Source organism: Vidua macroura, chromosome 2 (assembly GCF_024509145.1).
Source record: "Vidua macroura isolate BioBank_ID:100142 chromosome 2, ASM2450914v1, whole genome shotgun sequence".
Classification (NCBI taxonomy): domain Eukaryota; kingdom Metazoa; phylum Chordata; class Aves; order Passeriformes; family Viduidae; genus Vidua; species Vidua macroura.
The window spans coordinates 100,366,993-100,438,880 of NC_071572.1; the positions used below are offsets into that span (position 1 = coordinate 100,366,993).

At 42.2% G+C, this 71,888-nt stretch overlaps 1 protein-coding gene across 1 annotated transcript; it reads left to right on the forward strand.

The window, feature by feature from the left end:
- The first annotated feature begins 13,395 nt into the window (after positions 1–13,395).
- RUBCNL (rubicon like autophagy enhancer) lies at positions 13,396–36,081 on the forward strand. The gene is made up of 16 exons (XM_053970395.1): positions 13,396–13,419; positions 14,010–14,118; positions 16,176–16,284; positions 18,338–19,003; positions 23,406–23,491; positions 26,568–26,778; positions 27,659–27,763; positions 29,800–29,842; positions 30,200–30,332; positions 30,732–30,877; positions 31,607–31,671; positions 32,782–33,020; positions 33,790–33,851; positions 34,763–34,916; positions 35,035–35,125; positions 35,598–36,081. The coding sequence occupies exons 2-16, from the start codon at positions 14,047–14,049 to the stop codon at positions 35,708–35,710; spliced, it is 2,295 nt and encodes a 764-aa protein (XP_053826370.1). The 5' UTR covers positions 13,396–13,419; positions 14,010–14,046; the 3' UTR covers positions 35,711–36,081.
- Positions 36,082–71,888: the final 35,807 nt, after the last annotated feature.

The window sequence follows — 71,888 nt, forward strand, 5'->3', positions numbered from 1 at the left end:
AAAAATAAAATAGCCAAAAGAGGATGTAACAAACACTGTATGCCTGAAGAACAAGAACAAACCCTGCATTTACTTGTGGTATTTAATTAGAGAAACAAAAACTTGTATTGATTTCATTGACAGCAGAATGATACCTTGGCTTGAAGCCTGTGAGTTTGCAAAAAAGATCCCTATATTGTCCATTTGAAATAACCCTTCCATACTGAAAATTCACTACCATTCATTTGCCAGGGCTTCATCCAGCTTCAAGGACTTCAATGGTCATAACAAAACTCAGTAACTTCTCTCTTTACAGCTAAGTCAAGTCTTTAGTCTCATTCACGAATATTAAAATCTCAGAGTAGCTCAATGATTTTCTTTGAGGAGTCGGTGGACTATTTTAGCCTTGAAAGATAACTAAGAAAAGCAAGGATATGGACAACAGGCTTCCATTCACCATCAAAATTTACTTCTCCTTTGAAAAAAGTGCAGGATGCCTGCATATCAGAACAGTTCAAAAGCACTGCAGACATAATCAGGAAAAAAACCCCAAAACCCAGAACTGGAACAAGACAGAGGGAAAGATGTAATGCAGAGAGAGATATCTGTCCTAACAGGTCAGCATTATAAAGAAGAACAGAAGGATATAACAAAACAGTTTCTACCACTGGATTTCACCAAATTAATTACTAAGGTTTGAGCCTTCACTGCCTAGATTAATATCCCCTCTGGTAATCAAGGATGTCTGCTGTCTCTTCCCTGTTCAGTCATTAATACAGCAGAGGTCAGTGCATCACTGACAGAGGATTTCTTGGCAAGAGTAGTTTACATTTTGTATGTTCAAAGCAAGGTCTGCCTCCCAATATCCCCTCCTTTGTGTGAATGCCCTGACAGCAAAGCTACACACTCAAATTGCTGGGTTTTGGGGTTTCCAATGAATTATTGTTTCACATTACATCTTTATTCAGAAGAAGACTGAGCACATGCAGGTCACAGCAACCCAAACCCTAATGCTGAAGACACTAAGCACAAAGTGTGTGAGATCTCTCACAAGGAAGAAGCAACTACACCCACCAAATTTGCAGTCTTCTCACTCAGACTGACTCTGACTCTGACTCTGACTCACTCAGTCAGCCCCTTTCTGAGAGCCTACCTCTTTGCTTCCCTGAAATGGAAAGTTAGTTTTCTTCAAATCCTGGAAGGAAAATCCTCCTGCCCACACACACAAAAAAAACCCAAAGAACTAAAAACCAACCAAAAAAAAAAAAAAAAAAAAACCCCAAAATAAACAAAAAAAAAACCCAAACAAAACAAAACAAAACAAAAAAAAAAAAACCAAAATAAACAAAAAAAAAAACCAAACAAAACAAAACAAAACAAAAAAAAAAACAAACAAAAAAAAAAAAAACACAAACCAAAACAAAGCCAAAAAGAAACCCCTGAATTATTAAGATTTATTAATTGTGCAAAAGAGGTATGGGTTTTCAGCTGTTCAGATGGGCAGTGAAATGAAAATGATCCTTTCAAATAGTCTTACCCTGGTGTCAGTTAGCTGGGAATTTGTTCAAAGGCTTCAGGTACTGACACAAACCCACCCTATTAGGGTTAATGTATTCAGTAAGTTGGTTGCAGTAGATTTCTGAGTACTGATAAAAGACTGCAAATGCAAGTTTTTCTGTTTTCATATAGCTAATGCCAGTCCTATCAATGGTCCAGAAAAGTTGCCCCTCCCTTCAACCTTGCCTCTTCCAAAAATGTTAAGTTCTTAGTAGCTGCTAACACATAATTTTATTATTATCATTGTTAGGGGTCAAATATAACCACACCCTGCAGAGTGAGGTGGTGCTCTGTCCTCTCCCGTCCTGTTAAATAGCTCCCATTAGCTAGTGCAGTAATTTACATTCATTATGAAGTGATTTTAAATAGTCATGTGAAAACTTCGGTAAACTAGATGGACAACAAAGGCTGGGGCAAGGAGTGACTTCTTGTGAACCTCATATAGTTAAACAAGACCAAGTGCAAGGTCCAAGTGCTTGGTCAGGGCAAGCCCTAGTACCAACACAGACTGGGGAATGGATGGATTGAGAACAGCCCTGAGGAAAAGGACATGAAACAGCTGGCAGATGAAAAATTTGCCATGACTTGGCAATGTGCACTCACAGCCCAGAAAGCCATCTGTATCCTGGGCTGCAACAAAAGCAAGCGCGGTCAGCAGGGCAAGGGAGGGGATTCAGCCCCTCTTCTCCACTCTGGTGAGACATCACCTGGAGTGCTGCATCCAGCTCTGGGGTCCTCAGAACAAGAAAGACATGGACCTGTTAGAGTGGGTCTAGAGGAGGGAAACAAAGAAGGTTAAAGGGCTGGAGAGCCTCTCCTATTAAGACAGGCTGAGAGAATTGTGGTTATTCAGCTTGGAGAAGAGAAGGTGCAGGGAAGACCTGAGAGCACCTTCCAGCACCTAAAGGGGGCTATAGGAGAGCTGGTGAGGGACTTTTTAGGAGAGGATGCAGTGTTCAGACAAGGGGGAAAGTCTTCAAACTGAAAGAGGGCAGGTTTAGATTAGATAGAAAGAAGAAATTCTTTAATTTGAGGGTGTTGAGGCACTGGCACAAATGGCCCAGAAAAACTGTGAATGCCTCATCTCTGTGTTCGAGACCAGATTGGATGGGGCTCTGAGAAACCTTATCTGGTGAAAAATGTCCCTGCTCATGTTAAGAGGGTTAGACTAGATGATCTTTAAAGCTTCTGACCTCAACCATTCTGTCATTCTGTGATTCTATGAAATGCTACCAGTAGCTGAAGCTCCAACATAATTCACACATTCTACATGTTAAATGTTCTTAAAATAATACAACTTGAAGACCTCCTTCACAAAGTTTTTTCCCCCCTGTAGTTGTGTAGTGTTACAACCTCTACAGGTCTGCTTTTCTCAGTGAACCTGTACATGTGTTGAGCTGGTGTAGCTAAGGAGAGACTCAGACTGCAAGACACATATTTTGAATAAGTATCAGCTGCTCCTTAGCTTTTTTTTTTTTTTTTTTTTTTTTTTTTTTTTTTTTTTTGCACATGTTGCCCAGCCCACATAACATGAAATTCATCCCAAGTCTGACTGGTGGGTGATGCTGTGAAATGAAAAGATTATTTAGGTTGGCTTTCAGCCATTTGCATAGATATTATTAATGAGAGTTTGGATTCATGTAAATTCTGGTTTTAGCAGACTGCAGACCCACGATAAACTCTGTACTTTGTGCGCACAGGGAAGCTCAGTTACAAGTCTGTACTTGAAAACAACTTCAAACTCAAACTCATCTGGCAACCTGGGCACACCCGGTATTTTATTCTTCTAAATTCTGCCATACACCGCCCACTGTGGAATTACAAATTGGTGTCTAATTGACAAATTACTAAGCAGACACCTAGATTCTCTTTTCTGTGTTGTGAAAGAAGAAACTGCCTTTCTCATAACCAGTTGCCCTACATCTTAAGGCACTGTAGATTTTATCTGGACTAAAGGATTTTGCCAGCTGAAGTCCTGCTAGCACAGGTTTCTGCTGGTGGTTTTGAAAAGTTGCCCAGTAAAGTGCCTCAAAGTAGTCCTGGAGAATGGTGGGAGATATTACAGTGATGTCTAACAAGACTCACACCATTTAACACACTGTATGAAAATACACACTAGGGCGGGCTAGCCTGAAGCCTTATTTCTTAAGTTCTTCAATTGAGTTTGTTCTAGGTCAGTAGTTAAACAGTTCTGTAATTTTTAGGGTTTGAAATGGGTGGTGTGTGCTAAGATTTCATTTCGTTGGTATAAGCTGCACACAGAGTAGGAAATTTTTTTCAGTAAGATTTCAGCAAAATTTTTCAGCTACAAACCTGACCTGAAAACCATCTGGTTTTAATATCTTGGCGAAGTAATGTAGCCTCATGCAGCAATATTCGAAACAGCTGATATTCTCATTTATGCAGTAAAAGAAAAAATAATTTGATGTGGTACTATGTACAGTAGAACCTAATATACTCTCTCAATAATATTTAATCAGAATTTTGACATTCCCTGTCATTCTTTTTCCTTCAACAAAAAACAACTAATTTGTTAGCAAAAGTGCCATGATTTCATGGAAATGTTTTTGTTTCAACAGAGGACTCTTCTGAGAGAAAATATTACATATGGAAAATCACTCTGACCTGTGCAAATTAGCAACAAAATTATATCTATATTTAAGGGCAGATGATATACATATTTAAGGAAGGAAAGCAAAAGCCTACTGCTGGTAAATATGTATCCAGTTACATTTAGCTTTGAATTTAAAAGAAAGTGTTAGTGATGCACAAACAAAGAGTGATGTAGTTTTTACAGGGGATGTGACAATTTTGAGTTACATCTCAGCTTTCCAATGGATCTAATGGGGTTAAACATGAGTAAACACTAATGTGACACTTATAAACTATGTCTTGGAAGAAGCAGTTAAGCAACAAGAACTCAGGCACTGCAACACAAGCGTGGCTGCTGCAAAGGCTGTTTGCTATACACCACTACATCTTTTCTTTTCCAGAGCACATGAACAAGGTTTGCAGCATGCTACCTGGTGGCAATGCCCTGCCAAGATTTCCTTTAGTATCTGAGCCCTGAGAAGACAGTCACATGAAGTTCTGCAAAATCTCAGCTCCTACTGAAAGCAGCAGGACTAAGAAGCTCAAGAGAAGTGCAGAGCCAGATCACTCCAGCATCACTTCCAAATCTTGGGCAGTTGAAAAATACCCTGCAGTTCATCCTGCAGGCATGGCTGGAGCTTCAATAACAGGTACACAGCACCTCAGAGATATTCCTAGCAAGATCTCATTCATTGAAGTGAATTTATGTCCTCGGAGGACATGGTTACACAGGCATTGTTTTGAATGGCAATAGTGCCCCATGGAGCTCCCATTCCCCTTGCAAATTCTCAGGCCTGTGTTACCCTTTTACTGAGCCAGATCAGGTGTGTGTGTGTATGCAGCTGCAAGGTAAACTGATCTGGCTGGAAAACAACCTATTTTTTTTCTGAATCATCCCAAACTATCCCTGTTCCACCACGTGGTTCACAACCTCACTGTGCAAGCTGCTGCAAGGGTGGTTCAGGGAGGTAATGGGAACAAGAAGCTGTGAGCAGAGCAGTAGGAACCAAGCCCATTAAGCATCTTAGGCAGCACTGTCACCAAATGAGAAACCAGGGACTGCCACTGTATGTGTTGCAAAGAAATAAAGAGAGCCACAATAGTGTGCAAACAAGTGCTAGCTTACAAACCAGCTCTTGTATTGGCTCGCCCTTGTGCAGGACACTTTAGGCCAAACCCCAAATCCCTCATAGCTGTTACACAAGTCCTTGGTCCACACAAAGAAAAGTGGTAGGAAATCAGAGCTGTAACTAAACTCAGTGAAGTTAGGTCAACATGTATGAGATTTCAGGAAGGGAAGTTCTCATGATATATCTTGGTAAGGGAGAAACTGCATAAATTATGTACCTCACATGTGGCTTGCAATTAGCTTCATCTGTGCATGACAAGCCAGGCCAGCCTAACTTCTAGTTTCGCAATTAGTAAAATGTTTTAAACAGAGTATACATTCTTTGAAGTCTGGAGTTGGGACCCTTATTTAGGTGCCTATAGGGCAGGGCAGGTTTCTGATCTCTTCTGGCTGTTTCCTCTTAGGAAGAACTGAATCACATCCTAAATGGGCACAAGTGCCAGCCTGGCTGAGGACAACTGGCTCAGAGGCAGGAATGGAGGTGTTGGGTGAAACATGTGGCTCTTCACCTGCGAGATGCAGTCAATGTGCAGGGCCCTCACCTCAGTGCCAGGGGGTGGGTAACAGCTGCTGATATGACCACATGCAACTGAGAAAAGTGTGAATGAACGGAATCCCCAAATACACCTGCAAAGGCTTTTGCCCCAGAGCAGGTCATGCTAAAGGGGAAAATAACAATAATGAAGTTTGCTTAGGAGATGGCCATCAGCTGGATTAAATTGTAACCAGGAAATTACCGAGAGACTTCTCAAGTAAAAAAAAAATGAAGTCGGCTTCAAAAGAAGTCTAAACAAAGCATTAAACTTCACAGTGAGGGAGGAGAAACCTGGCCTGACAACACAAGGCATCATGCCATGGGGTATGTGAGTTATGGGTGCCAGTAGCTCTGTGCACCTGGGAGGGGGTTGAAATTTTGGGGAATTCTCATAAAAGGGTGTTCAAGCATTTGTCAGTGTTCGTTAACATTCTGATTTATCTGTTGTAATGCTGATATGGATTCCATACAGGTAGCACACTGACCACCATGTGATTTTGTGACATTAATAAATTAGTGACCAATCATTAATGAATCCCTGTGATTAAAACCACATGGGCGGAGCAGTTTTTCTCTGTGATGGGAACTAGCAAATTCTACCCTTGTCCCACTGGCAAAAATACTGGAGTGGGAAAAAAAAGTGGAAAAACTGGAGTGGAAGTAAGGCTGAAAATCTTTAATGCCAGTGTATTCGTGCCATTTATCTCTGAGACAATCCTTTTTGAATTCTGAAATCCTTGACAATTCTGAATTTTTTTCTACTCTTCCTCCAGCAGCATTTCATTGTGATTCATGGCAGACAGGCACATATCCATTATCCTAGATCATATAAAAGTCAATATGTGGTAGGAATTTAGTTCTATAACAATACTTTTCTACTGCACACCACTCCCCCATATTTGAAAAATATATTTTAGACCTGCTTGAGTGTTCTGATGTATTTCCACATGTAGGAAAGTATCAGTGGAAGATGTGAACTTCACTAAATGTGTTTCTTTTGTCTCACATCAAAACCTAATTTTCTCCACCATTACTAAATTTGGTGATGGTCAGAAGACTGTTTTTCCATGCCTAATTAGAACTACAAAGTTTAAGCATTTTACTGATTTTTTTTTAAACCTGCACTTCACCAAGAAGTATCAGAGGACTTCAGTGTGTGGATATGACCATGTGTTACAACAGAAAACCTTTCATAAATACAAAGTAATTTAAAATAAGCACTTTCAGTTCAGACTGTTTTTTTTCACTCATTGATACCAGATCTGTGCTACAGCATCACCTAAGGGTATAAATTTCATCCATATGAAGTGCCAGCCCACAATACCACTTCTGTCATGTTAAAGCACAGGACATAGTGTTTACACCCATGCTATGCTCCCTGGGTTCTCTGGGATGGTTCCATGGCAGATGATACCTGATCCACTGTAAAATATGCTTGGACAAAATTATCTCTGCAAAATATGTATTACACTTCAGCTGGCATTATGAGTTTGTATGACTGTGTGTCAAGTAACTGCAGTGGTTTTGATCCTGTTCTTTGTGCCCTACGACCCAGCCTTTCATCATGTGGAACCATGGCCTTGGATGGTTCCATTGTTCAGGCTCCATGAACTGGGCCTTCACCCTCAGTAAGATGAAGGGCTTTTTGTGTTCATGAAAGCCAGCCTGTTCTTAACCACTGCATCATCTGGTCTAATAAAAGATATTACTTCTAATCACTGTAGGCATTGCTCCTCACTTGTAACCACTTGGTAGTTCAAAAGTTTCCCACCATGAAAGAGCATCATGACATTTCTGTATTCGTTCTATCACCAGAATAGTATGTGAGCAGAAAATGTCCATTATATAAATGAGATTCTATCACAAGGAAACTTCTCCAGGAAGGAGCCTTCAACTGGATTGCTCCCAATGTGTTTGTCTGGGTGGAGAGCTGTGCCTCTTTATACTCCTCATGATTTCCAGGGAACTCTGTGAGCATGATGCTGTTTCAAGAATGAGACTTCTGGCTCTGCCTGCAATACAAACACCACACCTGTTTGTAAATCAGTCTAATTAAACAAATGCATGACTGTCCTGGAGAGAAAGTTGAACTGCTTTTGCAAGATTTGTTTATTTAAAACAATTTAGTGTGGCAAATACTGAAAAGCAGAAGTTCATAAAATAACCTTGCACATGGATTGGTTCATGTTACAGTTGAAAGGACGTGGGGATGTCTAAATAGCAGAACTCCTGCTTAAAATTGGAAGGCAGAAGTAAGTGAATGAGTAGTCATCTACTTCAAAGATGCTGAACTGCAAATATCTGCATTTCCATCAACAGTGGTGATGAAATGGACCCATTCTAAGTATGTTCCCATCATTTGTGAACACAGAATGCTTGGAGGAAAAAAAGAACATTTTTGTTGAACTGGTACACATTTTGTGTACTTTTCTATGTAGATAATGACCTAGAAGTTTGACAACAGAGGCAAGAGCAAAATATCTTGAAGCAACTGAAAATATGCAGTCTGATATAATTTGTCGTGGTTCTGTTGCTTAATCATCCAGCAGTCATTTTTTTCCATGGTGTTTTCATACATTATTTTCACAACAAACAGCAGATGTTACCAGGACGTATCTTAAAAATCTATCTAAACAGCAGCCCTGCAGGCTAAGGAAGTGGCATGAGAAGACCCTACAGCATGCTCTTCTGCATTACAATATGAAAGTTTTTGAGGGTCTGTCTCTGACAAATGGGCCCTCTAACATTTCTCAGGGTAAGACATCCTGTGAAAATACTCAGTTCTTCCAGCACACAGTCTGGCAACTGCGTCTCACCAGAACAGACCAAGCACCATTTCCTCATCACGCAGCTTTCCACTACAGTGGTTACACAGCTCAGACATGAGAAGCTGAATGTGTGATTCTGTGAATGAAACATCTATCACTTATCTGTTGAGTGCCAAACATTTGAATCAAAAAGAGACATGGCCATGCTTTTGCTCTATTTAAATGAGAGACCTCAATGTAAATTTGGTGCATCAACTTCACATTTCCATTTGATTCACATAGTTTTCCCAGCAAATACTGGAGGAAAAGAAGCTGTGCCTATTGGGCATGCCTACTTCAGTGACTTTCAGTGACTAATTTTGCTTATCTTTCACCTTTCCTCTTTGCAACTATGGTTCTCAGCATTTTATTTTGGGTGTTTTTCTGAATTATTTAATGCAAGTGAAATGACTTGCTACTGAAGTTTTGTGAGGAGAACCAATTCTTTCCTCATAATAAACCACTCAGCATCTATGATGAGCAAAATGCAAGAGGAAAAACAATTTCTTTACAGGTGACTGGTCTAGAGATACAGATGTAGCTCCTCAATCAATTTTATATTATGAAAAAACTGGTTTAACAAGGATTCAGCCCCATATTTTGCCCTCATCTGAGTTTTCTTCTCATATACATGCTTTCTCATCTGTATCAGTCCTATGGAGCTGTGAAGTACATTGGATTGCCAAATATTTAAATTTAATAATAAGCTACAATAGCTGTTAGTTTTCTTCCTTGTAGTGTATAGTCTGAATTACAGTGGCACTGGCAAGTGAAGGAGCAATGCACTGCAGACCAGATGTGGGAACACAGAGCTATGAGACAAGACACCTGGCAGCAAGGACAAGAACTACTTAAGCCATTTTTGCTATCCTAGAAAATATCCGGTCTCTACCCAGATGGGACATGGAGAAGTATGATCCACCTCAACAGTATCTGTTCTCTCTGTCACACATTTATGCCAAAAAACCCATAATCACTGGCAAGCATTGTGTGAGTTTGACTCTCTGCTTCAAGTAAACAGCACAATAGAGAGATAGCTCTTAAATGTCTCTGTTTCCTCTGTCCTTAACCTCTCTGTGCTTCACTCTTCTCCCTTTTTCTCCAGGATCCACCCTTCCACACACACTTCACTTCAGAAATTGCTATGCAAGTTGTGTTCCTACATTAGTGATGGTTTTCTAAAGTTGTACTCATGAGGAATAGTTGCATCCTCAGCTAAAGGATAGGTTAAAAACAGAAGTTACTGAAACATGAATCTACATATGGTATATTTTTGACTTTAGATACCCTGTATAATCCTTGCCTCAGCAGTTGTACTGCTGTGTTTACTATGTGCAATGTTTACTATTAAAAACATCCAAAAGTGATGTTTTTTTCAACTGTTTCTGATGTTCAGTTCATAGCTGTAAGGATTAGCCTTTTCCCAAGATGCCCAGTTTTCCCATATGCCTTGAAATGAAAAATACTGGAAAGCCTTTACAGACTGATTTTAATGGAAAACTGCAAGGTCTTTCCCTTTTTTCTTTCCTCAACCTTCAGAATCCAGCTCTACTCCTCCCGAAAGCAGCTCCACTCTGTCCTTTGCTCTATTTTCAATGTTTAAAAGGATGTGTAGAAGGACACTTGACTCTGTCTTCTACTGGGAATCATTTAGCTCATTACAGGGTTTTTAAAAAGGCTTAAACTCATCTAAAATATGAATATGTGTCAATTATGGCAATTGCACAGTGCCAGTAATGCAGAGTCAGAACTTCTGAACAGAAAAGACTAAAGTGCCTTCGGTCTCCTTGACCTTCTGACTTGGGTGGCTGAGCCACTCATCAACCTCTATCCAACTACTAGGATTAAATGTCACTGCCACAGAAATTATGGTCTTTGGCTGCTTTAGAATTTACTACATATTTGTAACTAAGTATCTGCCAGGAAAAAAAAAAAAAAAAAAAAAAAAAAAAAGAGCAGGATGTGCATTGCTCTGATAGAGATGTGCCACACTGCTGTAAGGTCTACCAGCATGCCGAGGCTTTGGGAGCTTGCTCAGGAGCAGTGTGGCCGCACACCCAGCTGGGTGGGAAGCTGAGGACACTGTCTCAAGCTGTCATCCTCTGCCAGGGGACCAACACCCTCAGACATTTTTTGTATTTTGAGTGGATGCCTGTAAATCAGCATGTTTGGAATTCTTTAGAAGGTAAGCTGACCAACAATTTCCTGGATGTACATTTGGCTTCGAATAGTTCTCCTATCCTTGTAATTATTTTGGTTTTACATGCAATTACTTGTGCACTTCCTCCTTTTATATTGCTTACATGTTTAACTTTAAAGCTGGTAGCTCTTTTCTAGAGAATTAGGAATATTGAGTCTTTTCAAAGGTAGAGTTGGGTCATTTTGCAACATTAGCCTTAAAGTTAAAAACAAAAAACAAACAAAAAAAAAGTCTTTGGGGCTTCTCTGTAGAAGTCTTCCAAATAATTGCCAACTTTGAGCTATTTTAGGTGTGATTAAAAATCCTTCTCTTCCTGATTACTTTCAGGCAGTTTGATGCAAACATTACAGAGTCAGGACTCTCCTGGGTTCCTGTCAGGAACAATGCCTTTAACATAAAATAAATAAACTATATTAGAGACACCCAGTAAATCTACTTTAGTTCCCTCCAGTATCCTTTTGTACCTCAAAGATCTCAGTGGTCTATACCCTGAAGTTTACAGGACACGTACTTCCATGCCCAAGATATGGAAAGTCGGAAGGTTCCTCTACAGAAGCCCATTCATGGGCTTTTAATCTGCTGTCTCTTTTAATCAGCTCCCAGCCTCTGGGTTTTGACATTCTGCTATAAGGTTTGGGACACATTTTTGCTGATGCTTTTTGTTTTGGTATATAAACCAGACAAAACAGATTGGGTTTGCCTCTTCCTAAGCCAGCGTGGGTGATACTTTTATTGGGGTGAGATGCCAGTTTGGTGCACCCTAGCTTTGTTGAGTTTCCACCTAATCAACTTTAAACAGTCTGACATTTCTTCCCCTTTTTCCTTGTCATTTTACATTTGTCCAGTTTTCCAATATTTCTGTTGGTGATATCTGCAAAAAGTGCTTTTAATCATATCTTGAGCAAGGGGTCTGATACAATACAAGGGTTCCTGGCAACACACACACGCACATATATATATATATACAAGGAGTGCAGCAAGGAGGGGAAAAAAAGCACTAAGTGAACGTGAAAATGCTACCACAATTATTTTTTGGTGTCATGTTGCTTTCAGACATATTTAATGTTTTCCATTTGTATAACTCTTTTCCTGTAAAGATTTCAGAAAACTTTGTGGGAATAAACCACAAATTCCCTAGCACATCTTTTGCCAGGCTTTAGTAAAAACTACAAATAAATCTATAACCTTCCATTTTACTACCTGCCCTTTCCGACATTAATATGTCTCAAAAGTAGAATTTATATTTACAAATAATAATGTGAAATTACCATTCTGTATCTGGGACTTTGAAACTCACACCATAGGATAACATAGAATCATAGAATAGTTTCTGTTAGAAGGACATTTAAAGGATATCTAATCAAACCTCCGTGGGATAAGCAGGGACATCTTCAATGAGATCAGGGTTGCTTAGAGCCCCACCTAGACTAAATTCAGGCAACTGTGCAGCGTGGCCAGCAGTTCCTCCTAAGTTTCCACAGCCCATTTCCACCGTCCTATTTACTGGCTAAGTCATCATTTGTGCTTAAAAAGGAGACAATTACTCCAGAGCATCTGAAAGCCACACTTTCAGCTGCAGCTCTGTTTTGCATTCTATTTACTGCTTCTACTTATTTCTGCATGATACCATCTGGACTCTATCTCCTTCCCACTTCCTCATGATTTTAGATTTCCTAAGGTCCTGCAAATATTTTTTGCATTTTATGAACAATCAGCGTTTTTTTAGCTTCACAAATACAGCTCAGCATTCCTTCACTATTTTTAGCTCAGACTGACTACTAGGAGCTACAGCCTACTAGTTTTGAGCCTGCTAGGGCAGCTGACTCGTAGAACAGCCTGGCAGATGGCTCAATTCTTTTCCAAAAGCTCAGTGAGAATGGACCTGTCACTTCTAATCAGCCAGTTAGCAAGTCCTCAGATACAGCTGATTCTTGAGTCGTGTCTGCATATGTTGCCTGGAAGCTTCACTGTACTCCACCCCATCTCATACCGACTGAGAGAACACCCTCCATTCACTCCCAGTTGACTCCTCTTGGGTTTGTTTGGTTGTCAGGTAGACTCTTCCATTTGGAAGGGACCTACGGTGATCACCTAGTCCAACTTCCTGAGTGACTGAGTATTGACAAGTTAAAGCATGTTGATACGGTCGTTGTCCAAATGCTTCTCAAATACGGACAGCCTTGGGACATTGATCAGCTCCAGGAACGCCGTTCCTCTCGGCAAAGAAACGGGCCCCAGAGTCCAGTGTAAACTTAAGGAGCAGCTTTGAACCATTCCCACGCGTCCTGTCGCTGAGCGAGAAGAGCTCAAACCCCCCATCTCCACTTCCCCTCCTCAGGAAGCTGCAAAGGGAAACGAGGTCGCCGACCCTCAGCCTCCTTTTCTCCAAACCAGACAAGCGCAAAGCCTCCGCACTACCCCTCGGCAACAGCTTTTTGTTTAGATTTGTTCGGCGTCGTTTGGTTTGAGCCCCGCCTCGGGAGGGAGGGTAGGCGGGCCGAGAGAAAGAGAGGGAGGGACGCGGAGCAGGCGGGAGGCGGAGGCAGCATCAGCAGCAGCATCAGCAGTATCGTCGGCGCGGCGGCCGGGCGGGCAGGAGCCGCTGGAGCCGCGGCCGCAGGTGGGAGCGGGGAAGCGCGGCCGGGCGGGAGAGCGGTCAGTGCCTGGCGGGGAGCGCGGCGCGCCCGCCTGGGGCGGCGAGGGGTGCGGCGATCTCCCTCCGGGTTCAGCGCTTGCCGAGCCGTGATGGCAGCAGAGCCCTGCCGTGAGCAGGGCTGCGCGGCGTCCATGGGATGGGCATTTGCCATCGCCGCTGCTTGCCCCTGCCCGGCACTCAGCGTAGGGGTGCAGCCTCTGCTGCAGAGCTGGAGCACGGAGCTCGCTGCTGCTCGCTCCGCTCCCTCTCTTCCTCCTTTTACAGCAAATTGTGAAGGACCACAGATCAATAATCTTCCTCTTACAAGGCATGTTAAGGCGTTCCCGTTGTGTTAGTGAAAAAACAAACAGGCAAACAAACCCCCCGTCTCTGAGTTAGGCGCTTTTTAAAAGCACATTTCCATTGTTGCTGAGCTCTGCTTTTCGGTAAGCTTCTATAGGTATGCCAAGTCAGGACGGAAAACAGTTCAGAATATTAACTGTAGAGTCTGCAAAACAGATGGAGAAGAGCGGATAACTCAGTGGTGACTGTAATTCTCTCTCTATTGCTTCCAGGTACTTAACAACACTGAAAAATGAAAGCTTTTCCGTCATGTCTCTCCATGCAGTAGCGCTCGCCAGCTTCAGCAGAACAGAAGTCTTCAAGCACCCTTGCTCTGAGAAGGTGAGGCAAGGGAGACCTCTGAATGGTGGCTCAGTGTGCTCGTTAGCTTGAGGGGTCTTGGTTCAAAAACCAGCTTTTCGTTTCAGTGGACGTAGTAAGTTATTTTTAAATGCTGGTTCAGTTAACTTGGGAAACACAGTCCCAATATTGGAGGTGGGGGAAGAAGAGGCAGACTTATAGTTGGAAGATGTCGAATTGTCAGGGTGTTTTTTTTTTTTTTTTTTTCTGTTACGGCAGTGTGTTGTGCTTTCCATGTCCTTCTGTTGTTGTATTTCCTTATCACTGCTCTTTAATAGCTGCTTTAGCTGCCTTTTTTTTTTTTTTTTTTGTTATTGGAGGTGACAGTTCTGTGGCATTTTTTTTCCCTGTGATGTAGTTGAAATCGTAGCACCTGGAGAGTAAATGAAAATCGTACCTGAATTCTCAGACCATTCCGATAAGAACTGAGATGGGACCATTGTTTAAAAACAAAGATAAAAGTCTTAAAACTCAGCACCCTTAACAGCTGTGCTAAAGTACTTGTATTTATCTTGCTGGGCAGTTGGGATACTTGCATCCTAAGAGGTAGAATCTGCTAATTGCTGAGAGTTTATTAATTGTATTGAAAACAATTTTGACCATATGATATTTATATGTATAAAGCCTGCTTACATGCCAGTTTCTCTAAAGAAGTACAGAGGGACAAAAAATAGAAAACACTAGCAGATACTGAAAAGAGTATTTTTCTAAGCACTGGCATAATCAAATGCTAAATATTTTAAATTCAACATACTATTTTTGGCTTGAAATGTTATTCTTCAGTTAAAAGGGAAATTCTCTGTGGGTTTTAATTTCTTCTGCTTTCCGTGAGTCTGAAGGGTATCTGGACAAGAGCTGTACTCTGAGTCACCTCACTGTTCCACGTAGGAAGTGTAGAGGTCAACAACCCGGTGTGGCCGACGATAGCACACCTTTAACTCCCTTCTCTTTTTATGGGATCACAGAGGTGGGAGGAGTCCTGGTCGTCCTTCAGTGTGCAGACATTCTCACTGATATGGGGGGAAGGCCCAACACCTTGGTTAAGTGCCTTTTAACGATGTGCATGTCAGAGCAGGACATCCCTTTCATTTCCCTGGTTTCTGTGATGTGATGTGCTCTGCAGGTCCATGACGTACTTGAGGCAGCAGGGAGGTGGCGGGACAAATTTTAGGTCCTCATAAGGAATTTATGAGCTTAGGGAGGATACCTGTTGCTTTGCTGTCCTGAGTGTATCATAGTCTCATGCTGGAATTAGCCCCTGAGTATCTGCACTAAATTTCTTCCCTGGTTCAGCTTACACTGTTTTGACAGTATGGTAAATCCAGCTTTGAGGGTAGAAATACTGAATTGGAAGCGTCATGACTGCAAAAAGTGAAGTGCTGATCTGATATAAACCTGCTCAGGCAGTTCAAATGCATTCAAAATTTTGGTCAGCTTATACTGGCAGGCTCCTATGTCAGGTCGAGTATTATCTATCTGTGTCACCTTTTGCATTATGCTGGGTCAGTCACGTTGCTGATATGAACCACAAATACTGTGTTCTTTCAAATTAGGTGACATGACCACACTTGCTTCCAGTTCTTAGAGCTGGGAGATAATGCAGCACATGGACCAGATATTTGTGGAGCTGGATCTTCATAGATTTAGCTTATAACTTGTATACCTCTAAATAGGCCAGTGCTTCCAGATACAGATTGGTGGTTCTTTGAATTCTTTTCCACTCCATTGCTGTTGTTTTGGTAGATACACAGCATTTTGTCTCATTTGTGCCTTATGCACATGTTTAATCTTCCTGCTGTGGAGAATTTCTTTTGGTCATCTGCCTTTTGGAGTGAAATGAGAGATGCAAGTGCTCTCTAGACAGTGCATGCTTCTGGGGAGATTTCCAGGCAGCCAGAAATGTTGGCAGTGGTTAGGTGACTGTCAGCAGGCTTCAGAAAAGTGTTCTTCCTGTTGGGATGATTGTGAGACTGAGGGTATCATTAGCAGAGTGCTGTTATCTTATAACCAAATTGTCTGCCTCTCTGTTCTCGTTATAGTTAAACCACGAAAGCCTAAAGGTGGCGTTCACTGACTCAGCGTGTTCTTCAAATCCCTCTGTGAGGATTAGCTGCCTTGCTCCGACACCTCAAATCTCTGTTCTCTCAGGTAATGCCAGTTTGTCCCAAATTGCCTCCCTCTGGGGAGCTTTGCTGGTGCTTGTAGTGCTAGCAAAAGCTATTGGTGTTTGTGTATACTAAACAAGTCTAGTTTGTTTGAAGAGGGTTCCTTGCTTATTGGTTTTGAGGGTGGTAGATCATCAAAATACATTATACAATTTGCAAGTATGGCTGTTTTTTGCCTTTTAATGGTAGTTTGGCCATTTTAGTTAATGCTGACACTTGTGTGTGAGGGTGGATCAGGTTGCCCAGAAAAGTTGTGGATGCCCCGTCCCTTTAAGTGTTCAAGGCGAGGTTGGATGGGACTCTCAACTGGAAGGTGTCCTCACCTACAGCAGGGGGGTTGGAGCTAGATGATCTTTCAGGCCCCTTTCAGCCCTTAAAGTTTTACAATTTTTGATTATAACACTAAATGTTTTGCACAGAGAAGATGATGTTCGCAGCCCAAATTTAGGTATTCCTGTGCAATTGAAATGTCAGTAGTTACCAAAGTATCTTTCTTTCCCTGAAAAGTTTGAAATGTATTTGTTTGAAAGTCAGCTAGTTTTAATTTTCCCATTCCTGTCCTTATATTGCCATGGCTGGCTACCCTGGCAAGATGTTTGTTTGCAAGTGCAGCCAGTAAAATGTGTAGTTTTGCTTCTATTTCTGCAAGAGCTTAGTCCTGGTAAATGGCAGGTGACTGATCCCTATTACTGACATGCTCTGGCTGATTTTGACCTGGCTTTACTAGGATAGCTTTGCTAGCAGCTTTTGCAGTTTTGGTCATATGTGATGTTCTCAGATGTTTTTCAGCTTTTTCTTGATGAGCGCTGGTCTTTATATGGACTTGCTGTTCCAAAATACATGGGGTTTTTTTGTTTTGGTTTTGATCCCTTCATTAGTAAACTTTCTTATCATGTTGTTTGCGTGCATGCAGGCTTCCATGGGAGAGACTCATGGAGAAATTTACTGTTTTCCAATGAGATATGTCCAAGGAGAGCAACCTCTGGGCAAAGTCTGGAGTCTGCAAGACTTCCTGCTTTTTTCAGCAGCAGTGTTTAACAATCCTCGTGGTCCTAACTAGGAGTTCTTTGTCCTAGAAATTATTCTTCTTGATTGTATCTATTCTTAGAATTTTACAACTGACTTATCTTACCCAAAGGTGATAGTTGTTAACTTCATTGTGTTGATATAGTCAATGGTTTCTTCTTGAACACAGACTTTGTGTCTAATCTCTGAATTACTTGGATTATGGCAGTTCCTCTGAGGCTTTTTTGTTTGTTTGCTTTTGGGTTTTTTGTTAGTTTTTTTTCAAGGTATAGGACTTCAGTTTACTCTTCAAAAGCTACTGGTTGTGGTGCATGCTTCTGTGTCCTGCTAATGTTGCTATGTCTGCCACTAAAAGCAGTTTTTCCATTTTCTGTCAAACTAAGTTTTGCAGTAGATCACATAAGACCTTGGCAGTGCTTTTCATTCTTTCAGAGGCATTATAATGATCTTGGTGTGACAGAGCTAAGTTTGTTATGGTTTTGGCTAAGTGTTGCCACCCCATGAATAATGGACCGAAGTTTACTTTGGCCATTTCCAGTCTGACTGAACTGAAACACACAAGCATGTTGACCTTGTATTACTGAGTGTATTTTTTGTTACTCTTTCTGCTCTATTGATCTTCCATGTGACTTACTATAATGTAATCTTCTCTTCTATTGACAATAGGATCAGTACCAGTAATAGTTTTGTTATCCTGTTGTGTAGAACAGTGATATTTTTGACCACACTGACAATCAGTCACCATTAAAGTCTTAGCTAATTGTGTTTGGATAGCAGCAGAATTCTTTACTGTTGGTTTATTACCTAGCCTTTATCAATGACAGAATTGCTTCCTGAGTGCAGGAAGCAAGAACTTTCTTGCAGGAAGAGGCAGCAGCGAGTAGTGAGTGAATTCAGCTGTCCTGTCTTCTCACCTGTGTAAAAAATACTATGCATTTTATTCATGTTGTGTATTAACCTTTTCTTAGTATTGTTTCCTAACCTCTTGTTTTCTTCTAATTTCTGAACAGATGAATCTTCAAGGCCGGCAGTGATTGGACATGCTGGAAGTTTTGGATCATACCCAGGCAGTGCTGAAGCTATCAAAGACATTCTCATGTCTGTTTTAAATGCATCTGGTTTGAAGCCCTCTTTGGTGTTGGAGCAGAGCACAATGCAGGGAGCTGAGCATCTGGACAGTGATGCAGAGCAGTGGGAAGAAAGCAGCACCGGGGACAGCCATGATGACAGTGACAGTGATTCTGTGCATCACAACGCTGCCTGTACACAAACAGACATTCGGTTTACGAGGCCCCGGGCATGTTGGAACAACACAGACTGTGATTCTCCCAAACCTTCTCTGGATACTTTCCCTTGTCCCCGTTATACTGATGGAGATCCTGCTGCTTCCTCGTTGAATGGTTTCGCTCTTTCAAGCGTGTCCCCCCTGAAGCGTGACTGCTTTACCCAGGTGACGTTAACAGGAGGCACCGTCACATCCGCTGTTGTGCATTCTGGAAAAGAATCTTGTACCTCCCCTGAAAGAGACTTGGCTTTCACAAGGTTGCTTTCAGATTCAACTGTTGGTAAAACAGATCTAGTGCAATACCCTCATGCTGTGGAGCCTGTACCTCTCAGCAGCCGTGACAGTGATTCTCCCAGTGGCCTTTCCCAGTCAGAGGCAGTCAATCCAACAGGTAACTTTACAGCTGCATTTTTGTTTTAAGATCTCTGGAAAGAGGTGTAATTGAAGTGGGCCTTATTTATGGAGATTGCAAATAAGATAGATGCTGTCATTCAAAATAGGAGAGAGGGGAGAAAGAGCATAAAAACCAAGGAGAACCTGATAGCTGTTGGTAAAATAGGAGGTACTCATGCTTTTGCAGGAGGCATCTCTCAGGATGCAGAAATGCTTCTGTAATATACAACTGTAGATAAAACATAGAAGTTGCTGAGCTGTGAGAAATGTAAAACGTCCACTGGATGAGCTTTCTACCAGCTTTATTTTGTCTTCACTGTTACCCTTTTCCCAATAGCAGATAGCATGTGTCTGGGCATTGGGTAGTGATTCATTGGTGTGTGTGGGGTTATGTTGGGTTTGGCAGCTGCTGGAGGAGGGGAGTCCTTGGATTCTGAGGTTTTAGAGGCAGGGAATTATCATACAGTTTATTATGACTAAATTGGCTTGTTCTGGAGGAGGACTGTTTTTCCTTTTCCCCTTTCCAAGTGCGAGGTCTTGGAGACACAAACCCCTATTTGATGTAGAACAGGTTCTTTATACCTTTCACCAGTTTCCAGCCGTATGGATAATCCCACGTGTTGTCTGTGAAGAGGGCTGCTAGCAGAGGGTGCCCTTTGAGCAGAGTGCCTTCTGTCTCTGCAGTGTCAGGGGGCTCTGGGCAGTGTAGACCTGTAGGTGAGGAGCTGTTCAGTGGGAAAGTTCAGCACGTGTCCCTGAGATGGCTGGGGGAGCAGCTTGCCTGGCCTTGGGACTGTGTGTGCCTCCATGAGGTGTGCCAGCCTTCCTGGGCTGCAGGCTGGGGTCCCTGCCCTTTGGCTGAGGCGGCAGAACAGTCCCCTCCTGTTTAACACCTAATATTGACAGGAGCAGCCTTTGGTACAGCAAGATGAAGCATTTTGATTTTGTTTATAAAGGGTGTTAGTGGCATCTAAGGACTTAATTTAGGGCCACAAAGGTGTTCAGATGGATGGAGCACCTCTCCTATGAAGACAGACAGAGCTGGGGTTGTTCAGCTTGGAGAAGGCTCCAGGGAGACCTTGTAGCAGTCCTCCAGTATTTAGAGGGGGTCTTATGAAAAAACAGGAAGGGTGATCATCTATTAGGAAGAAATCTTTTACTATGAGGGTGCTGAGGCACTGACACAGGTTGCTCAGGGTAGTTGTGGATGCCCCATCCCTTTAAGTGTTCAAGGCCAGGTTGGATGGGGTCGTGACCAACCTGGTCTAGTGAGTGATTTTCGAGCAACCTGGTGTAATGGAAGGTGTCCCTGCTCGTGGCAAGGGGTTTGGAACAAGGTGATATTTAAGGTCCATTCCAATCAAAACTCCTCTCTGATTCTGTGATGATAATTATAAGCTTCAGAAAAATGTTGCAGCTGAGGTCTCATTTTTCTACCGGAATAAAGGCAAAGAGCAGGGAGTGTTCATCCTGCCTTTGTATTATAAAAGAATAATACAAAGTCTAGGTTTTGTTGGTTTGTTTCGATTTGGGTTTTTTCTTCTCCCTTTGGTCAGTAGTAGTCCTAACAGTGGCACTCCACTGACCTCCACTTGCAGTTTCTGATCCTTTCTAGCTATTCACCCAGGACTCCTCCAAAGGTCTAAGTTGGCAGCAAGGTCTCAAACAGGCACGTGCCATTGCAGGACTGTGTGCTCTTAGTAACACCTCTGTCATCTGGGACAGGCTGTTGTCATCAGTTAGTATGTGACGATTATGGCTGCTTCCTTCTGCTGGGTGTTGCGTTGGCTCCGTGCCTTTGAGAAGTGCCCGTCAGGGAGAAGGAAACCGCACCCAGCAGTTGGGGCTGGCTGAGGCCAGTCACACGTGTTTGGGGAGCTGGGTCTGGAAAACACAGCCCAGGCTCTCGGGGTCAGCAGGGACTGCGAGGCACGTGCAGAGGAACAAATCCATCGTGCGTGACTCGACCTTCTGGCACGAGTCGGATGTGTCACAAGCTTGTGTTGGGGCAGTAGTGCTGCTGGCTCTCCAGAAAACAAAGGGAGAAAGGAATGTGGCAGCCAGGTGACTGAAAAAGAGCATCCTTGATTTTACTAAAAAATACTCCTCATAGGAAGCAGGATCCTGTTAGACACTTCACAATGTGATATGTTCGGTCTGCCTTAGATTCAGGCCTTTTCTGTACAAAGTGAAAACTTCTGCGTTTCTTCATTTCTTGATGCTTTTAACCATTAACTCGCTACTGGATAGCTTGGGTAATGAGGTCTCATTCTCTCCTGTACTGTCCAGTACTATGAGGATGTGAAAAGTGAATAGTAAAATGAAAAAGAAGAAATATAATGCCTAATTTGAGGGCAGGAATTGCACAATAGGATTTCCTGACTTGCTGTCTTAGAGATGATGGTTTCTCACAGGAGAATTGCTGAGGATGCACAAGATACAAGAAAACTATGTAATATCACTTAAATCAGAATAATTTTTTTTTCAGTGGAATTTAATTTTTGTTTAGTGAGATTTTCTGCTGGTCCCCTGACATTCCTACTAGGCCTTGTTCATATGTTCGAGGCCACCAGAGAATGGCCCACATTCAACTTTTTGAAAAGGCTCTGTCACTGTTAATGAAGAGTTCATGACTGAGTTTAGTCTTTTCTGGGGGCTTTGTTGTGTCTGGTGTGTCACTGAGTTCACAGACTTGTTCTTGCTTTTAACCTCTATGTACATCAAGGTCATTTCCTTCTCTGGCTCTTATGGCTCTTTCTGCAGCAGCAGTTGCCTCCAGGCAACAGTGCTCAGGAGCAGAAGGGCAACCAGATAACTTTTCTGCATCAGACCCAGAGTTGCATCCCATTTGCTTGATGTGCTGGGCTCCTTCCCTGTGCTTTTTTTTACATTCTCTGTACTTAAAGATGCAAGTGGGATGCAAGATGTAAGCAAAGGAGAGAGCTCCCATTAGATTTCAAAATTATATTTAAGATGAATTGGGTATTATGTTTTATACAGAAAGGAATAATTTTCCCATTTCCTTATTTCTGCTAATTATTTTTAGTTTAGAGAGTAATATTTGTTATCTTAACTGACAAGAATGTAGTCTCTTATCAAGCTATAGAGCTTACCTAGGAAGATGAATCATCAGGTAGGTATGAAAATAACTTAATTAGGCCATTAAATGTGTTTTGAAAAGTCACATTGTCAGCCTTTCCGTTTTTCCTTCATGGTGTACACAATGGAGGTATTAATAATTCTTACAAAAGCTCTCCATCTGTGTCGCCCTGCTCGAGCACAGTGTTGACTTTACAGCCTGATGTCATCGATGCTCAGGGCAGCGTAACGTGGTTTCTCTAAGTATGGCAATATAAATAATCCAAGCTAGGCCTGAGAGTCAGTGTCCCTTAGTTGGAGAAAAGTTTTACATAAATTATGATAATATTTTGTGGGAGCTGTTTAGCATGTGGCTTTAAAACCAATTTAGGAAGGGCATTTTTTAAAAAAATAAAAAGCCATTGATTAAGCTGTGCTATTTGCAAAGGCTTTAAATGGTGTCTGTGTGGTGGCCCTTTTCCACCACATATGGCTTGTTTTATCCTGTAAACATCATGAGGGTGAAACAGAAACTCTGTTAGTTCAAGGCCCAAGAAGAGGTAGTAAGCCCCAGTAAAAACCTGATGTGTGCTCTGCTGTACAGTCAAAAGTTCTTACTGGGGAAAAAGAGATAAAATTTATTTTACATACTCATCAGAGACTACCAGGAGAACAAAACTGCAGTTCTGGGAAGCAAGGAATACTGTGGCTAATTGCATAGTTGGACATGCTGCCATTCAGTATGGGTTGCATTTGGAAGCAGGAGGGAGATTTCCTCGGGGTATGGAAACATAATGGCAAAATGTTTTCCAAACTTAATGTTTCCAAACACAATGCCAGCAGTGATATGGGGAATCTTTTAAGGCCATTGCATCTCTCTGCATGCCCAGACAGCAGTGGGATTTGTGTTTCTTCTGGCACCTGTGAATGAGCAGAGTGCAGAGTTAGCTGGTTGTGTCTGTGTTGCCAACTGCAGAGCATCGCTGCAAATCCAGCCTTAGGTTCTGTTTGTGGTTGTCCCCAGCAGCTCAGGCTGTAGCTTGGAGAGAACTGGTGTGGGAGTGCAGTGCTGCTGTCACAGCACAGTATTTAAACTGTGTTTCTCTGGTAGTTGATGTTCATGCTTCAGGTTGCCAGAATAGGTCAAATGCCAGCGTGCTTCTCACATTTTTCTCCTCCTTGGCTTCTAACACAGCTTCCAGCCCTAGTGGTGTTCAGTTTTGGGGAAAAAAAATCTTGCTTTGCTTTCTGGAAGTTCCAGCATGCACTGCGGGAGCTGCAGAGAAAGAAGTAACTAATAAAAGTTCTTGTTATGCCCTCAGGTTCTAATTCTCCTTTGAATATAAGTGCTATACCCTTGAATCGTTCATTGCAGGACGTCTGCATGCTTCCAGAGGATGTGGAAAAGGTGAGAACAACAAGCACTATAATAATAACGTTTTTTACGTTTTATTGTGGCAAAACCAAATGATGAGAGGTGTTTCTCAATAAAAGAACTTCCTGATAGATGTACTAATCTTTACAAATACTCTATTTTCCCTCTTCCTGCCCTCTGTGAGTGAACCTACAAACATAAAATGCCTATTTCATAATTTGTCTTCTACTCTTGACCCATTAATTAAACATTTTATTTATTTTAAATAATGGAAATATATACGGGAAAAATGTATGTTTCTGCTTTTCATTCCATCATTTCCCCACACATTCCTTGAAAGCAAACTTTAACATTAGTAATTTTAAAGGTATATTAGAATATGTTACATAGAAGTTGCTGCAGCTGCATGCATATGTATGAGATTTACCTCATGCTTTTACTATCAAAAGATGGGGAGAGGATGGGGTTTTTTTGTGTGTGCTGATGACAAGCATGTGAGATTTGTTATCAAAGAATTACAGTATGAATACCAAGCACAGTAACTCTTAAGAGCTGCAGTAATTCAAGCAGTTTCTCATAAGGGCCTCAAACAGTCTTAGATATGTTGCCAGATAGGCAGTCCACTCAAGCCTATAAACAGAGCTAAAGCCATCACACAAAACTCTGTGTGCTAAATGCTAATCTTTTCCAACAGTGGAAAAAGAGGGGTTAATGGATTGCAATGAGTAGGATTTAATATAAAAGAACTTTAAAAATGTGCCTAGAAAAGGAGATTTTTTTTTGCTGGACTGTGTGCATGTGGTCCCATGTCCTGGGCCCCAGAGGTAAACATTATCTTTGTGCACAACACTTGTTTTACCAGAGTAGCAAGTTCTGCCTTTGGTTTGAAGCTCTCAATATCTATAAGGTGCATTTCAAACAACAAAACCCACTCAATAAATCACACACCAAAACTCAACGAACTTGAACTAGCTTTTTGTGTTCTTTTTTATGAAAGGTGTTTCAGAAAGGAGACAATGTTTCTCCATCTGTAATGTGGGACCTAAAACAAAAATAATTTGTTTTCAGACACCAGAAGACCAGTGAGAAGGTATCTGGATTAGAAACCACAATCTGAGTGTTGAGTGAGGCAAGATCTTATCAGCTACTACTACTGTGCAGAGATTGGGGGCTGATGTGATTACAAGTTAAAAGATAGCAAGAGCTCAGTCCATTATGAGTAAGGCTGCCTTTAAATCCAACCAAACAAAAACCCACTAAACTTCAAATACTTGTAGTTTGTGGAATAATCTCTTTCAACTTTAGGACTGAAAGTTAAGGTACATGTGGTGTCAGTAGGTCCTGAAGTTGTAGTTGTGTGCCAGGAAGGAAATGGGTCAGATAATCTTAAAGGGGCTGTCCACTGATGTTAGTGGGAAATGAGAAGGTTGGTGTGTCACAGCTGAGTTGGGTCTGTTTCGTAGAGTGAGGGAGCTATCAGTAGCAGAGCTGAAAGCTGATAGTCATGCTGAGTGCGAGAGTTCATGTGTTCTGTTTCATGCTTTTGCAATGCAGCTCTCTCAGATACACTCATAATTGCTTTTATCAGCAGGGTATGCTGATAGGCTGTGTTCTGCCACTAACTTGAGACTTTTTGTATCTTCAAAGTAGGAGATATCTCTCAAAAGGAAAAAAGGCTTTTAAATTGTTTCTTTGCTAATGGTAAGATAGCAAACTCCTGGACTCCTAAAGTTCACTGAAAGTTGAACTCTGGGGGAAAACTGTGCACCAAGCAAGTAATATTAATTAGTGGTGGGAAAAAGATAAGTCTCTCCAAACACCCACAGGGACTTGGGTGCACTCTAATGCTGAGATTCATCTTGTCTATGTGTATTTGTCTGTGAGCAGTAAGAAAGCTGTGCTGTCTGTTGTGCTTCTTAAGATTTAGCTATTCCTAAACACTGATGTCTTTCTTCATGGTTCCCATACAAGTTGAGGAGATGTCATGAATACTGATGTCAAGTGGTACAATTTTCTGAACATAAGCCACTTTTATAAAGCTTTAATTATCCTGCACTTAAGAATCTCTGGCCTTGGATACTGACATAGCTTTTTAGATGTAAGTTTAGGTTTGCACATGGCTGTCGAGGGGAGAGAATATCCTGGGTATCTCTGGGTTACCACCGTGGTGCCTGAGTACAACTATCTCTCCATCATGTATCCACTTTTGAGCTGAGACTGGTGTGGGACCTGTGCCCAGGCCATCAGCAGTAGCTCAGGTGGGGCTGGTGGGATGCTCTGTTAGACCTCTGAAAGCAAGGGATACCACAGTGATGTTAGGATAGGAGCCCCAGGTGTGTGTGTGTCTCAGTGGTCCCTTTTCCCAGAGAATGGGTGACCAGGGCAGGCAAAATGGCAAGAGACATCACAAGGAAGTGTTGTCTGATTTGGAAATCCTACAGTGAAGCTTTGGAACAGCTACCTTTTATTTAAGGCAGTGGGAAGCCCAGGGGAGCCAGATTCCCATTTTTACCACAGACTTTCTATGTAGCATTGAGCTGGCCATGTAAGCTATCTCACTGCATATTCCCCACCTCACTGCCTTAACTCTTAACACACGAAAACATTTTACTATCTCCTGTACTTCCCACCACCTGAAGATCTACACTCCATTCAAAACTTGCCACTTCTGGCCCCCTCCAGCTAGCATGTGTGCAAAACTGCTTGTACACATTATCTTGAAATTAAATCATGTTAAATAAGTTACTTGGATGCACACTTGCATACTAAATAATGCAATGTAACTAGAAGACTGCACCTCTGAAATGCATACATATACACCAGTTAGTCATGTAATCAAGTTCATTTTTATCTAATTCATGGGTAAGATAAAAGTAGATTGTATATTATAATCAAGGGTGAGACAATTATCTAGGCAGTTGCCTTTTGCATATTGTTCCTGAATTGCCCTTGGACTGTTTTTTTTTGAGTTTAAATAAAAGGTCAGACAGGTTTACATTTTTATTTGTAGAGTTGAAAAAGTATGGGGGGGGAAATGATACATTTTACTTCATCTTAACTAAATATCAGATATGCTGTGTACTAATGAGCGTTCCAATCTTGTGTCCAGGAAAATGCACACTTTTTTGTCGCAGATATGATTATAGCATCACTAGAAAAAATGAAATGTAATATCCTAAGCCAACAACAAGCAGAGTCTTGGAGTATGGAGGAAACAAGTGGATCAGATGGCAGCTATCACACTGACTCAGAGTTGTCTTCTTACCCTGGCGTGAAGAAGTGTGATTCTTCTGTTACCTCTTCAGACAGTGGTTATGAAGGCAAGTTACTTAATCTAGAATGTAGCCTTGTCTGAAAGCCTTTGGTTATGTGCACGAAAATACCAAACAAATTGGGACGTTGCTTGGAACCAAAGCCTCTGTTACCTTCTTTGAGTCGCTAGAGAGCTGGGTCCATTGAGGATCATTATGCCACAAGTGTTTTCCTGTGGGTCACATACTTCCTTTTGGATGTTCACACACCTATGTTTTATTAATTATAATTATTTTTTTACATTAAAATGAAAATGTAGGGTTAAATGCCACAAGCCAAGCGCGACTCTCCATGGAGCATGCCTGTAGCTGGCTGTTTTTCTCTCTCTGCTTAAATTTTTTTTTTTTTTTTTTTGGTAGTATTTGCAGCTTGGATCTTTCCTTCTGTGTTTGTTTCTGCAGTATGCAGATGAGGCTGTCCAATTGGTTTGAGTGAGACTCCCCAGAGTATTCATTCACATATAGTTTAAGGCAAGATAATAAATACTCGTGGCATTGTTATGCTTGAGTCAGCACATGCATTTTTAAGTAGATTTTAGTCTCTTGAGTAGTACAGATCTTAGTGATGAATCATGAGTCTAAAGTCTAAATGACATAAATTCTGTGGAAAAATGAATAGTGTTCTTGGACATGAAAAGGGGAGAGACCACTTGCAATATAAAAGATTTGGGTTTACCTCTACAAGATTCTGGCTGAGAAACTGAGGGACATACTGTATGACAGACTCCCAAGAACTGGCCTGCTCTGTGTATGTATAAAAACAATTAAAATTGCTCTGTAAATGCAGTTTGTGTGCTAAGTTTTGGCAAGTGATGAAAAACGTAAACATAATTGCAGCTACTTATAAATGCTCAAAAAGTTTAACTGATCTTGTCCTTGTCTTGGGCAGGCTGTGCTTTGCTGCCTGTCAGCTCCCCAGTGCACCTACCATCACACCATGAGGTTACCAGATTTCATTGCCACAGTGACTCAGAGGATGAATATGTAATTATTGGTAAGGCTTTAGAATTGTAACTGCAGAGACAGATATATTGTTCAGTTGAATCTATTCCATTGTTTGGAAATTCTCTTGATTTAGTAGATATTATTGTAGGAGAAATAACACGAGAAAATGGAAACAATTATGTATGTGTAGCTCCTTATTAGAACACATGCAGAAATAGCAGACTGCTGCAGGATTTGCTTTCTAGGAAATAATATCTTTGCTAGTTTGAGAGTGTGGTGAGCTGACCCGGACTAGACACCAAGTGATCACCTAACTGTTCTGTCACTTCTTTTCTCCACTGGAGAGAAAACATAACAAAATGCTTTTGGGCTGGATAAGGACAGGGATACATCACTCACCAAAAACTGTCACAGACAAAACAGTCAACATGGGGAAATTAATTTATTGCCAATCAAATCTGAGTAGGGTAATGAGAAATTAAATCAAATTTTAAAGCACCTTCCCCTCCACCTCTCCCTTCTTCCTGGGCTAAACTTCACTTCCAATTTCTCTACCTCTTGGGGCTTCCCACACATCCTGTAAGGAGCGTGCTGCAGCATGGGCTTCTTCCTTCTAGGTCACAGTCTCCTTCAGGCATCTTCCAGCCCCAGCCTGGGCTCTTCCACATGCTGCAGGTGGATCTCTGCTCCCCCATTAATCCCCATGGGCTGCAGGGGCACAGCTGCCTCACCATGGTCTGCAGGAGGAGCTGCAGGGGAATCCCAGCTCTGGCTCCTGGAGCACCTCCTGCCCCTTCTTCTCCACTGACCTCGGTGTCTGCAGAGCTGCTCCTCTCACATATTCTCACACCTCTCTCCAGCTGCAGCTGTGCAGGGTTTTTTTCCCTCCCATTTTGATTCTGTTATCCCACAGGTACTACCACCATGGTTACGGGCTCAGCCTTGGCCCTGTGGTGTGTCCGTTCTGGAGCTGTCTGGCATTGGCTCTCAGATATGGGAGAAGCTTCTGGCAGCTTCTCACAGAAGCCACTACCATAGCCCCTCCTGCTACCAAAATCGTTCCATGCAAACCCAACAGAGGGACTGAAATTATGTCCAAGGATTAAACCAAAGGAATGTGCATGGAGAAAGTGTGAAACTGGCACAACCTCAGTCAGCTATAGCAGCATTATTTGAGAGAATTTAGGACATGATAATTTCCTAATGAAACAGATTGATTCAGTTTTAGGCAGCCTCTCCCTCTGCTTCAGGACTAGAGCAGAATGTCTCTGTTCTCTTATATGTGCTCTGCTTCTCTTTAGGACATCCCAAGTTTCATTTGGTTTGCTTCTGGCTTTTACACATACAGAAATAGAAACCATTAGTTGCCTGTGCAACTTTTAACCTTTGTTTTATCTTCTCCTGATAACAAATGGATTTTTATTGTTCTCTTTGGTTTTAGAGATTTATTTTTTTTCTCTCATCTTTCCCTGATCTACAAATGAAGAACACACTCCCAAACAACTGCATTCCTAGTAGCAAGAGTTACTTTGAGGTTTGTCTTGAGAGCAATGAGCATGGTTAAAATGAATGCTATCAATGTGAACACCTTGTTGGCATAAGCATATTGTGTCTATGTAAACATAATGAAGTGTGTCCTTTGGTTGCATTCATCTCACCTGTTACTAACATGTTTATAGCATTAACTGTTATGTTTGTGATTGGTGTCTCCAAACATCTGTTAGTGTCCAAAAAAGCTAGTCTGGCCTCTCTTGGCTCTATGCTGTTGAGTGACTTCTGTCTGGACCTTGACCAGCATGCACTTAGTCTCTCTTTACCTTTTCAGTTCTTGAAAGCAGGCTGATGGTGGTGATAGGATGCAAAGGGAATATTCTTCATCACTTCAGAGATATGCAGAGGAGATAAGACTCCTTATGCCTGTTTTACAACCAGGGCTGAGGTTATTTCCATCCAGGAAGGGTGTTGGAAAGATGAATATATTTGAAACTGACAGTGTGGTAACACAGAAAGTATTTTTAAAATAGTGCTGAGTAAGAGATACTTTGTTTCTTAAATGGCTTGATAAAATTTTCTCCTTTACTGCAGAACTTGAAGACCTTGAAAACCTGTCTGTTGTCCCTGATAAAAGGTATGTATCTTTACTATAATAGCTCCATGGCTCTGCCTTTTCTGCTGGAGCAGCTTTCTGATGGTTCTTCTGGCTGGGGCAGGGAAAGTTGTGGGAGTGGTAAATTGGGCCCTCTCAAGGAAGGGGAAGGAATGCTGCTTGACAGCAAATGTCTCTGGTGCTTGGCTTAGCAGTGTTTCTCTTGTCTCCTAGTCTTGCTGGAGGGTGGTGTCTGTGGCTCTTTGAGGGCCTAGGGGTATCAAAGAAAGAGGGTAGGAATGAAGGAATGGGAGAAAACTTTCCAGGGGTGCAGAAAAGGCAGTGGAGATGCTGATGACATGCTGCTATTTTTCACTGACAGTATTCCTTACCTTTCAGATCATCTTTTGAACCAGGCAGCAATTCTGCTGAAGCAACAGCCCAGGAGTTGTGCAGAGCTTTCAGAAAATACTGGTTGCAGACAGACTCTGCAGTTCAGCTGTCTGGTTGCCTGAGCTCATCTAAGCAGAGAGTGAGTCTGATCTGAAAACAATGAGCTCTTTATTCAGTTCCTCAAATAATCATGGTCTCACTGCAGCTGCTTCACTGCTAGGAAAAGGAGGAAGCTACATTAAAAAAAGAAAAAAGAAAACAAATGAGTGCTTACAGTTTATGAGTTCACTTGATCTAAATTTTTAGAAAATGTCTTCCCTCTTCAGCAATTTTCAGCACATTAAAACATGTGGTTGTGAACAATCAGGATATGCTTTCTTCTGGGACTGATATGAAGGAGTTTGAGGGGGAATTACATGCAGGTGAAAACTGAACTTTAAAATACCGGAGTATAAAGGGAGATAAACATCTCCTATAGCATTTAACATATGTCCAGTTGATGGGCTGGTTATCTTCATGAGCTTGTCTTTCCCAATAGTCTGTGCTGAAAGAAGAGATTCCAAGAGAACTTGAGTCCAGTTTGAATCTGGCTGAAGAAATAAAGATCATATCCAAGTTGAGAGGATCTTCTGGCTGGTCCCCACCAAGATCACAGATTATATTTAATATTCATCCTTCAGTCAAGTAAGTTTTGAGGGATCTGAGCATTGCCATTTAGTATAGCATGGGGAAAGCTGATGGAAGGAGCTTGGGTGATTAACAGATCTAGTGCATGTGCAGATGATCTGTGAGCAGGTCTAGCACAGCCTTCTGCAGTGTCTGTCACCAGCCTCACTAGAAAACAGATGGCCTCTTTTTCCCTCTCTTGGCACATCCTGATTAACACAGCATGTGCAATTTTCCATGTGATAATACACGTCCTCTTTGGTGTTAATAGTGGCAGTGTACTTAGCTCCTGAAAATTTCCTTTTGTGACACTACCTGGATAATATCCTTGCCTTTCCCTGTTGTCCTGCTAGTATTTTATGGATAGCTGGTTTTCAGAAAGTGGGAGGAGGCAGCAGGTCATGTGTGAGGAAATAGCTGTCTCACCCTGTCTCAAATGCTGTGCAGACAGTAAGCAAGCTGCCTGTTCCCTGTGTTGCTGCAGGTACAGTTGCTTTTTCAGTTGCAAATGTGGATTTCCCCTCTTCAAACCCTGTAATACTGATGCTACCTTAAGAAATGGAAAATAATTTACTTCTTTCAAGAAGTGTTACAGAATCTCCCTTCTTCCTGTGAAGGAGTAGGAGTCAGCTCCTGAGGTGGATGTTCTCCCTGGTGCCAGTGTTAGCTCTTTTGCCCTTTTGAAGAATATTAATTAAAATTGTCTTTTGGGTGCTGAATGATCTAACTATTTGCCTCTGTATACAGGAGAGATGCAGTGGTGGCTGCTCAAAACTTCACATGTGTTGGTTGTGGAACCCCGGTAGAAAGCAGTAAGTATTACCAAAACTGACAAGAAACTCCTTAATACGTGCAGTACTTACACTGCAATCAGTACTGTAATCAGACTATAATCCTCACCAACACACATGTACCACAATTTTTAAATTATGTAAGCTAGAAGGAAAATCTCATTGTTGGATGTGCCTGCAATAGTAAAACAGACAGTGGGATTTTTCTGGTGTCTGGAATTTTTCATACAATACTTGATAGATGTCCTTCTCTTGAACAACAAAAATTCATAACAGTCAGCCACAAAACAGAAAAAAACCTATAAAAAAAAAAAAAAAAAAAAAAAAAAAAAAAAGAAATCAAGCTTCCAGGCTTGAAAGTGCTGGTTTTCGTAGTCCAGTTGTTTCTTTTAATAATTCTTTCCCTATGCCAATTTAGACATTGCCAAAAGTCTCTTTCTGGAGACTGTATGCAAGCATATGGAATCTGTGGTTTTGTTCTTTTGGGGTGTCTTTTTAAAACTTTTTGTTTCTTTAGATCTTGATGACAAAACCTTTCTTGTTTTTTTGTTTAATTTCTGTTACTTTGTGAGAACTGCTTGAAAGCATAATGATTTACAGAACTGACAAACAGACCTTACCTAAGAAATCTTTGAAGCGGCGCTCTGGGTCAGCTCACAGGAGCAACATTGTGGTGTCCTGTCAAGTATCAACAATCTATAATGGCATATTAATTTGAGCAAATAGGAGATGCTGTAATAGTTGAGAAAACGCCCACAAACTTCTTGATGTGAAAAAGTATTGCACAAACATGACTCCAAAATTGGTGGAAGTATTTTTGCTGTGTATTTTACCCGGTGTTTCTTTTGTGCTAGAGGAACAGGGGTTTTTCTAAGATCTTATGTTGATAATTATAATCAGTTGAACAAATATGGAAATGAGGAAAGCTTTCTGTTCGAATGCCAAGTACAAACCTTGTACATTTGTTCACCACAAAAATAAAACCCTCTGCTATAAAGAACAAAAAAAAAAAAAATCCCTTTCCCTTCATTCCACTAGATCTGAGTTATTTAGACAGACTAGGCATACAGACAAGAGTTATGTCCCAGAAGTTTTTAAAATACTCAGAATTTCATTGCTGTCTGTTTGCAGAATATATCAGGAGACTCCGCTATTGTGACTACCTGGGGAAGTACTTCTGTGACTGCTGCCACAGCTATGCCCAGTCTTCTATTCCTGCCCGAATACTTTCAAAGTGGGATTTCAAAAAATACTATGTATGCAACTTCTCCAAACACCTACTGGACAGCATATGGCAGCACCCCATTTTCAATGTGTTGTGTATTAACAAAACCCTCTACACGAAAAGTAAAGAAATGGACAGGGTCAGGGTAAGTGTGCCTTTTCTTTATTAGGACTTTCTGGGTCTGAGACTTTCAGGAAGAAGTTCTTAGGGCAGGATGTCCTGTGTGTGTATGTAGTAAGGAGGAGGGTTGTTTTTTTCTGACTTATCCCATCACCACTTCTGGGACTTGCCCTCTTTTCCCTCAGGTGAAGGGAGCAAATTGGCATTTCCAACCTATGCCAGAGGTCTTCTTAGCCCTGTTTTCTTTGGGAGGTGTTTCCTTAGTGGTTTCCAGTTTTAGTGCATATAAGGGAGTTGGTCTCCAGCAGTAAATATTTACATCTTCCTGGCTTTTGGCAGTTGGAAAGTTCTGTAATTTTGGAATGACTTCTTAATTTTGTGGGCCATTAGGGGAAACATCCTTGGTTTATGTAAGAGCTGTACCTCCTACACTTCAGCAAGAATGTTCTGCTGAAGACTACAAGTAGGCATGTGTTCCCTTCTTGGCTGAGAAGTTTACCTGGCTTACGTGTTCTTACACATGTGTGGATCTAGCATGCATCAAGACCTGCAGTCATTTTTGGCATTAGGACTTGCTTCACTCGTCAGGGAATAAAAATAACCTTTGCCTGCCTTTGGCTTTCATGCATTAGAAAATCCATTTGTTTAATACTATGCTAAGTCCCTTTTTTTAGGTGTGGTTTGGTGTGCTTGCAAGGGTTGCTAACTCAAATAGTGGTGTTCCTCACTTAGGAATATATAAAAGCAATGCTTTTGATTTAAAAACGGCTTTGTTTCTCTCCTCCATCTTTTAGGAGGCGCAAGAACAACTTTTTCATTTAAAAAAGCTTTTGAAAACATGCAGGTTTGCTGAAAGGTATGGACTGTGATTATGCATGACAAATAGCTTAGTAAAATGTATGTGATGTGCTTATAGAGCCTTCTTCTCTAGAGACACTTGGGTGCAGTTTTAAATAAGTTGATATGATCATTAGAGAACTCTAATAAAATAACTGCCTTCTATTGCACTGCAAATGTTGAGAGAAGTGCAAGTTTTATGTGGTAGCTGTTTGTTGTAATATAGTTTGGTTTTAAATGTTAGTGACTTTAGTTAGGTGTGTATTTTTTCCTGTTCTGTTTCTCCTAGGTTCTCACTCCTTCTTAAAATGTCAAAGATAATTCTCTCTCTGAGAATATTTGTCTTTAAAAAATATGTTGGCTTTTTTAATTAACAAGTGTGTTCCTTGAGTGTTTAAAGATTTCTTCCAGAAATCTGTCATAATGCTCAATTCAATTTTATAAAAATATTCAAATGAAAGTAGTAGTAAGCAGAAGTGATAAAGACCAGTAGCTCTATTTCCAGTGTTCACCTGCTCAGCACAAATACAATTTCACCCAGTAGTGACCTGTGCAGGATAAAATCCCTCAAAGTCCTCTTTGCAAAGCAAATAAATAAGTCTGGCTTATTTTATTAGATACTATATGGGATTTTGCCTATTGTTCCTCAGGTAGGAGAGAGCCCTTTACACATTATTTAAGGATTGCTGTGGTAACTGTGTATGGCAACTCCAAAGCCTGAGAAATGCATGTTTAAAGCAGATAGTTTATTCTAAATCCCAAACCTTCCAATTTTTATTAAAGTGAGCTCAAATTGGGAGGGGAGGTAGATAGCAGGAACTTGCTTTGTATAATCCCCATGTGACTAGAGAAGTGAAAGATGCTTATTCTGGAAATACACTTGAAAAACAACTTTTTGTAACTTTCATTGGTTTTTATTTGTCTTCGCAGTGTACTGAAAGAATTTGAACAGGTTCCCAGCCATCTGACAGAAGAGCTGCATCTCTTCTCACTGGATGATCTGGTGAAGATCAAACGAGGGCAGTTACTGCCCCTTCTTAAAGATATTCTGAAGAGCTCCACCTCTCATGTAGATGGCTGTGAGGTAAGGAAAAAACAGGGCTTTTAGTGTCCTTGCAGCTGCTACTGTAAGGAAATATCCCTGCTGCCATTCCCAAATAACTTTTTTCTTAGATTTAAATTGAACCCTTTTGCTGTTGTAGCTCTGTCAAGCGAAGGGGTTTATCTGTGAATTCTGTCAGAGCGCAGACCTGCTCTTTCCGTATCAGACTGCCAAATGTAAAAGGTGCCCAGGTATGTTCCAGACTGAATGTTTTTCTTTCTTTCTTGGGGGAATTTTGGTGTATAAAACCATTTAGACATATTTTAAATGTTGAGAACTAGCTTCACTGAAAGCATGCATATTTGAAAACCTGCATGTGCATTTGGAAGCCATGGATAGTATGTATCCTCGAAAACCAGCCTGTGGCAGCTGTTTTGTATCTGTGGATTCAGAGAGCAAAACCAGGCATTTGCCTGACCATGATTATGCTTGCAGAGGGAGGCTATTTTTGGGGTCTAGGCATGAGAGAGCTGTTTTATCAAATCTTGCCAGCATTCAGTGTAAATTATTACAGTGGTGGTGGCTGTCCCAGCCTTGCACTGCTTCTGTTTACATTTGTGTTGATATGTACATGATAGAACACCATTCAAGGAACACAGCTATTGATTAATTTTTTTAATTCTATTTTTTTGTCTCTAAATGCTACTCTGTATGTATAAACAGAGTGCAAAACGTGCTTTCACAAAGCATGCTTCAAATCTGGAGGCTGCCCCAAATGTCTGCGGATCTCAGCTCGGAGGACTCTTTCAGAAACTCCATCACTGGTGCCTCAGTGAAACTGGATTCCTCTGACTGCTGACTTTAGAAGATGCTCAGAGCCAAATCTTCAGATGCATGATTAAGTGTTAAATAATGTTGTTTTAGACATTACTGTTTTTAATGCACGTCTCCTTTATGGGGGGTAAAATTAAAAAAAGTAGGAAAACAAAAAACAAACATCAACTTCATTATCGTCATTGAAAACTTACCGTGTGGGAGTTTCATCTTAATGGTGACAGACTGGATGTTAAATTTTCAGGCTGCCTTTTGTTGCTGTGTTTTGTCCTTGGGTGTAAGATTTTTAATACTGTATTTTTTAATGTAAAAATGAGTCATCTCTGTAATTCTGCAGATAATGTATAGATAGTAAATGAGCGTTGGAAGTCTTTGCCTGTGTTCGATTTTGGAATTGGGGAAAATGTGGTGAAGTACAAAATCGTTCTCTGAAAAGCTCTACAATAAATAGAAAAGACTTGTCTGCAAGTTTTAGGCAGATGTTAATCTGAAATTGTTATGGCAAATGCTTATTGTGAACCAGTGAATTTTAAGTTTCTTTTAAACACATCAATTCAACAGCCTGTGGTGACTTAACTTGGCCTGCTGCTAGGTGCTCTTCACACTTCACCCAGCTGCTCTCTCACCTCATTCCTCAAGAGGACAGAGGGAGAAAAGAAGATGGAAGAGCTCACAGGCTGAGATACAGACAAGGAGATCACTTGCTAGCTACTGTCATGGGTGAAAAAAAGCCCCAAATTGGAGAAAATTAAATGCATTCTAAATTAGAAGTTGAGTAGGATGGTGAAAAGCAAAGACTAAACCAATAATTTTCCCTTACCTCACCCATTTTCCAGGCTGAACTTTGCATCTTCATGCCCAATTTTTCTACCTTATAGCCTGCCCCAAGTGGTGCAAGGCAGATGGGGAATTGGGGTTGCTGTCAGTCCATAACTGCTCCTTTCTTCTACTCCTGCCTCTTCACACTTTTCCCTTTCTCCAGTGTGGATCCTTCCCTTGGGCTGCAATCTTTTAGGACAAACCTGCTCCTGTACAGGCTCTCCAGGAAGATGTAGTTCCTTCAGGAAATATTCATGTGCTCCAGTGAGGAGGTCCTTTCCATGGACTGCAGGGGAATCTGTGCTCTGCTGCCTAAAGCACCTCTTCCTTTTCTTTTTTCACTAACCTTGGTGTTTTTGTTGCTGTTTCTCATGCTCTTTCTTTTTAGCAGTATCATCTTGGCTGAGGTGCTCAGCCCTGTTCTGCGCTGTGTCCATCAGAGCTGGCTGGAAGCAGCTGTCTCTGGCATGGGGCAGTCCTGGCCTCTTCACACACAGGCCACCATGCAGTCACCCAGTGCCACCTCCACCAGCTACTCCACTCTAAAATTTTCTTTCCAGAGCACTTAGAAATGTGAGGAGAGACAGTGAGTGATGAGGAGAGATGCTCCTGTTTAAATCCACCCTCACACTTGCAGATGGAGTCCTTGCCTGAAGGTGAAGTGCTGGAAATTGAAAGCAGCTTTCTTTTCCTGCCTGGTTGGTTACTTCTAATGAAGCCCTTGCCTTCAGAAAGGTAGAGCAGCTGCTCAAACCTGTAAAACCATTATTCTGTTAGTGCTATGAAGTACCAATGAACAGAGAAATCCCAGGAGCTGAAAGTACAAATCAGCACTCTGATCTCTCCAATGGTGTGCTGTTAGTATTTTGAATTTTTTGTTCTCATTTTGTGCATTTTTTTCTTGCTCTCCTCATCTGTTTGCTCCACCTTTTAGCAAGGAAAGGATCTGCTACCTGGGACTGTATGAGTTCACCTCCACATTAATGTTTAGAGTACTGCTAAGCTCACTAACACTTCCACTAATATTTTTTTTTTTTTCTGTGATCAAAAATAGCTTACCTACTTTCTGCTCTGAAGCAAGATTAGCATTTCTTACACAAGATCACCAATGCAGGGTAAGATGTGGTGAGAAAGAGCCTGCTTTTGCAGCTGACTGTATTTAATGTTATGCAAGAGTAAATTCTCATTTAAGTTGGGTGCACAACTAACTGAATCACATGGCCTTGCTTGCAGGGATTTTGTGCTTATGAAGGGGTAGACGTGAATGATCCTTCTGTGGGATAACCTGCAGGGCAGCTGAGTATGTCTTTTTCACTATTCATTAGTTTAGAAGAGCTGATCTGGTTTCTGGCTGTGCTTTTCATGAATGTTCAAGTCTCACTAAGCAGTAGCAGTGCACAGGAAGGGGGGGGTGTTGAACAAGTTTTGTGCATCAAGTGCTGATCCGTCACATCCGCTCACTTCAGTCCAGGTCTCCACAGAGCTGGTGCAGCTTATCCTCGCTAATTATTGCTACGTACCACAGCACAGGCTGCAGCAAGAGCAGATCCTCGATGAGTTGGTAAAGCTGGAAAGCAAAAGGCCTGAGAGGATCAACATGCTTATAGGCCAAGTAAAACTGGTTAAAATGTTCTACTGCTGAAGCTAAAGTAAGGAGTAAGTTGTAAGATGCCAGCAGGTTGGCCCAGAGTTGGAAGAAGTAACTATTTTCTGTGTTTGAAGGGATACTGCAACTGACTGTTGGGTCTGGAGGAGGGTCATAACAAATCCACATTCTTGTGTGCTGGTGTTAGCACAGGACAGCACAGGAACACATAGGCTGTTCACCCTGAATGTCGTCTCTGGTGAGAAGCAAGGCACAGGTGACTAGACCTGTAAACACAAGGTTTTCTCAGCATTGCTGAGGTGAGAGTGTTTTTTATCAGCTGCTAACCTAGGATAGCATAAAGCAACCATCATGAAACTGAAAGCATGATGACTTCTGTGTACAACCCTCTAAATGGCTTTAGGGTGTAGCCAAGTCCTTCGAATCTAGTTTTGAGACTCATTAAGCTTCTCAGATGTAAGATACCATGCTCTTCCTGAGCATATCTCTATGGGTAAGTATTGAGTTTGGTCATTTCTGAGGTTAAAGCAGATGATAAGGCATATCAAGAAAAAGAATTTAAGAAACAGAAGCTATATGGCTACAGTGAACTTCTTTGCAGGAAGTAAAATCCTGCAGTTCTTATATGTGTAAGCTCTGAATTCTTTGATAGGAGTAGACATAAAAGGGTTAGGAAAACTTACTAAGGAGTTAGGCCAGTTCAAAATAAGCTGCCTATTAGCTAGAGAGCTGAACATGTTTCATAGAGGAGAGTTGCAAGAGACCTGATTCTTCAGCCTTGGAAAGGGACTTGTCACACTTTTCTGTTTGCATGAGCAATGATGACAAAAGCTCATTCTTTACTGTGAGTTTTTATGTTGCCATGTGGATACAACAGAAACAGTGCTGAGGACACTACTGGAGGAGCACTCTCAGGGGCTTTGGTGGCAGAGAAACCTACTCTTAGCCAACTGCCCACCTCGCTTCAGAGGCAGAATTCACTTAAAAGACAGTATTATTAGTAATTTCTAAGGTTTGAAAGGAATACAGTACCAACATCCCACTCTTGCAGTTAGCAATTTTGCCCTCTTCTCCGATAGTTATTTGTTTTACTGATTTGTTGTATTTTCCTTAGTTTCAGTTGTGAAATTTTCTGGAGGTGGAAGGCTTTGTGCAGTGCATTGAAGCCAGGATTTTTCATGATGCATCATACAGCTATTACTGTAAACAACAGAATAATACTAATTATCAGGTGTAGTATGGTCTCACAAATACAGGTCTTGTTGCGACTGTAAGCAAGTATGTCAAATACTTAATAGTTTTATGGGTCCATATTATTCCAGGGATGTGTGTCACACCCATCAATGGCCAGGATCCAATAAAAAGTGCTGAATGCAGTATTATGGAGGAACTGAGTAAGAAAAAAATGCAGTCTTCTGAAGGCCTTATTTCAGTGGTCCTTTCCAGTGAAAATTTTTTCATTGCCTGGAGGTCTTTTCCTCGGACTGAGAAATGGCCTAGTCAGAGCATCTTGATTCCAGTTTCCTGCCAGCATCTGCCTGTGATTAAGAAACAGTGAAGTCAGCTTGAGTGACGGACAGATGCTTGCTCAAGAGAGCCCAGGAAACAGGGCAAAATGCTTGTGGAGCATGTTTCAGTGCTAGCTTTTAGCTGGCAACATAATTTTATTCACATGCCTGTCTTGTCCCAGCACTGTGTTGCTGATGCTGTGAACAGTGCTGTGTCTGGATGATCACGGAGCTGTTTGAACAGTTGCAGGAGTTGAACTGGACTGATTTTTGACAGCTGCTCCCACTGTCCCTATGTCACTTATCTGAAATTATCTGACTCGCTTTACTTCCCCAATCAGCAGCAGCAGTTCCTCTTGGATTCCTTTCTCTGCTATTTTAGTCAAGGCATTTCCAGTTGTCCATAGAGGCAAAATGAAACAGAGATAAATCTTCAATGTTACCAGCCCCTCTTCTCCTAGGCCTGCTTGTTTTATTCACTTTTTAAACCATTTTCGCCTCTTTACAGCCCAGATGAATATGATAAAACAAAGAATGTAATAAAATACTTTGGCTATTCCATAAGCTAAAGATAATACTAAGGAAGATGTTTGGGGAGAGAAAAAAAAAAAGAGGGAAGGAAATCTATTGAGGTGTTGTCAGCTTGAAGAGGTGAAAAACTGCTGGCAGGTCCTTAGGAAGGCCTGCCTACTGCCTTAGGTGACAACACCAAGAAGCATTTCCTCCCAGAAAGAGGTCAGAGTGTCTTGCATAAATCAGCAATAATGTGGTGTTGTGGTCACTTCAAAGCAAGTCAGTGACTGCCAAAATGCGCTGTTGTGCATCAGGGAGCGTGGTGTGGGAAAGGAGAATTTATGTGCCTCACCTGGGAGCCATTTTACTGCGCTCTCATCTCTGTCCAAGAGTTACTGTGAATCAAGCTCCCCCTCCCTGAGTTTTCAGAAGGTGAAACTAAAAGCTGGAATGGTTTTACTGGAATAGGATATGATTTAGGCCTCCTACGCATTTCACAGATGAGGCAAAAGAATGTGAGTATTACTTTATGTCTTAGCACAGAGGATATATCCATGCTTCTATAACAGAGGATTTCCCGAAAGCTGATTTGGACTGCAGTAACGTCTAGCTGCAATTGCAATGTTTTTTTCACAGGAAAATACTTTGGCACAGCATTTTCCTAGGTTAGCAGAGCATCAACATGGCCAGTATGTTGTGCTGTGTTACACTAGAAAAAATATTTGTGGGCTATGACTGAAACAGAGCCACAGGGCCACTTAGAAGTGTAAAAAAAGATTGAGAAGCCACTGAAGAAGAAAAATATGATGGGATGAGATCATGTGTAATTAGAGAAAAGTGTGGATAGCAAAATGTAATCCAGCTGAGGCTTAAACAGCCCTGAGGAAGGTGATGGTTCAAACGGAAGCACATCTCAGATGTAGACCAGCAGACTGAACAGAGGAGCATCTCTAACCCTGAGTGACACAACAGTGATGGAGACAGATTTTCTCAGAAAGGATGAAATGCACAGAGAAGGCTGAAGAGATGCTGTCTCTTCCCTATAGTGAAGAAAAATTGGATTATGTTTCATCTTTATATTAGTCAACATGTTAACAGCACAACTCATCAATTGTCCCTCTCAAGAAAGAGCTCTGGTTGCTCCAGCCTCCCCTCCAAGTGCCTTCAAAGGACACCTGGCTCACTCTCCTTGTTGAGTAGCCCTGCATCTACTGTAGGGCTCCTTCCCTAGGTCCCGGCAGCCAGGCACAAGGCCAGTGCCTGAGCTGGACAGGCTGGATTTCCCTAACCCAAATCCCCAGGATTTCTGCATCTGTCAGACTGATGGGAAAGCAGAAATAGCTACCAGCATACCCCATGCATTTCCTATTTCAAAATTGCATTCTGGCTACTTAACACATGTACTTCTTCTTTCACACAGCAAATGTGCACAACTGCTGCTGCAGGAGGTGCTGGCTGCTGATGGCCAAGATGTTTCCCTGTGTCAACCTTCCAGTTACTCCAGGCAGGAGATGGGGAAATCCACAAACAGCACATCTGCTGGATCCTAGTCAGGCCTTTGATGCTGGGTCCAGGACCTGTCTCCATGGCAGTCTTGTCTCAGCACTGTGCTGAGTGCTCACCAAAGGAACACCATGACATCATTCCCATATTTTCTCAGCAATTTTCCTTACATTTTCATCTTTCCAGACCTCCTTTCCACAGGGAAACTCTCCAGGCCATCCTACCCTATTTTTTCATCTCCAGGTTTCTGTGGACCCCTCATTCACTCCTACCTTCGAGGGCTTCCCAGCTCCCACAGCCGTGTCTTTTCTCCCTAGCGTTTTCTCCCTCTTCTGGCACCTGTGGTTATCTGGAGCCTTCAGCAATCCTTCCTTCTCACCTTGCCTACCAAGAAGGTGCACCTTGGTCCCTGCAGCTTATTGCCTCAAGCTGCTGTCTCCTCTGGGCACTCATCTCAGGCCCAAGTACTCTCCTGCTCTCTCCCCTTGTTCTACCTCCAGAGGAGCAACCCAAAAACCTCAGATTTTCCAGCACATATCACATGATTTAGCCTTTGACTATTACTAAGAGCATTCACTTTCTTCAGGACTGAAATCCACACCCCTCTCTCCTAGGTACATTTTCACCACTCATCTTTTCTTCCAACTTGACCTGCCAGTGAAGCCTGAAACACGTGTCAATGACTAAACCATTACTGTTTCCCAATGACCCATGCTCACCTACAGAGCTCCCAGTCAAAGGAATTCAGAATTCAAGCTTAGAGGAAAAAACCTCTTTCTAATGCTGTAAGATGGAGCTCACACTTTTATTCCCACTTCATGTTGATGACAGAGCACATGCTTTTGTGTGAGTGAAAAAACCTGACTGTAAATCCTCAGACTTCATAATCCAGGAGATCACAAGTGCTCTAGATTTACAAATGCTGTTTGCCATGCCTCATGAAAAAATGATACTTCTTTTGTCTTCAAAGTTGGGCTATGATCACAGGTACCACAGTATCAGACTGTCCTTAGGGTGCTATTTGCCAAATCAATACATCCATCGGTGTTGTCAATCTTTTCTATGCACTGGATCTTAGCAGGAAAACAAATACTGTAACCATGCTAGTGCCTAAGGGCAGATTTCTCAAACAAGACCTACCATCCACATTTGATAGCAGATGGCATAAAACCTACCTGCTGGTCCTGTCCCTTTGCTGTGCTACAGCTCATTTCATGCGCTGCTCTCGCAGGGGCAGAAGGCAGCTGGTATTTACTGTTTGCTGCTAATTTGTCCTGCCTGACCAAGGATGTGTGCAGAGCCCTGTCCAAAGAAAAGATGGCTTATGGCTACACTGAACTTCTTTTCAGAGTGCTGCCCAAGTCAGGGGAAGGAAGCAGATGGAAGTTGCTGACACTGACTCATTTCTGTTTCTACCCCAGTGAAATAAGAGATGACCTAGGAATTTTCTTATTTTTGAAAGAAAAAAAAAAAAAAAGGGTTTTCCCCTCCCTCCTCTCTGCTAAGCAGGCATCAGAATGAAGCAAGAGGGGGGAGTATATCAACCCCCTGTATTTGTACTGTGACACGAGGTGCTATGACATTTGACACCTGTGAGTCACAGAGTGAGAAAGAGGTCCCAGCGTCATGCAGAAAGTCAGGGCTGAGGATCCCACTCGAGCAAGAGGCTCTGGTGTAGCATATCACCCTCTGTGTGGTAGTTCATGCACTGGGGCTGCAGGAAATAGTGGGATTTATGCATCATCTTGAGCTTCTAGTTACGTGTGAGGGTTGTAAGTTGCTTGTAGAAACTGCAGGTGGCCAGTCTGGTATTTAATGATCAGCTATGTGCCTGCAGGCAGGTATGTCCTTGTGCCTGGTTCTGGGCTTCTCAGCCATAGGCAACTCCACGCTAAAAGATAAGACATCATGTAAATTTTATACCCTGTGCAGTGCCCTAGGACTGTGCCCTAAGCCAAGGTGAGGGCCAAGAAAGGAGTGGTTTGTGTTTCATATGTTGGTCACAAAGATGTGCCTTGACCTCCAAAGGGATTTGGCACAGTTCACAGGCAGGAAGAATGAGGAAAGCAGTGACTTGTATCTGTTCACCTCCCTTCCCACCAGTGTCAATCAATGAAGCAGAGACCTCAGCTTTACTCTCAATCGTGAGAGCTGGAAGATTTTTCCTCAGCTCGACTCCAAAGGACACTATAGATGGTACAGGAGATGGGGCTTTTGAAGGTGACAGAAAGAGCCAAGTGTGTTGAGCCCAGTGAGAAGACAGAACAGGGAGCAGGTAAGAGTGAAAAGCAAACATGCAGAACAGTGGGAGCAAGTCTGTTGGGAGTTTTGTAAATGTGATGGGGCAACAGCCTGGTGCTGTTAAGCACAGATGGTTGCAGGTTTTTTCTGTTGTAAGCTCCACTTCATTCTCCCAACACAGACATCTTTCCTGTGCTTGCCTAACACACAACTGGGCTGCTGCAAATGATTGTTTGCTGGGAGGGGGACACACTCCAGAATGGACCAGGAAACCACACTGCATGCTCCAGCTGGTCCAGTGACCAGCCCCGTGTGTTGGCCTAGAAATGTGTCTGTATTTTACATGTACAAAATGCCACGGGTGTAGCCACACAGCCAAGGAATGCAGTACACAACCCTCAATCATTGGCTTTTCCTCTGAAAGCTATGGCAGAGGACATGCTGCAGTTATTAACTGTGGCCCAAATTCTCCCCACTGGCAGTGCAAAATCCGTGCATGAGTGTATGTCACTCGCAGCTGCCTTACCCTCCATGCAAAGGCAGGAGCTCTCAGGGTGTGTTGCTTCACCATCCTTATTACCTGCACACTTACAGCTCCTTTCAGCTGACCAGAGCTGTGAATTGAGAATGGATTTGCAATATAAAGCTTCCTTCCCCTCTTGCCCTGCCTGCCTGTACAGGTAAGTCTGCACACACCTGCTTTTACATGCATGCACACACAGAGCCACATGTGTAAAGGAGCAGGGCCCAGTGCAATACAATCAAGAAATGCCAATTTTAGCTTTGACTAAATTACATCTTGTCTCAAATCAGGCCACATCTGAGAAGCAAGAATGCTGTGTATTTATCACCCAGTAGTCAGTAATTTCCGCACTATCTAAACATGATGTGAAAGTCAGAATTATATTTTTAGTGATCTCCGGATAAAACAAGAAAAGAAAAAACTTTTACCCTCACCTAACCTTGGTCCTCTGCCTCCAGAGTACACAATTTCAAAATCCTGAGTTAGTGGAAAAATCAAACTGAGGTCCCCAGCACAAACTGGCTGTAATTTTAATCTTTTCCAATCTTCTGTTTGAGGAATTGTGTAAGCATGAGCTTTGTATGTAGGCCATCACATGCAAAATATGATGCATGTGGGTTAGATGCCTGAAGTTACACTGCAATAAATACTGCTAGTAAAATGCTCAAGTGTAGTTTCAGGGGATGGATCTCATCTAATATTAGCTTTACATTTAAAGGTGTAAATGGGGGAGTTAGGCCTGGATGAAGAGGAAGGCAAATGAGGTTTGAAGGCTTTCACAGAGGAGATGAGAGAAGCATCAGTGTTGAACTGAAGAGCTGTGTATTTCCAAGCTGCAGCTTTGATCATGATTTTTGTTTCACTCCACCACAGAAACTTCTGAACGTGACTTGCTCCGTATGCAAGGTAAGAGAGACTGCAGGCGAGTCAAACAGCTTAAATGTCTCCGAATCTGTGATTCTATGTCGCTATGTTGTCACACCATGCTATATTATGTAGTATAAAAGTTTAAAAACCGAGTCCAGTCTCAAAAAGCATCCGACCCTGAGGGGATAAGTGCCACTAGAGGGGGCTGGCTGTACACAGCTGCGGTGGCTTCCTGCGCCGCGGGACAGGGCACGGGGACGGCGGGGACCGACGGACAAACGAGGCTCCGCAAACACGCCTCGCTGTAGCTGGAGCCACACAAACTGCAAATCCTGCCCAGAAGCAGATTGTCGACCTCAGTAGTGCTGTACTGCTGTGTTCGTGCTGCTCTCTGTTCCTAAGTGGGTCTGCAGAGCCACTCCAAGCTGGAGACGAGCGAAGGCTCATCCCGCGGAAGCGATGCCCGCAGCCCCCAGCAGCTCTAGCGGCTGCAGGACACAGCTGCACCAAGTGCTCGCATCCAGCTTGGCACCTTCTCGTTTCTGCAAGCTTGCCCACTTCTATTCCTATATTCCCTAACTCCTTGTATTATTCACGTTTTGTGAAAGACACTTTGAGTGCCAGCTCTCTCTGCTGCTGCCACGTTAGCAATGCAGAGTACATCCATGCCCCTGGAGCCTGGCACAGAGGCCGGGAGTCTGGCACAGAAATCCTGAATGCATTTGGAGCTCTTTCAGTCTGGAGACACTTCCTATTAATTAATCCTGGAAAGCTTTACAGCCATTCCTAAAATAAAGGAAGAAAATTTTTAAAGTTATCCCTAGAGCGGCTCAGTGTTAGTGAATGTTTTTTTTTCCTTTGGAAGACACAGGACTTCTGTTCCTTAAAGGCATATCTGCTCAGGCAGGATCTGACACATGGTGGTTCCTTCCTGCTCCTGGCACAGCCCAAACTCTCACTTAGAAGCCAGAGTGAAGCAGTGCTGCACTTGAGATACTCTTACTACTACTACTACTACTACTACTACTACTACTGCTACTACAGTAGCATGGAAGACAATGTCACTGCAGCGCACAGCTCCATCTCTGCCAGCCAGCTCCAAGCACAGAAGGTCACACATGTCTGTGTATATCTATGCCTGCATGCCCCTTTGCAGAAGCACCTGCTGTACTCTGTGCTCTGTACTGTACTCTGCAGTGCAGAGTTCATTTTACTCACCAGGAGCAGCCAGCAACAGGTGAGACAAAGCCAAAGGTTGCTGTTAATTTTACTGGACATCTTTCTAGTTTCTGGATTATTTTGAATTTCAGCCACAGTTTCCTCAGCATGCACAATTTTTCTGGAAACAACATTAAAGGAAAAGAAAATTCTCTCTTATTTCTGTACCATGGAGCTTTTCCTTTCCTGTTCCTCTCAAAATCATGGAGTGGTTGTTCAGACTACCTGTTCCATGGTAGGCATTGAAACTTGAAGCTTTAACACTTAGCCAATGGAAATCTTCTTGCAAATGACACATTTCCCCATGTTTGAATAATTCTTATTGTAATTTGCAAAAGCTCCTTCAGATTTTCTCCATTCTCTGCAATGCCCATGAGTTCTATTAAAACTCTGAAATCCCTCTTGCAGTTCTCTTTCTGCTACATCATTTTCTGCTTCTGCATTTAAATGTCTCTAGTTTCACTCCCAGTCCCCACTGCTGTCTATCCCTATTTCCCTATTTCTGGCAGCATGTAGCTGGGTACTTGTAACTGAGGTTAATGACTCCAGTGAAAATTCCAGCAGAAACAAGAAGTTCAGTTTTTACTATTAGAACAGCAAGTGGAGAAAGAGTCACAAAGTTACTCCACAGCAACAAGATTTTGGGTGTGTTAACAGAGTGAAATCTCACTGCATCCTTGGCTTGGCCTTTGTCTACAGGCACCTAAATTCTCCTTGCAGCTCCTCAATGCACTTGAAGACTCCCTGCTGCACACAGGGGTGGGTTACTGTTCTGTGGGAACCACACAAGGACAACACTGAGTTCACTCGAGATTGAGGAGGAGAAGGGGAGAAGGGAAACTGTGTCTGCACAGCTGAGCAGAGGTTGGAGCACTCATGAGGAAGTGAAAAGCATTCCTTCTTTGGCTGAGGTGGTTTTACTCCTGGTGACTGTAGTGGAGCAGAGCTCCCCAGCCACAGGTCAGTGAGAATGAAGTGATATATTCTGGAAAGCAGAAAGGGTGGTAGGGAGAGAAATGGGGGCTACTACAGTTACGCAGGCACGAAAGATTCATGGGGCCAGAGAGAGAGGTCAGCAGAAGGCACCTGCCTTTTCTGCCCAATTCTTAGACAAGCAGTAGGGCCATGTGTAGAGCTCTGCCCTTGATGTTACTGATGAATTTATCCAGCAACTATTTTGGGACAAATACTGTGTTCCCATCATTGGGACAGAGGATTACATCTGTGCATAGGAATGCTTGGATAAAAGGAGATCTGTGTCACCAGTTTTTCATCTCTCCTTTAGTATTTTCCTCTTTGGTCTTGGAGTCCCACCTGCATTTATAGTTCTGTGTATCCAGCATCTGTGAAAAGCCATTTCCAGACTTTCCAGCCTCAAGTCAAACAATATTGACTGTTAAGACAATTTCCATTATTGACAATCAAGACACATAACAAAACCAAGGCACTTCCAGCTGAAGGTTATGAAAACACCACGTTTGGGCAAGTCCCATAGGGCCATACTGGGAAACCCCTTTCTCCTGTTTAGTCCAGGTTGTAGCTGCAGGTTTTCCACAGTCAGGCAAGACTCAGGCACTGGATTCAGTGCATCAGGGTCTAAAGACCTTTTCAATAAAGTTCTGTTACCGACCTATGGTGAAAAAAAAAATGCTGGATTTTGTAATTTAATCAAAGGTATTAAAATCTGTCTTAATAATAATGTCTTGTTAAATGCATTGTAATAAAGTCAGAGAGGTTTCATCTTTCAAAATTAAAAAAGCATTTGAGTTTCACTATGTTTGTGTGTTGTATCACTGGTACAGATACCATGTGGGAAACAACAGGAAGAACCAACTAAGCCCTTACTGAGCAGTACAGTGGTTAAGGGGTAGCAGATCAGAAGCTGGAGCTCTGATCCCTGTTCTCTTGCAGGCTAGCTTCATCATCAAGGCACTCAGGCAAAGTGCTTTTGTTTTTTTTTTTTGAGGTCTTAGAGTGTAGAAAAACATCAGACATTTCAGATTTGGGGACTGCTGCTCATGAAAAATTCAGGTTTTTTCCCTATAATAAACAAAATATATTTACAAGAAATGCCAAGATTTATTTGCAAGACCTTCTATAGCTTGCAAAAATGTTGCAGTTTTGACAAATAGGTCCTATATGTAATTTGTGGTCCAGGAATAAAGTCATCAGTTTGTTTTGGTTTGTTTTGGTTTGGTTTTGTATTGTTGTTGGCTTGGGGTTTTTTTTGTTTGTTTTTGTTGACTTTTTTTGGACAAGTCTTATGATGTAAAATGACATAGTGCTAGCAGAAAAAATCTGATCCCTCTCCACATATCTCTGGAGGAAACACAGGATCAGCATATAACGTCATTGATTTTACATAGGGCTGAGTCTGCCTTTCATTTTGATTCAACTATATATACATTGATACAAAACAGGCCTTTCAGAGCTGAAAGCACTGATACCATCACTGCTCCAGCTGAGTCCCAGGTTGTACAACAGAACAACATAACATGAGATCTTGTATTTTTAAACTATTTTATCACATTCACAGTTCCTCTGTTGCAATCCAGATCACTTTTCACAAGGTACAAGAGACAAGACTCAGTCTGAGACATGAGGTTTCTGTAGTATGATGATGAGCAAGCATGAAACAAAAGGGAAGTCTTCCAAATCTAAGGATGTTCCTGTAATGATGAGCCAAAGTCCTCTGCTGTACCAAGGTCCACTGCAGCAATCACAGGCAGTAAAAGTCTGCTGGAGAAGAAACTGTGTCAAAAACTTTGTGGCATCCTTCTAAAATTATGTGCACACACCCACAGCAGCTCAACCTCCTCACTCACAAATGCAGATTAAAGAAATTATCTGGCCTCAAAATGGCTGTGGTTCATCACTAGAGAAGGTGCTTAAACTTTCCAGCTCCACTTCAGCATAGGCCCACACCACTGCAGAGGAGTAATTACTCTGGCCTTAATGCACAGTCTGCATGGCTCCCATGGGGAAGGAGGCAGGCGTGTCAAAAATAGAAAGATGTGCTGTACAGTGGAGTGAGGTGGAGAGAAAGGGGAGAAAATGATTCTGCAATTCCCAGAAATGGAGCTGACATAATTTTGTCTCAGCTGTGAGCTTCAGGTCTATCCCCCTTCTGAGCAGACTGCTTGACACATGGCCACGACGTGAAGTTGTAATGCACATTTGTCTGGAGAATAGGTGGCAGTGTAAAATCCTAGGAAACCTCAGATACAAGGAAATATTTGCATGCCTGATAAATCTCCCTTGAAAGTGGTTTCACGTTTGTTCAGTTACACGTGATATCTGGATTTGAGCAAACCATGACATACCCCATATTACATAATGTCAGCCTCTGATCAACATTGATTTCATGTGAAAGAATGGACTACTTAGGAACTTCCACTCTCCTATTACTTGTACAATTACTGATTGGGGGTCATCTCTGCATATTTCTTGTTCACAATACTCCTTAGGGGAGGCAAGAAAATGGGACATATTTCTGTATTACTCATGCAATAATTTTTTCATTTTCTGTCTTTAATGTCTAGGCATTTTTCCTTTGGGTTCTTTCTGGAGAAGCAAATGGCAGCCACATGAGCAAGCATCTCAGGCTAATTCTGAATATTATTATTTCAGCACAAGAGGTGTATGAAGTTATTTTTTGTTTGGAGGAATTTTAGTGGAAGATTCAAAATCCCAGGTAGCAAAACAGAGAGCTGGTTCTCTTCAGTGTTCAAACACTTGATTTTTAAGTAACTTGAGGAATCAGTAGGCATTTATAGGCTCTTATAAATCAAGAGTATGTGAACATGTATGGTCAGTTGAGGGAATGATCATATTTTGCACAGGAATATTCAACTTACAGCTATCATCAAGATTCTTGCAAATAGTGGCTGCATTTACACTGCCCACAGCTGTTTGTGGTATGCAATTATCATCTACAGTTTTTGTTTCAATGAGACTTTCCCATAGGACAGGAGTAAGAAGATGGAGAGGGGGCAGTGAATCTTTTGAATGTATTCAGTGGTGTAATTAATATCCAAATATGGTCCAGAGCATTATGATGTACAGATCTGTTTTCATTTTCTGTTGTTTAGGTACCTGAGGTTCTTGATGTTATTAGGAATAAAGTTAATATCATCATGGGCAACATCCAAATACTAGAGATCTTTTAATAAAAACAACCTACAAAGATATAAAATAGAAAGATGAATTGGAAGTTAAAATTAGAAATGACAGAGAATCATGGAGTCAGAAAAATATAGGCTGAAGGGGATCTCTGGAAGTCATCTAGTCCTGCTCTGCTCTACAAAAGGAGAAGTGAAAATTTTCAAAAGAGAGGTCTGACTGCTAGTAGTACCTTAATTCAAGTCACTTATCTGACATTTTGTGGTCTTACATAATTGGCTGCATACACATGATAAGTCAGAAAAGTAGGGAGGTGAGGATCACATTTTTAAAAAGTTTGGGAAAATACTGGATTATTTCTTTAGATCAAGAGTCCTGTGCTCCTGAGGGAGATATCTGAATGTCTAAATTGGTGCTGTTCTGAGTAGGGTTTGGACCCTTCCAGCCTGCATCTACAACCCTGTTGTCCAAAGATAGTCTTTGCCTAGGCAAAAGCTTTATATCTAAGTCTATAACTAAACTGTAAAATTTCAGCTTTACATCCCTTCAGTGAAGTTATGGAAAACAAGCAGCACGTACCTGTATAGGAAAGAACAGTAAGTTATTGAATGACAGATTAAGGCAGGCAAAGGTAACCATTAAAAGGGTCAAGTCTGGAAGGTGAAACAAAAAGGAGGCCCAAAAGAGACATATAAATTGAATCAGCTTCACAAAGTAACACTCTCCCATGTTGCTGAACTGTGCTAGACTTCCCTCTGTAACCTTCCTAAGGCATCCTGGATATATTCACTCAAGAAGCCTAATCAGGTTCTGGACTATACTCATCCTCTAAAGAGGATCAAAACCATTCAAACATGCAATCCAAAACATCTCCAGAACCCAGGTAGAGAAACTCTTCTGTAGCTTGTTGCATTTTATCAAATTATTTCTTTCATTTCTAACCTAGGAAGTTTTATACAAACTCTGATAGGAGAACACCAATTCTGCAGTCTTCTTATTATTGTTACACACACTATCTCAAACTACATAGATCCTGAGATAATATTTACCTCTTGCCTGATATAATTTCAAAATTTTATATATACTTTAGTATATATAATCTGCCATCCAGTTCCATATAAACCAGAACTTAATCATTTTCACAACAGATACACAATAAAGTGTATCTATGCAACATACACTACCCATTAATCCCTGTAGTATTATCAAATATAAATCTAAGGGTTCCAATAAATGTGACAAAACCTAAGGGTTATAATAGATAGGTAGGTAATGTAAGTAATGAAGATTACTATAATGAAAGTAAAGAATGTAAGTAATGAAGATTACTATAATGAAAGAGAAGTTATATACTGCACTGGAGTTCAGAATTTTCTTAGATCCTTGGCATTCGCTTTGCAAGGAAAACAATGCTTCAGTGCTGAAGATTTCCCAGGGTAGTAACAGATAGTAACAGATAACTACAGTCAGAGTAAGAAAGCATTGTCTGTATTTCATTAAAATTAAAAACCCAAATGAAAATCCTTTTTTGTGTAAACAAAAATCTACAACTTGATTGTAAAGATGAAAAACATTTCCAGCAAAAATGACAATCCAATTCAGACATTCTCACAGGTACTGTGAAACATTCAAGACATGTAGTATGAACAAGACAGTCTGAGGAAAAACTGATATCTAGGTCCCTAGTGGAAGCATTGTGTTGCTTCTTGTAGCAGAAAATTGCTTTTAGCCTTCAGGGTATATTCCTTAAAGATGCATTGCTCATGTTGCTGTGTTCAAGAGTCAATAGCAGCTTTTATTTAAAGTATCTTTTGGAATTGTAACCTCATTGACAGAAAAGTGATCTCGTACTTCTTACCCTACCACTGCATGAAAATGAAGTGCTTAGAATGATTTAAAATGAAAGTTAGTGATTTAAAACTTAGTATTAGAATAGCTGCGGGGATAATTGGTTTGCATGGGTTTTTTTTTCTGTAGTACCCTTGCATAAAGTTTTCCATTGTTTGTTTCTTCTTTCATTTGTCTCACCCCCTTTTGCCATTTCCTCTGCAGCTTTAATTTTCATGGCACTTGCCCAGCACTGCACATATTGTGAAATTTTAATTCAACCCAAGTTATGTCAGTACCATTCAAAGTAGTTGGTTTGGCATTTTGCTTCCTGAGTAGACAGGAAGGCTTGCAGTTATGCCTGGCAAATACCAGGATTGTTATTCTTATGAACTAGATCTGGAAAGTATCTATCATCATTCTGCTCTGTTGGGAAACTTGCTTTGAAGGGACTCAAACCTCTCGTTAATTCATGCAAACCTGTGGTTTTGCACTGCAAGTGTATTTGCCCATGAATATTATCTTGGCTAAGGAGACAGTCTTATCTCTGTTGGAAGCATATAAGGCAAGAACAAATGTGGTCAAACAGGCTGAGCATTGCCAGGCTCCAGCTGGGTCTGAAGAAGTGGTCCTTTGAGTTGGATTTGCACTTGACCACGGAAAATCTGATGAAAGGTCTCGGTTGTATCTTTACATTGGATTTTGAAGGGACTACATGCTCATTGCTGAGGGAAGTGTCTGTTTGCCTGACTAACCCTTGAGCACTGCCAGATCCTTCTTTTCCATTTTCATTATTGGTACTCTTTACTGCTCTAGTAGTATATTTGTCCAAAAAGCATTCCTGCTGAAGACAACAGAAAAAAAGACATTTATAATGAGGGATCCTCTGGCACCCTTTGTGATGGAAAGATCATGTGACAAATTCTCCATGCCCTATATGCATTTTTCTTGTTCAGAGAAAATGCACCAGCAATTAAGACCAAGCATCTCAGTGTTGCCAATTACAAAATATGTTAGTCTCTTCTTTTCAACACAAGTGTAGTTCTCCTACACACTGTTCTGAATGATGTGTTGAATCCAGTAGAAGAGTTGTCTCAGCAGGACAGAAAGGAAGGGTTTTCAGAGGTACCTTGTGAGTTTAATGAAGAATGAATGAGCAGTGTTTGTTATCAGGTGTGTGAAATATGGCCACTTGTATCACTGACAAGTCCCTGTTTAGGGATCCTGAATCCATTTGCAAGGTGCCATGTGCCAGTACAATGAGATCTTTCACCTGAGAAGTAGATGGGGCTCCTTTGGTGAGTGTTCCCTCCCCTTATGCTCCACAGTGTTCCGTGTATCACCTAAACCTCATCCTACAGTGTTTCATGTATCACCTAATCCCACTGAATGGGAAAGGCAAATCAGGCAAATACCATATGAAAAAAGCACCACGGAAGGGACACGTTTAAAGTGTGACGGCAAAACTAAGGTCAGTCGTGGTCAAGGAACAGGAAATCGTGAAAGGAACAAAGAATAATCTAGAAATTGTCTCAACAGTGACTGTAGGATGGGACACTTCACAGAACTTCAGTCACAGGCAGCTTCATGGAATTTCTTGTGCTTTTTATAGGTGCTGTTTGCATGACTGTGGTCACGAGGTGGATGATGCCTTAAATTGTCAGACATGCTTTAAGGCTGTGAAGAACTGATGAAGCTGGTTGAGACAAACTTGAGCTGAGCCCCTTGCTTACCTAGAGCCTGGCTCAAGCAAGGGCTGACAATGGAACAATGCCTGGAGTGACCTCTGACAGAGGTCACACAGCCTTTGCAGCTGCCTCAGCAGGTGGAGGATGATTGAAGTGTTCTTTCTACCTCTGGTGGCAACTGTAAATTCTGGCAGAAAGTAATAAACACCCTCATTAAACTCTATTTGCATATAAACTTTTGCTCCCATAAGAATACAAATGAAGAGAAAAGTGACCATCCATGCCTTATATTTGTGACCACAGTCACCAAAACCCCACCTATAACATATGATTCTTCCACCTCATTGGGAAGGGCCAAACGTTACAGTATAGGCAAGGGGAGTTCCAGGACCAGAAAAAAAAAGTTGGGATGGGGGGGAAAAACCTCTGCCTGCTTTGGATTGGTCAAGACTGTGTCTCTCCTCTGCCCCTGAAGGGATGCTTAGGTGAACTTTGCACCTTCAACTACACTGGAATGGATATATTATATAGATATAATATATGTAAGTCACTGACAGATGTGTTACTGAACCTTCAGTAACAACATCCACTAACACTCTGTGGTTAGTGCATTTATCACCGACAATTCTGAACCTGCTTTCCTGTTGCTCCAATAAACTGCACTGGTTTTGAACCTGGATTGTACACATTCTTACTGAATTTGATGAGGCTGATAGTGTCAAATTGTCTGTAAACAGAAATTAAACCCAGCCACACCCAGCCCTTCTGATCTATGAGGATCAGATGGAGTGCAAGGGACTTAATTTTCTGCCAAATTTCTATATTCTTAATGCAACAGTTGGCACTGAGCCCTAGTGTCCCACACCACTGGGGGTGTTGACCCTGGCTGGACGCCAGGTACCCACCAAAGCCACTCTGTCATTCCCCTCAGCTGGGCAGGGGGGAGAAAATATAACAAAAGGCTTGTGGGTCAAGGTAAGGACAGGGAGACATGGCTCATAATGGGCAAAACTTGACTTGGGGAAATGAACTGAATTGATTACCAATTGAACCAGGGCAGAGCAATAAGAAAAAACTCAAAATCTTAAAGCATCTTCTCCCCATCCCTCCCTTCTTCCTGGGCTTAACTCCTGATTTTTCTTCCTTCTTCCCCTCAGTGGTGCAGAAGGACAGGGAATGGGGGCTGTGGTCAGGAGCTACTGAAGGGCTTGGCCTTGGCCAGCAGTGGGTCCATCCTGGAGCTGGCTGGCATTGGATCTGTCAGACATGGGACAAGCTTCTGGCAGCTCCTCATGAAAGACACCCTTTATCCCCCCTCACTACCAAAACTGTGCCACGGAAACCAAATAAAAACACAGTGTCCAAGGTTCATTTCATAAATCTCACACTGGAACTGGGCTTGGGGTTTTGCCACCAGGGCTATCTCCAAAGACTGATTTTAGAGGACCTTTGGGTCCTGAGCTACTCCCTGGTTTCTGAACAGCACTGCAGACAGCAGTCATTTAGTTGTGAACATTTTTATCAACACAGAAATACTTAGTAAAATATCCTTCACTCAGTCTCTTTAGCTCCACAATGTTGATGCTCTGTTCCCTTAACAAGGGAGGCTCACTTCTTGGCACCTGCTGAGGGAGAAGTCACTCTTTATATCTCTGCTACAGTTTAGCTCTCAAAGAAAGCTGGCACCATTGGCTTATCTGCCTGACTTTCCTGCCCTCAGCCACAGTGTCTGACAGCTTCCAGCTCTCAGGTGGGCACAGTCCACCCTCCATAACATTTCTGATGCCTTTTTAATCAACAACCTCATTTGCTACAGCCCCACTTTCTATGCTCTCCTGTGAGGGAAAAGATAGTGACAACACAAAATATTGTCTTTTTTCCAGCCCAGGGCTTCTGCTCTTCAGTCTCAGTTTCACACTTTGTGAAGCACAAAACAATTCCATCCACCAAGATGATGGAAGTAGCATTGCTGAAGAGCTGCTTGCTGATAAATGGGCATGCTGCTGTATAAATATCTTTCAAGTGTGATAGTTCCATTTGGAGAAATGATCCTTGAACAAACTCTACTGTGAGCTCTTAGATTCCTGCCATGTTTACTATATAAATACACAATCTCTAAATAGCATTCATCAGTAATATGTACTAGTAGAATGAGAGCCAGCACAGCAGAACTTTAAGTTTGGATAAAAGGTTTTTCTATCATTTTTTAAATGGCTTAAATAATTGAATCACAGCTCTGGTAGTGAGCCAGAAATATTTACATCTGTTAGGGCAGTGCCAGACTGGAACTGTATTGTACCTAAACAGATTTTACCAGACTTTCAAAATAATATTCAGCAGGGCTTAATAATATCAAGGGATATTATATTATCTGACTTTTCAACCTTACTTTTTTAACTGAGTTTTCTTTACTATTTTTCATACTGTTAGAAAGGTATTACTTTTAATATATTATTGTCACTCCTTTTAATTTAATATTACATAGTGAGGATAAGTACAGTATGACAGTATTCTAACAAAATGAATATTCAAATTATTTACCATTTCTCTCGAACATCATAAAAACCCTTTTGATGTATTTTCTTTCTCTTTGCCTGCTTCATGGGAAGATTGAGGAGTCTATGTGAAGATTGAGGAGTTTTAGATATTTAGATACTCCTACAGAATTACAGAAGCTGTGTGGAAAAAACCCCAAACTTGATTTGGTCTCTTTATGTCAGTCATAGGGACAGCATTGTTTTTCCATGCTACAACTTTATTCTACTGTGCTGATCTGTAAAAAAATACATTCTAAAATTTCTGCATTCTATTTTTTTACAGTGCCTCCTGGGGCCTGAGGTTGTTGATAGAAGTCAGTGAACCTGCACAGATGCCAGGGTTCTTCTCTACAGATCTGTTTTCAGGAGTGGTGCCTAGTTTCCATCTCATTTATATATTACTTAGGTTAAAAATATTATAATTAGAGATCATGCTATTGTTTTTCACATTTATTTTTAAAGGTTAGTCCTTAAATATTTAATCAAAAGCTACTTTATATAATCTGGAAAAAGCTTTTAATTCACATATATAAGAAGCACACAAAATGCCTGGTTATTTCTAAAGCATACTGCACAGCAAGTTCTTTGTTTTAATCAGAAATCCCTAATGTCTGTAAAATAATATAAGCCAAGGTATTTCTTTTCACAGGACTGTATATTCTGAGAAGAGCATGACCATCCCTCAAAATTTTTTTCCCATTTTATCTGAATCCAAGCTGTATCTCACTTCCCCTATGGTTTGACTCTATGAGGTCCAATTTTATTTTTCTTGACACCATCAGTTTTTCATGCTGTCTCATATTTTCTGATGAGCTAAGGGGAATGCCTCTATTATTCAATGAGTAGCATTCAAATCTGGTAGGTGGAAGGCTCAGCTTCCAGGACCTGCCAAGAGGACTCTTCCCCAGTTTCCATGAAGAGCCTCCCAAAGAGATGCAGGTCATACGGGTCATCCTGCAGTCTCATTCACACTGCTTTGCACTAGCAGGTGAGCTGCTAATCTATCTTCTGTGTTAATTTTAGAGAACACCTGGCATTTGTAGCTATGCACCACAGAAACTGTCTGTGCAGTTTACCTTTGTCAACATTCTTCCTTGGTGTAGACAGCTTAGACAGCAGCTTAGGAGGCAGAGGTCTATGGAGCAATTTTGGCTGCTCAACCATTTCCTGCTTAGCCTTTGTTCCTGACAGATAAATGAAGATATTTCAAAAATCAGAACAAATCTCACAATACAAAACAAAAGAAATAATCACCTCTAGTTTAAGCTGCTGAGCTATGAATGCTTAGATAAAGCAGGTGATAAAAGATGAGAAGTGGCCAAAAAGGGACATTTGTTCTCTCAGTGACAGATTTAACTGTTTTTCTAGTTATCATTAGTGTTTCAGGAAATAAATCAGTGACACTAATTTAAAAAAAAAAAAAAAAAAACCCAAACCAAACCCAAACCTGTTCTGTTAACTCCAAATGCTTGCATTAAAGAATGTTATTCAGCACTTAGGATGATCCTGTGCAGGGCCATGAGTTGGACTTTGATGATCCATGTGTGTCCCTTCTAACTCAGGATATTCTATAATTCTATGATTTATAATTCTATAGTTCTATGACCTCTGTCACAAAAGGTGAGGCAATTAGAGTTTTTAATCTCTGAGCCAAAGGAGGAACAGTAAAATAGAGAAATGCCCCATGCCAGCCATTGTGAAAGCTCCCAGAAACAGTTTTCTGCTGGATAAACAGATTTTATAAGAGCGACTGTTAACCCTGGGAAAAGGCCAAATCTGCCAGTAGTAATTTTATGCTTCTTTCTAGTTTCCTATTAGTTTATGAATGCATACAATTACACTAATTTCAATCAAAGAATCTCTGATTTGGTTTCAGAAATCCTCTTATTAGTAGCCAATTTTAGCAAATCTCTGAGTCACTGTAATTTTCAAGATAATCTATACCCTAAATTGCAGAATGTGTTGGTTATATTTTTTTTTCCTGTAGGGCTAAAAACGTCTTAGACATCGTACAGTATAAAGACTCAGTCCTAAAGAACTGGAAGTCAGAAGGAAAACACAGAAGAGAGAGCACAGATGAAGGTGACTTTGAAGAGAAAGTGAAAGTGCCATCAGGAAGCTAATGGCTTACAGAAAGATTTACAAAGATTAAGAAAACTCTCACATACACCTAGAAGCAAGGCAAATTTTTTTTCCCAGTAATTTGATTTGGAAATAGATAAACTTGAGACTTCAGTGCCATTTTGCACATGGACAAAATGAATTTAAATCAAATGCAGCATTATATAAAACTGTGATGGAAATAAAAACAAATACTGTGATGAAAAGAAAAAAGACAGTCCCAAAGCAAATAATGAGTTCAGACTTGACACTTAGCTATTGGGCTTGTATGGCACTTAAACAAAGATCTGGAGAAAGGAAGAAATGGGGGAAGTTTAAAAAGGAAGCCTGGAGTTCAGTTATAGCCCTGCTGAGTTTGAATAAATGGACAAACATTACAACAAGATGAGATACAATGACACAAAAATGGTTCCTGATGTTAACCAGAGGCTGGGGACAGTACCCTTGCAATAGACTGGAGGCACAGGAGGAAGAATATATAATATTAAAAAACAAAACCCAAACCAACCAACACCAAACAACCAAATAGCAACAATAACTCTCCTCCCTCCTCCAGTGCAAGACTGCTTAGAGAGCCAAAGAAGCTGAATTTGAGGATCAGGAACAAAACACTCTATAATTATGTTTGTACTTGATACAGCTTAGCATTCTAGTTTTTCCTCTTCAGGATAATATTTCTGGCACCTGCCACATGGATATGGCATAGGGAGTAATTCAGATTGGAAGATAGCTCAGGAGGTCTCTAGTCCAAGCTCCGGCTCACAGCAGGACTGAACTATAAGCTCTGAGCAGATTACTCAGATCTGCAAGCAAGGATGGAGACCCCACAACCTTCTGGACAACCTCTGGGCCTCCTTCCAACACTGATAAAAGCCAAGACATAGAGTGCACACCCAAGTAGGGCACACACCTAAAGATAAGTGAGTCTGTTTTTTCTCATTTATAGGTAACCTCTGTTGAAACTGGCTGACAGATCAAGGATGGTGAGAAACGGTTGAAGAAATGGTTAAGTTATCAATGCCCTGAGGAGCACTGCCTGCAAAATTCCAGGAGGAAGAACAGATTGGAAAAGAAATGAGGGCTTAGGATGGAAGTGGAGTGGAAGAATTCCTGAAGTGAATGTACACAGTACAGACCAGAGGCAGGGAAGGAGGTGAAAACACAAGAGGAAATCTGAAGTTACAGAGGCTGATGACAAGAAAACGGGAGACTCAGTGGAGGGGAGTGGAGGAAATGCAATGTAGAGAAGAAACCTTAGTGCTTCTGTCAGGGAAAAAAAGTAGTGGTGTTCAGGCTACTGGAGACTGAAAGGATAAAAGCATGTCAGAGGGAGAGGCAACATGATTTTCTCATGAGATAAAACTGACCATTATATCTAGTGAGATTTTAAGTAAAAATAAAAATGAAATCAGAAGAGAACCACAGAATATTCTGATTTGGAAGGGGTCCAAATGGGGATTGAACCCACAGCCTTGGTGCCACACACACATGCCTATAGTTACTGCCATAGGTGCAATTTAGTTCAAGGCACCAGGCAGCTGAGCCACCAAGACTCACCGGTGCTGCAGAAGGGAGAACAGAAAACTGGTAGTGGGGAAACTGAGCGTGGTGAAGGATGCAGGAGCAAAGGAAATATGTGTCTGTCATGAACCCTGCCAGGCTGCTCCTACTTTGGGAGGAGAGCAAAGTCAGAGTCTGAAGGAGGGGGAAAAACAATTCCCAACAAACATACGTGGATCAAAAGAAACCTGGATATAGCTGTACTCTACTCTAACCATGCACAAGCAACCAGGAACTTTCTGCTGCACACTATCAAAACCGGGCTAATACTGCTGAGGAGAAAGCACCCGTCCTGTGTACCAGCTTAGAGCAGAACCCCTTACAGAGGTACGCCTTAGCAGCGCATTTCACCGAGCAATGCAGTGACTGCCCAGTGTCACACACCAGGCTGGCCTTGGGGACGATCCCCGTGCAGGGGCGTGTCCGGGGCGCGTCCGCAGGGGCTGGGCGGGGCACGGGCGGCGGCGCCGGTGGGAGCGGGCGGAGGGGCTGCGGCTGCGGGAGCGCGCCCGCCCCCCGGCCCGGCATCGCCTGTTGCTGCGCCGCTCCTGGCTGGTAACTATCCTCTGTAATTGTGGCTCTGGATGGAGAAGGTGGTGATGGTGGTCCTTATTTTTTTTTTTTTAATTGTTATTATTGCTATTATTATTATTTCCCCCTCGGTGCTCACGAAGAAAAGATTAAAGTTGCTATGAAGCAGACTCCTCCGAGAGCAGTTACCGCTCTTTCGGGGGGAGCAGCGGGCGGGGAGGCGCGGTAGGGACCGGGAAGCAGTGCGGGCATCCCGGGATGACGCTGCCGGCTGTGGGGAGCGGTGCGGGCATCCCGGGATGACGCTGCCGGCTGCGGGGAGCGGTGCGGGCATCCCGGGATGACGCTGCCGGCTGCGGGGAGCGGTGCGGGGATGCCGGGATGACGCTGCCGGCTGCGGGGAGCGGTGCGGGGATGCCGGCGGGGCCCGGCCGGGGCCGCACGGGGTGCGGGGGGGCTGAGGCGGCGGGCGCGGTGCGGAGCCGTGCCCGGGGAGCGGGGGGAAGCGGGGCGCTGCTGTCGGTGTCGCGCTGTGCCCCAGCACAGCAGTGCCGCTGACTGTGCTGGATGGGGTAGCAGGTGTAAAGCTGGTGCTTCTTCATGCGAACCAGGTCAAGCTGAGCCAAACCTTTTCAAATTACTCTCGACTATATAATTACTTTGAGAAATAGGCCCAGCACCACAGTCCTGATTCAAGCAAGATTTGATGCAGTGTGATAGAAATTTTAGCTGGGTACCAAGTCTTTTGAGAGTGATTAACAAATGCAGGATAGGGCAAACAGAGAGACAGGAGTGGGCAGGGGTGAGGGTGGGCTACTGAAGTGGAGGCAGTTCTAGCATCTCTGATAACTGAAAATGTTCTCTTGAGGTTGTGTTTAGGGACTCATGAGTAGTCTGCATCTGTGTTCTGTGAACACTGATCACCCACCATAGTTTTCTCTGTCAAAGAATGCTTGGCTCATAACATTTATTCTTAGTATTTATTTTTTAAATTCAATTTGTCCACAGGGTCCCACTAAAGACAACTCCTTTATAGCTGTAATAGCTTTGAAAATTTCTGAAGGGCACTTCCTGTGCCTCACTATGGAGATGAAGAAGCTGGTTTGCATGTTGCAGATGACTCTGCTGTTTGTCTCCTGCCTGCAAGGTTAGCGTTTCTTTACCAGGCTGGCAGCAATCAATTTCCCTCTTTCCTCTGCTTCTCTCCTTCTTTTGCACGTATTCCACTGCATAAAGTGAGTGGAATAGGCTAAGGGGAAAATTTGGATGTCTTTCCTCCAAAGAAGCTGCGTAAATGAAATTAAAGGCATGGCTGCAACGTGCATAATAGGTACCAGAGAGGGATTATTTAATACACCAAAGCATGTACATTTTTCTTTATGTAATCGTCATTCAAGGGTCAATACAGTGCCCGAGTGATTTATTTCGTCATCGGCTTTTGTGCTTAGCGGTGCGAGGCTGAAAGGAAAACATCACCACAAAAAAATACAGCACATTATCTGTGTGCCATGTGGAACCACGGGCTCTCCCCTGCTGGGCTGTGAGCTCTTTTGGGCAGGAGTAGCAATGCTGTCTCTGCACCATGGAGCTGCCCTCCCCTGTGTGGTGCTTGGGGCTCGGGTGACACCTCATGTGCCACCCTGACACCCCTGTCTCTGGGAGGTGGAATAGGGCCGTTCATGTTTGCCTTTGGGTTTGGAGTTAGGGTGCAACTGGGGTGAGCATCCAAACCCGGGAGCCCAGGCACACTCCTGAGCGCGCTGGTCAGATGTAGGTGCATGCACTGGAGATGACAGCCTTGGGAAGGCTAAGAGGATACCCAAAGGGTACAGAGTTCTCCTACTGAAACATTTTGCATGTGTTCCTGCTATTGACAGTGAAATACTGTGTTGCAGATTTCCCTTGGAGGTAAATGTGGAATTGACTTAGGCTTCCTTTCCTGAGGAACTTTGGCATCCTATATTTTACAAGGAGGATGAAATTTTGCACTTATATGGATTTCTGGCCAAACATTTCCAGGCTGCTGTGGGATTGGATTTTCTCTCCTTTCAGATGAGAGGAATAAGGTGGCCTTTGTGTCTGCAGGATCAAAGCCTATCTTTTTTGTTCCAGCAAAACAGATAATTAAAAGAGCTGCACTTAAACCACCACCTCACTCAAAGGCTTATGTGAGGTTTCCCTTGAGTGGGAAAGGAGCCCTTTTCCACTTTGTCTTCCAGAACCTTCCCACAGTGATGGCAGGGGCCATGACAGCAGGTGGATGATGGCAGTGCCATCTCAGCAGGAGTCTGGTGTGACAAGATACATGGGAGGGTCTGTGGCCTGGTCCCCAGCAGTCTCTGTCATTGATCTCCACTGGAGATCTGTCTTGGGTGACTGGTGGGATGCTGCTGCTGCCATCAGCTTCCAAAGTGACTCCCTGTATTCCTCTAACAATTGTTAAGATGTAGTAAGTGTGAATAAGAAGATCACCAATAGCAGCTGTCCAGCAATGGAGTGTGCTGTACACATTATTCTTTCTCTCTCACAGCCCATCACCATCTCCATGATGGACCTGCAATTCCTGAATTTTCCCATGTGCAACACACACTTCAGGTAGCCCTTGATAAAAAAGAAGTCCTCAGAAAACTCTTGCCCTCTAATCATCCATTCAAATTCAGAGAAAGAAGCAGTGACAAAGGAACATGGACAGGGTTTTGTGGGAGCACATGCTTGGAGATCAAAGGGAGAAACTCAGAGCAGAACGTTTTTTGTTTCTCCACAGGCACATATGTAACCTGTACTACAACTAAATAATCAGATTTATTTATTTATTTATTTTATAGATAACCAGCAGGTTTTTCTCAGGAAGATACAATCATACATCCAAAACTATGGTCTTTTCCTTGTTATTAGAGAATCCACATTTCAGTTTTGAGGGATGGATGCAATAAGTACCAATTGTAACAGTGTGGGTTACCAAAATGGAATGAATTTCGCCCAGAAGCTCGGACCACGCTGCTAGTCTTCCTTCTGACCTTTAGCATTGGCAACATAGGGAGCACTTGACTGGAAGATTCACAAATAGGCAGCAGTGTTACAAGCTGGATTCAAAGGATGGATTTCTAAATTGATTGTGGACTCTGCAAAGAAAACATACTTCTTTTCTCTCAGTTTTTTGCTTTTATCAGGCTGTCCCTGTGCTGCCTGTAGGCAGAGCCCCTGACCCAGCCAAGAGCCCTGACGTTGGTCCCACTGCATGTCGGCTTTAAAGTCTGAGTGGAATGGGGACTCGTCCTGATGTACACATCTGCAGCCTGTGGGCTTCCTCTTTTCCTTTCTCCCTCACCTTGTAACCTGGTGACTCTGAATATTTGCAGTGCATTCATTTCCTGCTCACTTACAAGAAGACCTCTAGTCCATTTATTTCTTATAGGAAGAAAGAAGCCCACTTAATCAGCATTTTAAATAAACCCCAATTTGTATTTTAATCTGTTTTAGTCATATTTAATCTGTTTCTATTGTGAATATCCTTATACTTGTTTTTCCCCTAGGGTTTCACTCTGAATCAATATTTAACGTATTTGCCTAGTATAAAATTGATGTGTCTTTGTTGGTTTTCATTATTGAACCTTCAATATTTACTCTTCCTTTCCTGTTGTGACATTTTAGCACTAGTAGTCCTTTATTAGATTGTGACTGTGTGCCCTTGACTACTGCTGTTTCAGGAAGCCACTGAGGTTGTTTGCAGGGCTTTTTCTTTAAAGAAAGTCTCAGAAGAAGGTCAACACATCTCATTCTGCTCTTGCAAGCCCTTTCCTGCAGAAAGTGGACTGTTTTAACTGGGAACACTCATAGGAATGAGCTAAGTAAGCATGCATTTACATCAGAAAAGTTTCCTTCCTTGTAGCATTGAATTTTAATGTGACTCACTGAGTATGAGGTTTGGGTAGATGAACTCCAAAGTTTCAATCCCACCTACATATACACAGTCTTTTCTTCTCAGCTTATTTCAACTGTGTACCACATGATGGAAAAGTATGGTTAAAACTCAAATGTCAAAATATTTGGGGAGAATTATGTGGCAGCACATTTAACATTTACATCACATTTTAATCAGCAAGTCCAAAAGCTTTTGGAAAAGGAGGTCAGCGTCGTTCTGGAATTGATTTTCCCAAAGATAAAGCACTGTAAATGCAGTGGTAAAAATATTTGTTTCCAAGACCTGAGTACTTTGCAAAATGTGTTTGTTCCTCTAGACAGAAATAGCCATATTTCTTATAATAGTGGAATTTCTTTCCTTATTATAGTTCCTGTCACCATGCTGTTATGTTGCCTAACCTTGAAATGAAAGCAGTTTTGTTAACTTTTTACAAATGCTCGTTGCCATGTTGGGATTGAATTGCCTATCCCTTGCAGGGGAGATAAAAAACCCCAAAAAGTTTCATTTTCTTGTGTGTACTAGTAAAAGGGAGTCAGTGTGCTGGGTAAAAGAGGAATTGAGAGGGGAAAAAAGTCTGAAAAAGAAGCCAGTTACTGCCTTTTTGTTGTTGTTGTTGTTTTAATAGTTTTATATGGTCATCATTTTAGGTAACAAGGAAACAAAACCCAGTGTCTGCTCTTAAGCAGAAGTTTCAAGCTGAGTCACTGAAAACATATCTTAAAATAGTACCTTTAGAAGCAACTTCCATGTTTCATGATTATGTGAAGAAACATGGGAACATTCTCTGATTTTTTAATAAAAGGTCCTAAATTATTGACTTTAGGAAGTTGTCAACGTAATTTTTCTTTTGCTTATTGGAAGAACTCCAAAGATGAGATTTCAATGTATATCACAGACAAATTCTTCTTTGCATTTACAAAAAAGCAAACAATTTATGTCATAAGTCAAAATCTCTTAATAAATGAAACATCTTTTACCTAACTTTTAAATTCATAAGCATCTGTATTAAGCATCAGCAAACTCTTCTAGAATTTGTGCTCTGTTGTTTTCTATACAGTTCTTGTTTGCATGACATTCTGTAAAGGGACAATTTTTTCTCTCCTTCCCCTCCCCATACGTGTGCTGTGTTTTTGTACAGGTGGGTGTCATGAGTTCACTCTTCCATTTCTTCACCTGTGTATCCAGGTCAGAGTTTTCAAAGGAAAGCTTAGATTTCAGATTACCTGGCTTAAGACATCCAGGCATTCTAGAATCTCAGTTCAGCCAGGGTTAGAGAAAACAGCAAAGGAACACAGCATAAGTGGGAATAGCTTGGATTACATTTTGCAGTCACAGTGAGGCCATTTGCATGTTAGTGACTTGGTCAGCTTGGCTCTAACGAGCAAAGTTAGAAGTGTGATTAACACAGGAAGTGTGAGCAGTGACACGCAATGAGCAGCAACATCAGTTCATTTTTTTTGGCCTATGAATTAAAGTGAAGTCATTTATGTGTTCTTAAAAACCCCCCTAGTTTCCCCTAACAGCTCTTATCTTGGACCCAACTCATCAGGAGGAGTCCTCACTGACTGCTCTGCTGTAAGGCTCAGCAGAATAACTCCTGGCTCCTCTTCCCAAAAAGAGAAAAAATCCCAGGAAAGTATCCCACTCACCTATGCACAGGTACCCAAAGCCAAATGTCTTGTCCAGGTGTCTGGTGAGGTTGTCCCTCCAAAGAAGCCATCTCTGACTGTGGGAACAGGCTCCCCTGTACCTGGGGGGGGGTGGGGGAGGGATACCTGAGGTGCCATCAATTGATAATCCTGGGGGCATCTGCTGCCTAGGAAGTGTTGCAGTAATAACATGGAATCACATGGACAGATGATACCAGCAGGAAATGAGGCAGAAAAAGGACCACCATGCTGCTCCCTTCCTGATGAGGAGAGGGTGATGCCCACTGAAGGTCTCCTGTGCTCATGAAAGAATGTGTCTCAGAACCATCATCAAGCTTTAAAAAGCTTTTATTTAAAAACAAGCTGTCTTTGAATGTGTGTGTCAGTATGCATAGGGCATTTGGGACAAACAATTAAAAAATTCCTGCAAGAGAAAAGTACTATTTTGCACAGTTTGCTTCTTGATAATGGTAAGTGCTTTACATGATGAGGCGGTTATCAGTTTTTTATTCTTATATTGCAAACACAGCTCTTATATTGTCTGTTTGCCTCAGAGAGATTGCTAGGTCATAAAAGAGATACCAAAGGAGAGATACTTCCCAGAAAATGAGGTAGAGATTTATAGTCAATTAGAGAGAGAAAATGTCCTTACCAGAGATCCCTTAGACCTACCTTCAGTCTCCTGTAAGTTACAGGATAGATGACACTTTTTACTTCTGGTTTCTACTATCAGAAGGAATCAAAATATTTGTTAATATGAATCACATTTTTTTTTAAACAGCATCCTTCTCCTTCCTTCTTTTCATTTTGGGCATTCATTCAGTTAAAAAGGCAGTGCAGTCTTAATATTGTGATATGAGCCCCAGTAATTTTGTGTGAATGCTATACACTTAGATGAGAAATCAACTTTTCAAGCAAATTCAAAAGTAGCCCTTAGATGAAGGCTGTCATTTTACACTGGCTGTCAGATAACCCTTGCTTGCTGCAAAGTTGTGAGCACCCATGTATTTGCTTGTGTATGCAGTTTTTGTTTAAATCCCAATGTCCCGACCTTGTCAACCTCCCCTTTCAGAATTACATGCCCAAGATAGACACGCAGGTCAGACAAGAAGGTCAGAAGAGGAACAATCAACCAATAGTTAGAGTTAGGCCTCTACTTCAAACAGTGAAAGGTCTCTTGTGGACAAATGTTTTAGAAACATGTCTCTCTCGTTTTTTTTTTTTTTTTGTTTGTTTTTTTTGTTTTTTTTTTTTTTTTTTTGTTGTTTTTTTTTTTTTAATTTTTTTTTTTAATGGGAGAAGTAGAATAGATAAGTTGGCAGCAGCTCAGTTGAGCTAGCTTCTTTAAGTAAACTCAGTTTTTTCTCCGAATCTCAGAATTTCTGCACTCCTGTGCCTTCATTGTCTACATGCACATAATTAAATGTGTCTTTGCAACCAATAGTAACCAGAAATCCTAGTAGCTGACCACCATGTATCTGCCATGTATTTATCCTCTTATCCTTCCTCTCAGAGACTTTCTTGTGGTGGGATGTGTGGGCTCTCTTGTGTTGGCCCAGGTGCACAGAATCTATGCAGTAGCATTGTCCCAGAAAGTTTGGGCAGAATCATGGAATACTTTGGGTTGGAAAAGACATTTAAACATCATCTAGTTCCAACCTCCCTGCCATGGGCAGGGACACCTTCCACTAGACCAGGTTGCTAAAGCCCCATCCAGCCTGGCCTGGAACACTTTCAGGGATGGGGCATGCACAGCTTCTCTGGGTACCTTATGCCAGGGCCACACCACCCCTTGCAGTAATTAATCTCTTCCTAATATCTACTCTAAACCCATCCTCTTTCATCTTAAAGCATGCCCTTGTGAAAATTTCTTCCCCAGCTGTCTTGTAAGCCCCTTTAAGTGCTGGGAGGCTGCTACAAAGTCTCCTTGGAGCCTTCTCTTCTCCAGGCTGAACAACTCCAATTCTTCATAGGAGAGGTGCTCCAGCTCTCTGATCTTCTGTGTGGCCATCCTCTGGATTTGCTCCTGCAGGTTCATGTCCTAATGTAGGGTCCCAGCTCCAGAGCTGAAGCAACACAGGTAGGGGACTCATAACAGTGGAGTAGAGGGGGAGTATCACCTCCCTTGGTGCTTTTTTTGATGCAAACCACAAGCACATGGCCTTTGCTTAAACAACAACTTATTTTGCAAGGGCAGGTAGGAAGACCTGCTGAAAAGATGTCCTTTGGTAAAAGCTGGGGTTTGAGAGTGCAGGTGTGCTGCAGAATGCACCTGTGTGCTGGGAAGGGAGGCCATGAAGTTTTGATGCCAGGCTGCAGAGTAGCTGGTGCAGGGGATCTCAGTAAATGCACAATAATTTCTTTCTCATTCATGAGTCTCATCTCTTGCACTCACTGGAGGAGCACACCCTTGGGCATAGGGTAGCTGCAGCATCATGATTCTCGTGCCAGCTGTCCTCACAGTGCTGTGTCCAGAAATTAACTTGGCAAAGGCATCCCTGGGCTTTAAGCAGAGAATGCCCATGGTTCTGGAATCCCACTGGGCTATGGAAGTACACTTTTACAAAGACAACACCTCTTCAGCGATGGAGGAAACAGAGGTTGCAACATACAGCTGAGACTACTGTGGAAATTAAACAAAACCTAAATCTAGTCCTTGCAAAGGCACCTGCAAACCCTCTTGTTTAAATGGGATTTGCAAGCCAGAGTGTGCCCTGTGGAGCTGGGGATACATTACAGTGTCAGTGTGCTGCTCAGGAGCGTGGTGGGTCTTCCTTCTCTGGGGAAGGAGTCAGGAAGAGATGGGTGTGTGGGGGATTGTTGCAAGCCATCAGAGCCTGACCCTGGTTTTTCTTCCTCTTCCTGTTGCAATTGCAGGAACAGCTCACATGCACAGGAGAGAGGGGAACCAGGCAAACTGGTGGGATTTTCTTTGCCTGGCTCTGCTATAGTTCAGTGTTTCTGTCCAGTGTTTCTGACAGCTAAAATGGATATTTCATTACACAACTAGTCAGTCATGTAATATGTAATGATGTGAAGAGCTGAAGAACATACCTAGTTAAACCTAAACTTAGATACTTTCCAGAGTAATGCTTAGAAAAGGATTTAGAGTTCCTGTCCTGTGAGAAACTCATTGCTATTGATGTGAAGCTCATAACTTACCGGGTGGCCAAAGACACAAAAGTGCCTGAAGGAGCATTAAACAAGAAAAAACAAGCTTAACCAGCAGACAGACTGCTCCTGCCACTCTTGACACTGAACCCTCTTTCCCTTGAGCTATTTGATGATTTGTGCCAATCTTTTATCTCAGTTCACCCCTCCTGTGTGCCTTACCTTTAGCCCTGGCTAGCAAAGTGGATTGAAATAAAAACTAAGGATGCTCTTTCCTTTTCCTCCACACTTTGCAGCTCTCTGAATGATAGTGGTAGAGCAAGCCACTCTTCTGTCTGTCTGTTGTGTCTGGTTCTCTTACCTGCCTCTCTCTGTCATCTGGCAGAGTATAAGACCTTTGGGAAATCTATCTTTCTTCTCCTCTGTCTTTCTTCAGTTCCTGGAACCACAGTGCCTGGAATCTCCAGGATCTTTTGTAGAAATCAGCTATAGGCAAAGAGAGGATAGAAAGATGTCAAAGAAAAGCTGAGCACCCAGGAGCATTCTGGAAAAAAGTTCTCAGCTGCATTACACATTCCTCTGTGTTTGATGTTCCAGGGCGAGTGGCCAGCTCTTCACAGTAGCTGAGGTCATTTTCACCCTCAAGCAGCAATGTGGCTTCCTGTACCTGGTCCCAAGTTTTGGGGTGGACTCCTCAGCCACTCTGTGCATATTGCCCATGGCAGTGCTTGCCAGGTGCGTCAGTGGGACCGTGGCCAGCAGAATGGGACGGGGGCAATCCCAGCCCCAGGCTCCCTGCATGCCCGTGTCTTGTCCTTGGCACAGCTCCAGCTGCCTGGCCAGGGACAGGGATGGTGGCCATGCCTCAGTTGTCCATTCAGACCAGTTGTCCACTTACAGGTCACATTGGCCAGTGGTATCATCTGCAGAGATTTCCTTCATCTTCAATGTGTCCAGGGTCTGAATCTTTGCTGTTTGGGAACAGCTGAGCTCAGAGTTGATGGAGTTTGCCATTCATTGCATGAGGCATGGATAAATATCCAGGAAGGGGCTAAACAGATCTGCCTGAGCTCATCTCCAAAGCCATACAGCTGTACAATGAGGAATAGAAACTGGGCAGCAAAGCCAAGTGGGGAGAGTGACACTCCAAAGCCATCCTGCTGCCTGTGTAATGCAGTCACACTTCACTGCAGATCAGCCAGACTGTGTCACCACGGGCTTCAAACCCTTCCACAAGTTATCTCCTCCTTGTCTCCACTCCTGAGCCAGCCTGGGGAGAGTGACACTCCACTCCACTCTCCTGGGGAGAATGACACTGTCCCTTCTGGGGTTTTGATTTAGAGGATGGGTTGTGTGCACCTGTTCCCTTCTGGTCAGTGAGTGCCTGGGAAAGTGGACTTCACTGATGGCTTGGGGGTGACCTGCAGAGATGCCGTGCTCTGTGCATTTATTTAGTGGGATGCAGAGATGAGTAGGGCCAAACATTTGCTCCTTGTGCCTTGCTTCTTGTGCTGTTTATACAGGGGATTTTTGGGCAGCTGTCTGGAACAGTTTGGGTTTTTTTCCGTGCTTTGTGACAGCAAGAATTTCTAAAATTTCTTGAACGCTTTGTCAAAAGAGCAATTAATGTTTGTTTCAAGTTCGTCTTTTAGATAACACTCCAGCTAAAGTTTTGTTCTCTTTCAAGAACAGTCCTTTAGGGGCTCTTTTGAGTCTTCTGACATTTGAAAACACACCTGATGTCTCTGCCTCATTAGCTTTCAGTGTGCATTGGCCACAGCAGCACAGAAAATGGAGCAGTGAGGATACAGAAACAAGGAACTCCTCTGCTTGTCTGTGGATGTGCTCTGCCTGTTCCCTCATGGTGCAGGCAGCTCCTGGATGATACCCACAGGGAGCAACACAAGCAGCATCTCTGGGATCGAACTCATGCACCTGACACGTGGCTGACACTTCACCGTGGTACTTGCTTTCAGTGGATCTCCCAACTCTCTGTGCTCCCTCAAAAATCTTTCATTTCTAGCAGTGAGCAAAATTACAGTTTGGTCTTCTCTTTTGGAACATGTGACTTCTGTAGGATTTCTAACTTAACAACTATCCCAATATCAAGGGTCTTCCTGACTATATTCTTAGTCAGGTGCTAAATATGTTGTTTGCTAAAACTTGTTTAGGCTGCCTCAAATTTTTCTCAGTTGTGTCTTGGCCACCATGACTGTCAAAGCCTGGCTGCTGCTCTAGAGAGACACTTTGATAATAGGAGCATGCCTTTGGGTGGATACCCTTCAGTTGCCTTGCAGGGATTTTGTATTCACAT

Coding starts and splice junctions, on each gene's coding strand:
- RUBCNL (XM_053970395.1), top strand. CDS start 14,047: ATGTCTCTCCATGCAGTAGCGCTCGCCAGCTTCAGCAGAACAGAAGTC. Junction 26,779..27,658: donor TTCAGACAGTGGTTATGAAG/GCAAGTTACTTA, acceptor TGTCTTGGGCAG/GCTGTGCTTTGCTGCCTGTC. Junction 33,021..33,789: donor AAGAAATGGACAGGGTCAGG/GTAAGTGTGCCT, acceptor TCCATCTTTTAG/GAGGCGCAAGAACAACTTTT.